Source organism: Scyliorhinus torazame, chromosome 13 (genome assembly GCF_047496885.1).
Source record: "Scyliorhinus torazame isolate Kashiwa2021f chromosome 13, sScyTor2.1, whole genome shotgun sequence".
Lineage (NCBI taxonomy): Eukaryota > Metazoa > Chordata > Chondrichthyes > Carcharhiniformes > Scyliorhinidae > Scyliorhinus > Scyliorhinus torazame.
In genome coordinates this window covers 11,318,113-11,390,201 of record NC_092719.1, presented here as the reverse complement: position 1 = coordinate 11,390,201, position 72,089 = coordinate 11,318,113, and positions in this window count along the sequence as shown.

Here is a 72,089-nt window from a genome sequence, read left to right as displayed (position 1 = left end):
AATAACTTTAAATTTGATATGAACAGATGTTTGCCAGCTAGGAATATAAAAGGAATGCCAAAGTAGGTGGGTGGAGTTAAAACACAGATCAACCATGATCGCATTGCATGTAGTGGAACAAGATCGAAGGGCAGATTGGCCTACTCATGCTCCGACGTTTCTATGCAGCATTTGTGCCAAACCATGTTGATTGGATTTTGGGAATGTGATTCAGGATATCCAGCATTCAATTTGTATCACTGACAGCAGTAGTCTATCTACTGGTGGAGATAATAATAAATCATCGGGACCAAAGATGAAAACGTATAAAGTTATATTTTTTATAGTACCCAGTAAGAGTGCAAATCTGAACTGGAAAGGTATAGTTTGTGATATTCCTTGTATAGCTCTCCAAGATAGCTCAAAGTCATAGTGTTAACAAAGAACATCAAGCTATGTATTTAAAACAAAGCTAGTTTATTTACACTACTTTAAATGGTTCGCACACTCTACTCAGCAATAGCTAATAAAACAACGTGTTAACTCTATGCTGCAGTAATCTGTAATGTGTTTCTAATACAACTAACACTCTATCTTAACCAGTCACTATCCTTCTCCTTAATCATCTCCCAGAATGCTTAGAGACATAAGAACATAAGAACTAGGAGCAGGAGTAGGCCATCTGGCCCCTCGAGCCTGCTCCACCATTCAATGAGATCATGGCTGATCTTTTGTGGACTCAGCTCCACTTTCCGGCCCAAACACCATAACCCTTAATCCCTTTATTCTTCAAAAAACTATCTATTTTTATCTTAAAAACATTTAATGAAGGAGCCTCAACTGCTTCACTGGGCAAGAAATGCCATAGATTCACAAACCTTTGGGTGAAGAGGTTCCTCCTAAACTCATTCCTAAATCTACTTCCCCTTATTTTGAGGCTATGCCCCCTCATTCTGCTTTCACCCGTCAGTGGAAACAACCTGCCCGCATCTATCCTATATATTCCCTTCATAATTTTATATGTTTCTATAAGATCCCCCCTCATCCTTCTAAATACCAACAAGTACAGTCCCAGTCTATTCAACCTCTCCTCGTAATCCAACTCCTTCAGCTCTGGGATTAACCTAGTGAATCTCCTCTGCACACCCTCCAGTGCCAGTACGTCCTTTCTCAAGTAAGGAGACCAAAACTGAACACAATACTCCAGGTGTGGTCTCACTAATACCTTATATAATTGCAGCATAACCTCCCTAGTCTTAAACTCCATCCCTCTAGCAATGAAGGACAAAATTCCATTTGCCTTATTAATCACCTGTTGCATCTGTAAACCAACTTTTTGTGACTCATGCACGAGCACACCCAGGTCTCTCTGCACAGCAGCATGTTTTAATATTTTATCATTTAAATAATAATCCCTTTTGCTGTTATTCATACCAAAATGGATAACCTCACATTTGTCAACATTGTATTCCATCTGCCAGACCCTAGCCCATTCACTTAGCCTATCAAAATCCCTCTGCAGACTTCCAGTATCCTCTGCACTTTTTGCTTTACCACTCATCTTAGTGTTGTCTGCAAACTTGGACACATTACCCTTGGTCCCCAACTCCAAATCATCTATGTAAATTCTGAACAATTGTGGGCCCAACACTGATCCCTGAGGGCCACAATATGAAAATATTGACGTGTTGATGAGGCATGCTGCCATCAATGCCTAATTTAGTCAAGAACTCCTGGGGTGAAAAGATACAGTGTGAGTGCTTAGTCTCAAACAAGAGGTTACCTCATTGCACATGTTCTCTCTCCCCTGCTTGAATTTCATATTTTTGAATGAATAGTTTTCTTTCATCTGCCCGCAGAACAACGGCGGCAACACAGCAAATGCAATGTGTTGTTTGTGAATATCTCTCAGGTACCCTGAAGATGTAATAAGCTGTTTGATGGATGCATGTTTTTTTTCTCATTTCTGTACCACTGCATTTTTCTTCATTCCCATGGCCATTATATGGCTGCACAGAACTGTAAAGATAGAATATGGAGTCTTTCAACTCCATCGATTTGTATCACCTATTGGTGAAACCCTCTCCACTGTGATGACTATTCAAGGTTTTATTGTATGAGTAATTAACCTGCAGTAGTGCTGCATATTAGGAGGGAATTACTTACAACGTTGAAACAAAACTTGAAAGATACTGAAGAGACACATGACTGCAATGCAATGTTACATCAATGGTTAAAGAACATAGAACATACAGTGCAGAAGGAGGCCATTCGGCCCATCGAGTCTGCACCGACCCATTTGAGCCCTCACTTCCACCCTATCCCCATAATCCAATAACCCCTCCTAACCTTTTTGGACACTAAGGGCAATTTATCATGGCCAATCCACCTAACCTGCATGTCTTTGGATTGTGGGAGGAAACCGGAGCACCTGGAGGAAACCCACGCACACACGGGGAGAATGTGCAGACTCCGCACAGACAGTGACGCAGCAGGGAATCGAACCTGGGACCCTGGCGCTGTGAAGCCACAGTGCTAGTAACATGTGCTACCGTGCTGCCCTGAAAGAAGAAAGGCTTACATTTATAAAATATACTTCTCAATCACTGAAGACAGAGCCAATGAAGTACTTTTGAAGTGCAGGGTCACTATTGTGACTACATACGTAGGCTACATAATTTGAACAAACTACTGTGTCAGAAGCCATCTACTTCATGGGAAACTATCTTGATTAACTTTTCCATATCTGCAGGAAGTGGCATATTAATTGAGAAAAGATAACCCACTTGGCGGGATATTCCATCCCCTTACCGGGGTGTGTTTTGCGGTGCAGGGGCAACTGCAGAAAATGATGACCAACATGTCTGTGAATTTAGCATGAACCCCCCACTCCCCCCCTACCCCCCACCCTCCTCTTCCCGAGCTGCTGTTAGCTAATTAGCCATTCTCTCCCTCCGGCTTGTTAACCTTTAATACAAAGAGATTGGAGTATAAAAGTAAAGGAGTCTTACTGAAATTACATAAGACCTTGGTGGGACTACACCTGGAGTGCTCAACATAGTTTTCGTCTCTTAGCTCAGGAAGGATATATTTGCCTTAGGGGTGATTCCTGAAATGAGGGGATTGTTCGATGATGAGAGTTAGAATAGACCAGGTCGATATTCACTCGAGTTCAGAAGAATGAGAGATGATCTCATTGTAACATATAAAATTCTCAAGGGGCTTCCTTTTTTTCTCATTGTGGTCACATTTACAGTTGAAGAAAATAGTAAGCCGACTGCACAAAGAACGTAATAGCAATCAAATTATTAGAATGATAAGACAAACCGTCACTGTTAAATGTGGGAAAAAAAAGGATTACAGCAGCTTACGAGGAATTCAAAAGGACATTTGATGATTATTTGAATGGAAACAATGTGCGGGGTATGGGAGAAAAGTGAGAGGATGGCACTAAGTCATAATGCTCATTTGGAGAGCCGGTGCTGACACAATAGGCGTGTTTTCCGCCCATCCGGGGACCATTATATTGTCCATCCCATTTGCAGCGATTCCTGTAGTGGACCCCCTTACAGATGAGGTAGGACATTTGTGGGGTCTGGGGATTGCATCGGGGACGGTCGCTAAAAACAAACAGAGTGCCGTTAGATAGCGGGTCGTTCCTGGAGTTTCTCTTTTTCTTTTAGTTAGATCGCACCCATTGTCCACCAAATATCCACCAAGCGACTTTGGAAGAGCATTTTGAATAAAAATCCTACATCGGGGCTGATGGATTTAAGGAGAGAAGCAAGACACAATAAGAAAGCACAAAGGAAAAAATGTAAGAAAATGAAAGAAAAATGAGGGAATGTATAACACCTGGGATGGGACAAAAAAACATCCCAACTGACGCAACAGGTTGCAATGCAATCACATTTCTCAAGTTCCCGCACTTGTGGGTAGAGCAGAACAGAAACATTCCACACCCTAAACCCCCACACAAACCCTGGCTATCGCAATACAGAGAAACAACTTTGACCTTGTGGATAAGTCACAATTTGTTCAGTACATATCTGGGATGGATTGCAAGGTTGTGAACGGTTCCAGTGTTTTGACGAAAGGAAGCAAGCTGTAGCTTGCGGCTTAAAGTTCAGTCCAATCTCCACACCTGATCAGCAAAATGCTGTGCATCGAAACATACTTGTTGCCCACACACTGATCGCTATCGACTATTTCTGTCCATATTAAGCTTCTCGCATGTCATACTGAAAGGGACTGTTTCTGCCGCCCATAATACTGATGTGTTAGTTGCTGCAAATGACCGGTAATCAACCATTTGTTTTGCCCACTACTTGTTGCGATTCCTGTCCTTTGGAAGCCCGATGCCATCACAACCTTACTTTTTGACAACTTGTCCCATGACAGTTCTGTTGTCGTGGAGTGGTTTCATTCTCTTATCTTATTGCGCTCATTTGTCCGCCATTCAGTTCAAACAACCCGATCCTGACTGACGACTGAATGAGGTTTATTACTGGATAGCTATGGTCATCTAGGTCAATGGCAGGACTCAACTTGGGGCCATGAACTTCAGCTTGTATCTCTCTTTCAGTTAATTCGGATAGGGCTCAAGTTTGCATTGAAGCCACTAACTACATAACTACGATGTAGAGTAAATACATCGTAGGTTAATCAGTTACAACCCAAAGGTATCCCACCTGATTTTAATGCAGTTGATTGTCGTAGGGAAAAGGGATTTGGGTGTACTATCCAGCAGGGAAGTGCGGAGAAGTTAGGAGATGTTATACATAAACAGCCATCAATAAATTTGTATATTTCCTTGGATTTACTCTGTTTTCTTAGGTTTTGCTTCTTTCAAACACCCTCGCTTTCTTTTTCTCCCTCTCTTTCCACACATTTGGGCTCTGTCCCCTCCCTTATACCCCTTTGCCACTCTACTCTGCTTTCCTCCTTTAAGACATTTCTTAAAACCCAGTTCTTTGACCAAGCTTTCGAATGCCCCGTGGCATTCCTTGTTTTCTAATACTCCTGCGAGGTGCCTTGGGACACTCCATTGTGTGTTATAGGTGCTGCATAAATATATGTGATTGCTGTTGTCGGTCAATATACCCAGCGACAATAGGCATCTTTTATTTCTAATTGATTCACATGTCAAAAATCACCAAAGAAGGGGTGGCATGGTGGCGCAGTGGTTAGCACTGCTGCCTCACGGCGCCGAGGGCCTGGGTTTGATCCCGGCCCTGGTTCACTGTCCGTGTGGAGATGGCACATTCTCCCCGTGTTTGCGTGGGTCTCACCCCCACAACCCAGAGATGTGCAGGCTAGGTGGATGGCCACGCTAAATTGGTCCTTAATTGGAAAAAAATAATTGGGTACTTGAAGGAAATCAGCTATTTCTGATAGGTAAAAGGCCATTTTAATGTAAATATTAAAGCCCAATCTTTAAAACCCATTTTAAAGAAAGGATTTCAGTATTCATAACCTTAGGTCATGACAAAACACATAACTTGAACAGAGGTACAAAACTTGACACATCCACAAACTAGCTGGAGATAAATGCAACATTTTTACTGACAATATGAACTGACTATTGTTCTAATGAACAGAATTCAAAATTAGTTTCATATTAAAAATGAGCTGTACCAGTAATTAGATCAAGGTCGAAATGAGCGCCATAGCAAAATGAATCCACCATTGTTCAGAAGATGGATAAAATGAAAGTCAGCAGAAAACCAATAAGAACCAGACTCGATTACGGCATAAATCACATTCCAAAGCACATACAAAAATTAAAACATGAAACATTAAAGATTTATGTTGCACATTGAAGATTGACAATTAACCATCCGATCAAATGTATTTGAAACTCATCCAACTAATCAGGACGACACAGAGGTAGGAACAGATGGCCTCAGACTGCTAACATTTTCCTTAAACATGAGAGCAGCCATTTTCTATCCGGATCAATCTATACTTTTACTTGACTATTCGCTGTCGTTATTTTCATATTTTCCCTTTTAAAACTCTTGCAGTCTGCGCAAGCTATCTTTGCCTTAAGCAAGAAACCATTTCTGTATTGTTTTTGGAAGTTAAAATTGTTTTATAAATTACCTCTCTTTAAGTCTTTTGCTGGCAAGGCTTTATTGAGAATAGATTTGAATTTCTCTCAATTGTAATCAATAGAAGCAATAAAAGATTCTTACTTCGCATCCGAGAAGACGTAACTCAACATTTCTGCCGCGTTTTAAAGTGTATGCGAGACTGCACTTGAACCGCATGGCTAAATTGCCCCTTAATTGGAGAAAAATAATTGGGTACTCTAAAATTTATTTTAAAAAAGTATCAACAGAGAGGCTGAGAGTGAAAGGGTTAACTCAGATGGTGTGTGGAAAGCACATTGCTGTTAAGCAGAGCATATTGTAAGGCTGGAGGTGTTCACAGCAGTCACGCCTTGCAAAGGAGTTAACAAACATTTTGTTGCTTGACTTAAACCAACCAGAGTGTGTGGAGTCACAGTTTGCAACACTGAAGATGTGCACAAATGTCTTCAGTCAGACAGGCATCGTCTGGAGCTAGCAGAGCTAGCGACTGAAAACCACCAGCTGAGACAACAGCTGCAGTCGACTCAGGAGATTGAAACCAGTGAGGGCGAGATCCAGATTGCGACATCTCGCGAGGTCTTGTTAGATCTTACAAGGCAGTCCGAGCATCGCACGTTACGCGAGAGGGTTAACGGCCTCGCTGCATCACTGAGTTGGGCGAGACGAGGCCATTCGATCGCGCACTAGGTCTATGTGCTTAAGATTCCACAGAAAAGACAAAGTGACTCCTCAGGTACTGAACCAGTCCATATCCAAATGTAACAAGTCCTGGACAATATCTAGGCTTGGGATGACAAAGTGGTAAGTAACATTCGTGTCGCACAAGTGCCAGGCAATAATCATCCCTCAACATTCATAGGTATTAGCATCGCTGAGTCCTGCACTATCAACATCCTGGGGGTAACTGTTGACCAGAAACCTTAATGGATTAGCCACACAAGATACTACATTAGAGGCTAGGATTTGTTTGGTGAGTAACTCAACTTCTGACTCCCCAAAGTCTGTCCACAATCTCGAAGGCACAAGTCAGGAGCATGATGGAATACATCCACTTGCCTGGATGAGTGCAGCTCTAACAAGACTCAAGACGCTCAACACCATCCGGGACAAAGCAACTCGCCTGAATGGCACCTCTTCCACATTCACTCCGCCCACCACCAGTCATCTACAAGATGCACTGCAGGAACTCATCAAAGTTGAGTTTAGTGGTACATTTAACTATGTCCTGATGTGCGTACTGCCACAACTCCCTCAAACTGCTTTTCCACATGTTAACCCTATGCATCACTCTTCACACAAAACTCTTGCAGGTGAAACCAGCCCACAGTCTTTGGATTTCTTCACATCCCCATTTAACCATTTGCACTCATCCTTCTCTTCGTGAAATGTCATGTCCCCTCGCTCATAATGACCCTTAACAAATGTTGAATCCATTCAACACATTCCATTAATTTCATTCATAGGGCTGGAACTTACGACCTGACACTGGATGGCAGTTGTTGGTCATGATTCTTTTTACCACTTACACCTCCTCAAGCAACATTATTTGTTTCTTTCCTTGTCCCATTACAATTTATTTTTGCCTTGCACCATCATTCCTTCTGTCATTGAACCCTCTTGCCTTCCACCCTATCTAAGATCTTCTCGATTGCTCTTTCCGCATCTCCCCTAATGCTTTTTCAAACCCTGGTATTTTTCCCTTGCTCTGCTTATCATTTTGCCATTGTACACTTTGACCCTTTCACCAACCTGTCACTCAATTTCTCATTCCCTTCTGATGCCACAACTTTAAATTGTCTCTTCTCATGTGTGAAGCCTTTGCCAGCCCAGTACCAGATGCAAAGGTTCTCCACAATCCTGTAAATCCTCAATCATATACAACTTGCAATGCAGAAGGAGGGCATTCAGCCCACTGGAAAGAATACCGTGCTTAAGGCCACACCTCCACCCTATCCCCGTAACTTCTGGACACTAAGGGACAATTTATCATGGCCAATCCACCTAACCTGCTCATCTTCGGACTGTGGAAGGAAGCCAGAGCACCCGGAGAAAACCCACGTAGACACGGGGAGAAAATGCAAACTCCGTACTGTCACCTGAGGTCTGAATTGAACCCGGGACCCTGCAGTTATGAGGCAACACTGTGCTGCCCTCCATCTAACCTCCTAGCCGTCAAGACCTCCATTTAGCCCCTTCTCATCCTCCTCTTCACAAGCAAGTAAAACCCCAGTTTCGTCAGTTTTTCCTTGCAACCCAGATCAGATATCAACCATGTAACCCACCTCTCAGCTCTTTCTGCCAACTCTTTACCAACCTGTAATACTAAAGCTCAATACTGAACGTAATAATTTTAATGTTCTCACCAAGTCCAGAAACAACCTATGAATCCAGTTCCACTGATACTTTCCAATATTTGTTTTTTTTTTGACTGCCCACAATGTAAATTAGTGGTTTTAACAACTTGGTCACCAAAACCCACAGATCTCTTTCCTGCTCTGTAACCTCAAGCATTCTGGCATTTAAATGTATACACCAGGTCCCACTTCTTTTTGGTAATGTCATCATTTTGCACGTCTTTATGTTGAACATCATCTGTTCCCTTTATATTGGCAGCCCAATTTTTGTCAGTCATCTATAAACTTGAATGGACTGGACACTATTCTGTTCTCCAAGTCGTTTGTGAAAAAAAAAGTTACATTTCCAGGATGATTCAGCGGTGGGCCACAGCCGAGCAGAGAAGAAAAGTGTTGACGTTTTTGTTGGTTCATTAAAAAAAATATTTTTCCCTCGGCAGTCCACATTGATATCATGATGGGAACTTGCATGGTGGTGCAACTGAGTTTGACATGATAAGTAGAAGATTGTAAGACCAAGACAGCCACATCATAATAAAAAGTCTGGCTTGTGAAATGAGCTTCTGGGTAGGACTTCATGATGTGGAACGTGCAAAATTAACGGAATCTTTTTTTTTTTTTTTTGAACTTTTCTATGAGTACTAAGAGAGGCAAGAACCTTGGAATCATTTAAGAAGGAGTTGGGTGCTTTGATGGAGGGATCATAAATTCTTTCTTGGTGGACAAGCCAAATGAGCCTCTCATCCACATTTACCTTGTGCTCAATTTCAAGCCACTTATTTCCATCTTAGTCTGAACTGTCAAGATTCATTTGGTCTCACAAAATTCTTCGCGGTGGTCATCCGCGTTTCTGTTTATGGGCACTCAGATCAGCAAGAGCTTTGCCTCGTTATTGGGGTTCACGACATCTATGTCCCAACTGATAATGACGATGATGGTTAACAGAGGTGGACCCCACTGTGACACCAACAAGTGGACGTGCAAGTTACAAATTGGGCGTTTTTGCCTGGTGGACAAGGATAAGAGTGGTCCTAGAGTGAATGTGCTAAATTGGGGGAAGGCTCATTATAACAATATTAGGCGGGAACTGAAGAACCTAGTTTGGGGGCGGATGTTTGAGGGTAAATCAACATCTGACATGTGGGAGGCTTTCAAGTGTCAGTTGAAAGGAATTCAGGACCGGCATGTTCCTGTGAGGAAGAAGGATTAAAAAAACGGCAATTTTTGGGAACCTTGGATGACGAGAGATATTGTAGGCCTCGTCAAAAAGAAAAAGGAGGCATTTGTCAGGGCTAAAAGGCTGGGAACAGACGAAGCCTGTGTGGAATATAAGGAAAGTAGGAAGGAACTTAAGCAAGGAGTCAGGAGGGCTAGAAGGGGTCACGAAAAGTCATTGGCAAATAGGGTTAAGGAAAATCCCAAGGCTTTTTACACGTACATAAAAAGCAAGAGGGTAGCCAGGGAAAGGGTTGGCCCACTGAAGGATAGGCAAGGGAATCTATGTGTGGAGCCAGAGGAAATGGGCGAGGTACTAAATGAATACTTTGCATCAGTATTCACCAAAGAGAAGGAATTGGTGGATGTTGAGTCTGGAGAAGGGTGTGTAGATAGCCTGGGTCACATTGAGATCCAAAAAGACGAGGTGTTGGGCGGGCGTCTTGAAAAATATTACGGTAGATAAGTCCCCAGGGCCTGATGGGATCCACCCTAGAATACTGAAGGAGGCTGGAGAGGAAATTGCTGAGGCCTTGACAGAAATCTTTGGATCCTCACTGTCTTCAGGTGATGTCCCGGAGGACTGGAGAATAGCCAATGTTGTTCCTCTGTTTAAAAAGGGTAGCAAGGATAATCCAGGGAACTACAGGCCGGTGAGCCTTACTTCAGTGGTAGGGAAATTACTGGAGAGAATTCTTCAAGACAGGATCTACTCCCATTTGGAAGCAAATGGATGTATTAGCGAGAGGCAGCATGGTTTTGTGAAGGGGAGGTCATGTCTCACTAACTTGATAGAGTTTTTCAAAGAGGTCACAAAGATGATTGATGCAGATAGGGCAGTGGATGTTGTTTATATGGACTTCAGTAAGGCCTTTGACAAGGTCCCTCATGGTAGACTAGTACAAAAGGTGAAGTCACACGGGATCAGGGGTGAGCTGGCAAGGTGGATACAGAACTGGCTAGGTCATAGAAGGCAGAGAGTAGCAATGGAAGGATGCTTTTCTAATTGGAGGGCTGTGATCAGTGGTGTTCCACAGGGATCAGTGCTGGGACCTTTGCTGTTTGTAGTATATATAAATGATTTGGAGGAAAATGTAACTGGTCTGATTAGTAAGTTTGCAGACGACACAAAGGTTGGTGGAATTGCGGATAGCGATGAGGACTGTCAGAGGATACAGCAGGATTTAGATTGTTTGGAGACTTGGGCGGAGAGATGGCAGATGGAGTTTAATCCGGACAAATGTGAGGTAATGCATTTTGGAAGGTCTAATGCAGATGGGGAATATACAGTGAATGGCAGAACCCTCAAGAGTATTGAAAGTCAGAGAGATCGAGGTGTACAGATCCACAGGTCACTGAAAGGGGCAACACAGGTGGAGAAGGTAGTCAAGAAGGCATACGGCATGCTTGCCTTTATTACTTGGAGTATAGTGTTCAATTCGGGTCACCACACTACCAGAAGGATGTGGAGGCTTTAGAGAGGGTGCAGAAGAGATTTACCAGAATGTTGCCTGGTATGGAGGGCATTAGCTCTGAGGAGCGGTTGAATAAACTCGGTTTGTTCTCACAGGAACGAAGGAGGTTGAGGGGCGACCTGATAGAGGTCTACAAAATTATGAGGGGCATAGACAGAGTGGATAGTCAGAGGCTTTTCCCCGGGGTAGAGGGGTCAATTACTAGGGGGCATAGGTTTAAGGTGAGAGGGGCAAGGTTTAGAGTAAATGTACGAGGCAAGTTTTTTACGCAGAGGGTAGTGAGTGCCTGGAACTCGTGACCGGAGGAGGTGGTGGAAGCAGGGATGATAGTGACTTTTAAGGGCATCTTGACAAATACATGAATAGGATGGGAATAGAGGGATACGGACCCAGGAAGTATAGAGGATTGTAGTTTAGTCGGGCAGCATGGTCGGCACGGGCTTGGAGGGCCGAAGGGCCTGTTCCTGTGCTGAACTTTTCTTTGTTCTTTGTTTCTGGCTACAGGTTGTCTCTGATGATTGGGCAAGTTCCATACAGATCACTAAAAAACTCTGTGTTTAATTTCCTTAACCATTCCTCACAAGATCTCAGCGTGGTTTGCACCACCTCACAGGCCAGAATAATCCATAATGCCAGCATCAAGAATCTTTTCTGTGAGGTGCATGTTGATTGTGATGTTCACTGCTGTTTATCAAAAATCTCGACCTTGTTCAGCACCTATTTTTAATCCGTGCTCATCTAAAACAAGCCATAGACGGCTGCACAGTATAATAAAGATACTTTTTTTTAAGAAATTCAGGAAATTAGGAAGCAATTTCAACCAATTCAGTTAAAAACTCTTATGATCAGCCTTACATTTTGCATCCCACCCAATTTTACTTTCCGTTCAAATATTAAGCAGACGCCCAATACAATACTATCATTATCATATCAAGAAAGCAGACAGAATGCTTGCCTTCATTGGATAGGGCATCGAGCATAAAAACTGGCAAGTTATGCTATAGCTGTAAAGAACCTGGATAAGGCCGCACTTGGAATATTGTGGACAGTTCTGGTCGCCACACTACCAGAAGGATGTGAAGGCTTTGGAGAGGGTGCAGAGGAGGTTTACCAGGATGTTACCTGGTCTAGAGGGTGTTAGCTATGTGGAGAGGCTGAATAGACTCGGACAGTTTTCATTAGAAAGACGGAGGTTGAGGGGTAACCTGATAGAGGTCTGCATGGTTATGAGGGGCATGGATAGAGTGGATGGGCAGGCACTCTTTCCCAGGGTGGAGGGGTCAGTCACCAGGGGGCATAGGTTTAAGGTCCGTGGGGCAAAGTTTCGCGGGGATGTGCGAGGCAGGTTTTTTACATAGAGGGTGGTAAGTGCCAGGAGCGTGTTGCCAGGGGTGTTGTGGAAGGGGATACATTAGCGGCGTTCAAAGGCATCTTGACAAACACATGGATAGAATGGGTATAGAGGGATACGTCACAAGGAAGTGCTGAGGGTTCTGGCAAAAGGCTGGTATTATGACCGGTACAGGCCTGGAGGGCCAAGGGGCCTGTTCCTGTGCTGTATTGTTCTTTGTTTTAGATCAGACACGTGAAATTAAAATTGCCCCTTAAGATTTATTCTGACATCTCCTGATCCAATGAATCCTTTCCCAGGACCTTGAAAGACATCAATCAGGAAGATTTCCAAATTCCCCGCGATCTTGCACTTACCCAAGTCTTTCCTTCCTCTTAATTTCTAAAAGATTTAAAAATCCAAACCTTGGGTCACTGAACTAAAACATTTTGACGTTTTCCACATTCTTTACAGCTCGGTACTGCCATGCCCTATGACCCCTGGGCCTTCACAACAAAAGAAAACTGAAGCCAAGAGGAAAGTAAACCTGAAATACGTCAGACTTTTCTCACAAGGAAGCTCGACTGGAACCAGACAATGGACATAATAAAAATGAAAATGACAAAGATTTGGATTTATATAGTGTATTCAGCATCAGCACATCTCAAAGCACTTCAGGCGTGAAATTTATTTTTCACAAAGATCATGAAGGTAAGTATAGACGAGAGTGACTATTTGCCTCATTTCACTCAACTTTAATGGAAATCTATGATCTCTCTACTGTGACATCTGTTTATCCCTTTCGAGTGACTCCAGGGGCGAAATTCTCCCGAAACGGCGCGATGTCCGCCGACTGGCGCCCAAAACAGTGCCAATCAGACGGGCATCGCGCCGCCCCAAAGGTGCGGAATGCTCCACATCTTTGGGGGCCGAGCCCCAACATTGAGGGGCTAGGCCGACGCCGGAGGAATTTCCGCCCCGCCAGCTGGCGGAAACGGCCTTTGTTGCCCCGCCAGCTGGCGCGGAAATGACATCTCGGGGCGGCGCATGCGCGGGAGCGTCAGCGGCCGCTGACAGTTTCCCGCGCATGCGCCATGGAGGGAGTCTCTTCCGCCTCCGCCATGGTGGAGACCGTGGCGGAGGCGGAAGGGAAAGAGTGCCCCCACGGCACAGGCCCGCCTGCGGATCGGTGGGCCCTGATCGCGGGCCAGGCCACCTTTGGGGCACCCCCCCGGGTCAGATCGCCCTGCGCCCCCCCCAGGACCCCGGAGCCCACCCGCGCCGCCTTGTCCCGCCGTTCAAAAGGTGGTTTAATCCACGCCGATGGGACAGGCAATTTATCGGCGGGACTTCGGCCCATTCGGGCCGGAGAATCCAGCGGGGGGGGCCCGCCAACCGGCGCGGCCCGATTCCCGCCCCCGCCGAATATCCGGTGCCGGAGACTTCGGCAACCGGCAGGGGCGGGATTCACGGCGGCCAACGGCCATTCTCCGACCCGCTGGGGGGTCGGAGAATGACGCCCCAGATTTGTAGCCTCCTTTACCCTAATTCAAAGAACATTCTGGAATTCCCCACTGCATGACATAGATTAACATAGAACTTACAGTGCAGAAGGAGGCCATTCGGCCAATCGAGTCTGCACCGACCCACTTAAGCCCTCACTTCCACCCTATCCCCGTGACCCAATAACCCCATCTAACCTTTGTGGTCACTATGAGCAATTTATCATGGCCAATCCACCTAACCTGCACGTCTTTGGACTGTGGGAGGAAACCGGAGCACCCGGTGGAAACCCACGCAGTAACAGGGAGAACGTGCAGACTCTGCACAGACAGTGCCCCAGTGGGGAATCGAACCTGGGACCCTGGTGCTGTGAAGCCACAGTGCTAGCCACTCGTGCTGCCATGCTGCTCACCAGGATGACAACCAGGATGTTGTCAGGGCCCATAGCCTTTGCTCTACCCAATACACTCAGCCGTTTCTTAATATCACTTAGGGCGGGGTGTGGGGGTGGGGGGTTGGGGATGTGCTCTCTCCACCAATTCTTCTTCAGATGGCAACAAGACAAATCCTACCAACCTCAAAATCCTGGTCTTCGAGGGAATTAAATTGGCTGAAGACTGCATTTAGGATGCTGTGGGCCTGAGGAGGGGTGAGATGGATCATCCACTTAGCACCCCTGGCAGAAGATGGCTGCAAACATTTCAGCATTGTCTTCATTTACTGGTCCCTGCCATCATTGAGGAAGATAACATTTTTGGAACCTACTCCTCCAATAGTTGTTTAATTATCCATCACCATTCATGGCAGGACGTGGCAGGACTGCAGATCTTTAATCTTATCCATTGCCTGGAAGATAGTTTAGCTCCGTCTATAGTATGCTGTTTCTGCCGCAGAGGCTTAACATGCATATAGTCCTATATTGTAGCTTCACCGGGTTAACACCTCGTTTTCAGGTATGCCTGCATTTGCTCTTGGCATGCTGTCCTGCAGTCCTCATTGAACATGACTTGCCTCCCTGGCTTCATGGTAATGATAGTGTCAGACAAATATGGGTAATGAGATTGCAGATCTAATGAGATTACAGATGATGGTGGAATGCCATACTAGGGCCCATTGCGCCTCATGGTTACACAATTATGAGCTGGTGGATCTGATCTGAATCTATCACATTTAGCACGGTGGCAATGCCAGACAGCATAATGGACACACTATTCTCAGTGCGAAGAATAAAATGAAATGAAAGTCACTTATTGTCAGAAGTAGGCTTCAAATGAAGTTACTGTGAAAAGCCCCTAGTCGCCACATTCCGGCGCCTGTTCGGGGAGGCTGTTACGGGAATTGAACCGTGCTGCTGGCCTGCCTTGGTCTGCTTTCAAAGCCAGTGATTTAGCCCTGTGCTAAACAGTACTTCATGGTACTTTATGTGCATAAAGACTGCGAGGTAGTCCCGCGTATCAGTACTGTCCTGGTCAGATGCATTTGCAACAGGTGCATTGGTGAGGATGGGGGTTATAGAATCATAGAATTTACAGTACTGAAGGAGGCCATTCAGCCCATGCGTCTGCACCGGCACTTGGCAAGAGCACCCTACCCAAGCCCATACCTCCACCTTATCCCCGTAACCCCACTTGACCTTTTTGGACACTGAGGGCAATTTTGCATGGCCAATCCACCGCCAATCCACCTAACCCACACATCTTTGGACTGTGGGAGGAAACCGGAGCACCCGGAGGAACTCACACGCACACATGGAGAACGTGCAGACTCCGCACAGACAGTGACCCAAGCTGAGAATCGAACCTGGGGCCCTGGAGCTGTGAAGCAACTGTGCTAACCACTGTGCTACCGCGCTGCCCAGGTCAGGTAAGTCTTTTCCTCCAGTTGATTCCCTCACCAACTACCTCAGGTCCAGACTGACAGCTATGTCCTTTAGGATTCCACAAAATCAGTCAAACTACACTTGGTGACGGACATTTAAGTCCCAACTCAGAGTCCGAGCTGCCCTCGATACTCCTTTGAAGTGGTGTTCGACGTAAAGGAATCCCGAATCATCAGCTTGGACAGAGGGGTTGGGGGCAATCAACCAGGGCTTTTCTTGACTACGTTTGATCTGATGCCATGTGTCTTCATTGAGTCCAGAGTCAATGATCCCCCTGACTCAATACCATTGTGCGGCCCACCTCTGGTGGGTCTGTCCTCTCAATGGGAAGGGACATACATAAAGCTGGTGCTAAAGGAGTCACTGACTTTGGTGATAAGAAATGAATCTGTGAACAGGACTTTTCAAAGTCCTGGCATTTATAGAAAATTGTCCTTCCATATTAATCGCCTCAAAGTGCATTGCCGCACACATAGCATTGAACCAACAGGACTAATCTATGCCCCATACAGTCCTTCTTCCACCCTACTACATCTAACCTTTATCAGCATAACCTGCCATTCTTTTCCCTCTGATGTTACTTTCTAATTTTTACCAATTCATCACGTCAAATGCATCTACATTATTCACCTCAATGACACCATGTGGCAGTGAGTCCCGCATTCTAACCATTCTTTGGATTTATAAAATCCGATTTCCTTGCTTATGAGTTTTTTTTAAGGCATCGATTCAGTAGTTAGCACTGCTGCCTCACAGCCCCAGGGACCTGAGTTCAATTGTACCCTGGGTGATCGTATGGAGTTCACACTTTCTCCCCGTGTCTGCGTGGGTTTACTCCGGGTGCTCCAGTCTCCTCCCACAGTCCAAAGATGAGCAGGTTAGGTGGATTGGCCATGCTAAATTGCCCGTAGTGTCCAAAGGTGGGTCATGTGTTTGCGAGGGAGTGGGCCTAGGCAGGATACTCCTCCGGAAGGTAGGTGCAGATTCAATGGACCAAATGGCCTCCTTCTGCACTATAGAGATACTATGCCGAGGTTTCACAGATGTAGATTTCAACTGGTACCTCATTCAAGTAGCTATTTATTGTCTATGAGCCAAGAGTGCTGACGTTGGCAGGATTATTTGGGGCATGATGGTTGATTTAGACCTATCCTCGCACAATGCCAATGAAACAAACTTGCCAGCTGGAGTGATACTGTTTTTCAGCTGAGACCAATTTCTGCATCTCTTTTGAGAAACAAAATGCCAAATTTGGGATGCTCCCAGTGTCCGTAGTTCAGTTCCACATTGGGTAGAGAATTTATCAACTTGATAAATTCTGTCATTGAAGCTTCACAATTGGCTTTGGCTGGGAGGAGGTGACCCGCTTGATTTTTCTCCCTTCCTTTAGGAACACACCCATCCCACGCCTCATGATCGCACAAGTGAAATCAAATGTGGGCTCCCAAGTCCTATTGGCATTGTGCATGAGCACCATACTTACAGCTCACCGCCAATATCTGTGACTTCAACATTACTCCCTGTTCCAGTCGAATACCAGGCCGCTCATTTGGGGCGCATCTTGTACCTTCACAGGATTCTTTGTCATTTGATATTGAATAAAAGTGGAATAACCTTTGAGGTCTTATGGTGCAGCTGGTTGTATCTCTACGTCGAAGCTCTGGGTTCAAGTGTCACTTCAGGGCTTGGTAGGCACTTTCATAAAGTGACCAAATTGATTTATCAGCCTGTTTCTAACAGTTATGTCTTCATGACATTCCTCATGTTTCCACAGTGCCTTGCAGTGGAGCAGGGGCACTTTAGGAGACCAATCACGATCGGCCTTTTGCGCGGGCAAACAGGCAGTCTAACATCGCAGCCGGTAATGTTACCATCTCTTGAATAAAGCACTTTGGTTGGTTGAATCTCTGAGGCCAGCAGGTTTAATTTTAAAACCACCACATAAAAACCGGCGACGAGGCAGGCCAACAACACTTGCAGGCAACTGGACAAAATGTCGGACAACGTTTGTAGGCACCCGACAGAAAAATAAATAATTAAAATCGGCACCACACAAAAGCTGCCAATGGGGGAGCCAAGCAACAGTTACAGCCACCAGTGGAAGCGAAAAAGTCATCGAGGAATCCAAAGAAAACGATTTTGGAAAACACTGAAGGGAAACAGGCTAAGTTCAGGTTTGCCTTGTTTTGGGAAGCAAGGTAGCGTTAGAAACCCGTGGCAGGTCATGCACACAGATTGTGAAAAATGGCGGGAGGTTAGGGTGCCATGGGACCGTTTGATTAGAACACAGAGCAATGGAATTCATGTACAGAGAGATTCGACTACTTTCCGACCAAGCGAGTAAGATAGCAGCAAATATAAAAGTCCCAACTTTCCTGGGTGTAAAATAAGTTAACCTCCTGAAGAATCACAACCGGAAAAGCCAGGTATGAAATCCCAAGATAAAATAGTGGAAATATTTCAAGTCCACTATTCACTGAAACCTATTCACTTTAACCACCGCAGAAAGATTTAGGTTTAGTAAGCACAACCAAGAATAAGGAGAATCCATGGCAGAGTTTGCAGCTACCTTAAAAAGACTGGCTGAACACTGCGAATTCAGGGATGTGTTAAATGATACCATCAGAGATAGATTAGTCTGTGGTTCAAGGAGCAAAGTTATTCAAAAGCTGTTGTTAACTGAAAGCAACCCGACCTTAAAGTTTTGGACGTTGCTGTATCCATGGAATTAGCAGCCAAAGAACCTCAACAGTTGAGTTCAAACATAGGAATTCACGAGATGTCGGCCGAAAATCAAACACACACAGGCTCGCACTTGCCGTAAGTGAGCAAAAACTAAGTACTCAGCAGCAGATTGTTGGTGCAAAGACATCGGACGGGATTCTCCGCGAACCAGCGGGGTGGGACACTCCGGCGCTGAGGAGTGGCGCGAACCACTCCGGCGTCAGGCCGCCCCGAAGGTGCGGAATCCTCCGCACTTTCAGGGGCTAGACCGGAGTGTTTGGCGCTGCGGCAGCCGGCGCGGAAGGGCCTCCGCCAGCCGGCGAGAGTTGACGCATGCGCGGGAGCGCCAGCATGTGCTGCCGTCATCCCAGCACATGCGCAGGGGGGTTCTTCACTGCACGGGCCATGGCAGAGGTTGGCAGCGGCCGGTGCGGAGGGAAAGAGTGCCCCCATGGCACAGGCCCGCCTGCGGATCAGTGGGCCCCGATCGCGGGCCAGGCCACCGTGGGGGCACCCCCCGTGGCCAGATCGCCCCGCGCCCACCCCCAGGACCCCGGATCCCACCCGCGCCGCCTTGTCCCGCCATTCAAAAGGTGGTTTAATTAACGCTGGTGGGACAGGCATTCCAGCAGCGGGACTTCGGCCCATCGCGGGCTGGAGAATCGGCGCGGGTGGGCCCGCCAACCGGCGCGGCGCGATTCCCGTCCCCGCCGAATCTCTGGTGGCGGAGACTTCGGGACACGGCGGGGGCAGGATTCACGCCAGCTCCCGGCGATTCTCCGACCCGGCGGGAGGTCGGAGAAGCTCCATAGCCCGTTGAGTTCATCGCTTTCAAATATATATCCAGCTCCCTTTTGAAACCGCCTATGGATTCCATCTCCACCATTCTCCCAGGCAGCGCATTCCAAACCCCAACAACTCTCTTGAGTGAAGATGGTTCTCCTCGTCTCACTCCGAGCTCTCCTGTTGCCCATCTTGAAATTGTGACCCTTAGTCACTGACATACCAACTAGTGGAAACGGAATATGCTTCTGTTCCCTGTCAAAATTGTTCATAATTTTGAAAACTCAAATAACATCACCTTTTAATCTTCCCTGCTCCAAGGAGAGCAATCTCAATTTCTCCAATCTTTCCTTGTACCTAAAATCCCCCATACCTCATTCTAGTAAATCTCCCCTGCACATTACTGGTGAAACAAACCATTACTGGGTCATTCCATTACTGGACTATCAGCCGGTGAAGCTGGAGGTGGACATCAGGGGAACCATCTTGCTGGTTTCAACTGTTTGTCAAGAAAAGCCCTGACATATTGCTCTGAAACCTCAAAAATAGTGTTGAAAACCTCCACCAGAGTATGGTTCCATTGAGGGGCTGTGTTGACGTGTTATGGTACATGGACCAGACCCCAATTAATATGAGAACACTGGACGAGACCCCAACAAATTTTTAACTTGTAATTTCACTGACAATTTGAGATCTTTCTTATTAAAACAAACTTTACTATCAACACAGGATTAACCTCATTAACATCCAAGCAAACATCCGTTTTCAATTAACGGTTGAACAATTCTTACAAAAAAATAAAGAAAGGTCTTTGAGATTACTTTCCCATCTACTTCTAAAATTTCAATTGAGCAAAATCCACACACACAGGCCAAATGCCACTTATTAATAAAGTTAGCACTCAGTGGCTTACAGATTTGTGCACAAAGTCCTTGAGAGAGAAGCTTTCAGAAGTCAGTCTGGCAAACACACTTCCTTTCCTCAGACACAAGGGCAGGACTTTCAAAATGAGACTAAAAATAGCAGACACAGGGCAGGGCTGAAAATGAAACGCGACAACAGACATGGAGCCTCCCATGAGTGACATCACTGCCTGCCTACCTATTAGCCCCTTAACCACAGCTTTAGAAAACATATAATCTGAATACCTTTCCAAGAGCCGGTGCAGACTCGATGGGCTGAATGGCCTCCTTCTGCTCTGTAAATTCTATTTGCCCCATACCTTATCATTCTGCCACAAAGGGCCTGGTAGGACGTTTTGTTCGGACTATTAAACATTTGTTGAAAGTAACTAAAGAAAGTGGTTAGCACTGTTGCCTCACAGCGCTAAGGTCCCAGGTTCGATTCTCGGCTTGGGTCACTGTCTGTGCGGAGTCTGCACGTTCTCCCCGTGTCTGAGTGGGTTTCCTCCGGGTGCTCCGGTTTCCTCCCACAAGTCCTGAAAGACGTGCTTGTTAGGTGAATTGAACATTCTGAATTCTCCCTCTGCGTACCCGAACAGGCGCCGGAATGTGGCGACTAGGGGCTTTTCACAGTCACTTCATTGCAGTGTTAATGTAAGCCTAATTGTGACAAGAATAAAGATTAGTATTAGAACAAGGTTCATTGTCTAAACGCTTGAACCAATTACTGCTCACATACAGGAATACTGTGCGTTTAGCTCACTGGGCTAAATCGCTGGCTTTTAAAGCAGACCAAGGCAGGCCAGCAGCATGGTTCAATTCCTGTACCAGCCTCCCTGAACAGGCGCTGGAATGTGGCGACTAGGGGCTTTTCACAGTAACTTCATTGAAGCCTACTCGCGACAATAAGCGATTTTCATTTCATTCATTTTCAACGACACAAGTTTCTCCAGCATGACTAATGATTAGACATCAACTACGCACAGCATTCGATCTGCTAAAACCACCCAAGACAAAATAAATTGTTGAGCAAAAGCAGCAGGATCGGGTTACATGGCGAGAGAACAGCGTGAAACGTGTTTCTTGTCAGGGTCAAGAAGTTCTGGCAACGAACTCGACCACAAGTGAAAAGTGGATACCTGCCGCCATTTTATCACAGACAGGACTGGTCTCCTGTGCAGTACAATACTGAGACGATGCAATATGGAGGAGACATGCGGGATAACCTTTACAGACAGAACTGACAGAGAGTCCAAATCAAGCTGTGCCAAGAGACAACCTGGACCTGCCTGAGATCTTGACATGAATTGAACCAATTGGGGAGAGCGGTACCTCAGCTGAGAGCCAGACACTTGAGTCAACCTCAGAACATTACGTCAACTCTGGTTAAGACAACCACAGATGACGTCCAAACCAAGCCAAAGACAGCAGAGGTTGCAGCAAGCTCTGAAAGTCAGGCAGACGCCTGGGTCTCGCCAGCCACCACACAGAGAACAATGGCCTCTGAAGCGTTTGATGTATTGACTTTATTGTTGTTGATTGATTGTTAACCTCATACAGTTTAATGTGTCAGGGACCTTTGAGGAAAAGAGGGAGGAAAACGTTATATATTCCTGCCGTTTCTTCACTAGTAGCCTTGCAGTGGGACAGGGGCACTTTAATAGACCAATCACGGAAGTCACCGGCTATTGGCGTAGGCCTCTTGAGTAACGCTCTACGTTATTCGAACCTCTGAGGCCTGCACTACACTGACGGCAGGGGCAAGAGGGAGAGAGTTTCATGGTCGGCCACACTGCAGAGGGCAACAGCAAACCACAGTGGTGCTTTACCGAGCAAAACCATGGAGCAGCCCAACAGAAGCCTGTTGTCACCAATGCCGTCTCTGGGGGCTTGGTATCTGAAGGAGGAGAAATATCTTCACTAAGATTTGAAATGACTTTAAATGACAGCAGGACTTCATCTCTGAGGTTCCTAGCTTTTGTTGCCGAGATTTAACCAGTTGCGTAATTGATTCTTTCTCAGGTACTGACAACCAAGGGAGTGTCTCCCAATTACCCATTCAGACTTCCATAAGAAAACATCTCTCAAGTCAGATCTCAACAATAATCTTGATAGCATATTCCCATCTCTTTGAAGAGAGGAAAAACTATCCTGAATAGCGAGCAGATAGCCTTTCCGATTGTTGCACGCTGTTGCATACATGGAGAGCTGAATGTAACTGAACTGAATCGAATCTAATTTAAAATCTTTCCCCCCACGGCTGGAACTTGGCATTGTCTGCACAGTCTGAAAATTTGACGTTGCTCTTCAACTTTGCATTCGCTTCAGCAAAAGCATTTTGTATCAAGGATACGAACTGTCCACATTTCCCCTTATTACAAAAATAAACGTAATTTAGATAGGCAGTGCTGATACCAGAATCGTGGAATCATAGAGGATTGGAGGAGCTCATTCAGGCAATCATATCTGTGCTGGATCTTTGGAAGAGCTACCCAATTACAGGCAGTTCTCAACTTTACAATGTTCGAGTTACGGCGACGCATGTACATTGGCACCCTGTTTCGAACTGACGACGTTGGTTCTGACTTTACGACTCCTCGCTAGCCCATCTTTAATATTTCTAGCACACATATACACGACTGCTTATATTCTTAAATGCAGCCTTGTCCGAAACAGAGACAAATAATCTGGCATCCCAGTGGTACAGTATTGGGTCGCTCACCTCAAACGTGCTGGGAATGTTGTGAAACCTTCCACTGAAACACGGGTTCCCTGCACCGTTCCCTCGCCGGGTTGTAACTCCAGGTGGGAAGGTCAAATCAACGCGCGGCCACCAGCTCGTTGCGGGGCTCGGCCATCTATGGAGAAAGGTCACTGTGCCCCATCTGGCAGCGTGCTGCCTCACTGAGCTACGCCACAGAAAGCGGAAAACGGTTTCCGGCAAATAGTTTTGGCATGCCGCACCTGGAGGAGCTAGCCAGACTCAAGCCAAAGCCAAGTCAGTCATACCTTGGTGGGCAGGGCTTCCAGCAAAGGTCTGAATACCTCAGGATGAATGTATGAAACCAACGGGAAACCAGGTCACAGTTTGTTGGTAAAAATGATGCCTCCACCATTGCTGGAACCAATCCCCCATTTGTAACATTGTTCCAATGGGGAAATCCATTCCGACTTATGCAGTGGGATTCTCCGCCTGCAGGATTCTCCTTTGCGCTCCCACATCCGCGGGTTTCCCGGTGGCGTGGGGTGGCCACAACAGGAAGCCCCATTGGCAGATGGTGGGAACGGAGAATCCCGCTGCCGGCAAAGACACGGCACCGGGGAAAACACGGCTGGCGGACCGGAGAATCTCGCCCATGATGTTTCGATGTTGATTCAAGCCGATGCGGCTTCAAGGAACCAATTGTGCCACAAGTCCGAGGGCTGTATTACGGTCCCAGACCAGACCTCAACAGTGTCTAGGACACTGGACTCAAACCCCAATATTTTGTTTTATGTTGTAAGACTGTGTGGAAAAGATACTTCGCTCCAGGAGTGATTACACAAAAAAAATAGGGATTTTTTTTTTTTAAAAATTAAAATTTAAAGTGTCCAATTATTTTTTTTTCCAATTAAGGGAAATTTAGCATGGTCAATCCACCTAACCTGCTCATCTTTGGGTTGTGGGGGTGAGACCCATGCAGTCAAGGGGAGAATGTGCAAACTCCACACGAACAGTGACCCGGGGCTGAGATCGAATCCGAGTCCTCGGCGCCGTGAGGCAACAGTGCTAACCACTGCACCACCGTGCCGCCCCGAACAAGACTTTATTATTCACGCAATATTAAACTCATTAACACCACACCCAAATATAGCTTACAATCACCACTTAAACAATACTAAATACAGTAAATATAATACCCTTAACTCCTATCTCTACTCCCAATTAAATAACACATCCCAATGGCACAGATTAATACTTGCTTTCCAGAATAGCTTTGGCACCTGTTAGAACCTGTGAGACTGGGGACTGGGAGTTCTGGGATTTTGACCCAGTGGCAGTGATGGAATGGAGACAAAGGGCGGACATTATATACCTGTTGCAGTGGGAGCAGAGTGTAAAATGCAGCGAGGCGCTCAGGCGTCCATTGAAAATCCCGCTGGTCGGAGAGGCGGGAAGATTCCACCCATTGTTCCAAGTCAGGGTGGTATGTGGCTTAAAGGGGAATTCCAGGGTACTTCCATACGTCTGCTCCCCTTGTCATTTTAAGTGGTGGAGGTCTTGGGTTTGGAAAATGTTGGTGGAAGGCGGAATGGCAAATATGTTGAAGTGCATCGTGTAGATGGTGCACACTGCTGCTGTGTGCCGGTGATGGAGGGAGCAAATGTTTAAGGCGATTGATGGAGCGTCAATGAAGTAGGTTGCTTTGTTCCGGGCAGTGTTGAGATTCTAGTGTATTGGTGGAGCTGTACTCATCCAGGCAAGGGTATTCATTCACACTCCAGACTCGTGCCTTGGGGTTGGTAGACAGGCTTTTGGGAGCCAGATGATTTAGTCGCCACAGAATTCCCACCCTCTGACCTGCTTTTGTAGCCACAGCATTTATATGGCTGATCCAGTTAAGTTTTTGTTCAATGGTAATCCCCAGGATATTGATGGTGGGGGATTCACACTATTCACAAGTAGCACAAGGTAGCACAAGTGGATAGCACTGTGGCTTCACAGCGCCAGAGTCCCAGGTTTGATTCCCCATTGGGTCACTGTCTGTGCGGAGTCTGCACGTTCTCCCCGTGTCTGCATGGGTTTCCTCCGGGTGCTCCGGTTTCCTCCCACAGTCCAAAGACTTGCAGGTTAGGTGGATTGGCCATGCTAAATTGCCCTTAGTGTCCAAAAAGGTTGGGAGGGGTTATTGGGTTATGGGGATAGGGCGGAAGTGAGGGCTTAAGTGGGTCGGTGCAGACTCGATGGGCCGAATGGCCTCCTTCTGCACTGTTTGTTCTATGTTTGTTCAATGCCGGGGGGTGATGGCTAGATTCTGTCTTGCTGGAGATAGTCCTTGCCTGGCCACTTATCAGCCCAAGCTTCCACCTTGATCACAATTTTCCAACATGCAAGTTAGTTTCCATGCCAATATAACTTAAAAATAATGACGCTGGATATCTGGCAGCGATGTGATTAATTAACTTGGAATGCATCTCAGATTGCATTTAAATGATGTGCTATTTGGAACATGGCAGTGTTTGCAGATCAGAGCATGACGTGCTAATGTGTTTACTGATCCAGACTTGGCGAGAGATATCTTTGTTGTCCTGTCAGTAAAATTATTCTTTTCTTTTCAGTATTTCCTTTTACAATGTATCCCATCTTAAGAATTTATTATGGTTAATCTAACACTTCACAAGTCTGTTTATTTAAAAGGTCCCTCAAGAATAAATGAATGCCTAAATAAAGGTACTTAACAGTCACTTTTCAATACGTGCACATGATGTTTAACGCTTGTCAGGCAAAACTAAGCATCTGTCGTTCAGCTTCAAATTGATCATCTGCGGGGAGTACAATGGATAACGGCTGTACTGCTTCTGATTTGCAAAATCTCTGAGCCACATTCGAACTGAAAATTTAAGAAAGTATGGGGCAAAATTTTATAGGTCCCCCCCATTGGGAGGTTTGCATTTAATGCTATGACACTTGTCTCAAGCTTTTAACCCGTTTATTTTAAGAGGGTGGATCAACACAATTTTCCACGTTCAACTGTGTACGCGCGAGCTTCATCAGTTGTTATCAGTTTCATGGTCGGAATGACGGTGGACGGTAGAGGTTTCACTGTCGTTACTACTGCAACACCAGTTCAAGAAGTCTCACAGACAGTTTAAAGGCCAGAATGATTGATTCTAACTGGCAGCAAATATAAAGCAGGCATCTGACCTGTAGTTGTCTGTTTCCCGCCTGGAAACAACGAGCAGAATCCAAGTCGGAGCTAATAAGAGATATGTGGCTTAAAACAACATTCTGGAGGAATGATGGACAGGTTCGTCTATTCTAATTCCTTTGCCATTTGAGAAAGCGTGATAATCAGTTTATTTTAAATGGATTAACACCTTTGGTGAAATAAAAGATGGAGTAATTTCATGTGAGTGCACTGTCATGTTAATCACCCTGGGGTAACACGGACTGCAACTGGATGCAGTTGTACTTGAAAGTAGACTCCAAACTTTGATGTTAGTTCAACACCCTTTTTTGAACTTGCCAAGCAATGCACACAGTTCGCTGTGGGTTTGACACTCTACTAATCTAAGCGTGCTTCTTATAACTAACTAGACCAGACTAGATCTGAGCCACGCGTAGAAGGTGCTAACTGATATATAACACCCTGACTGTCACTACAGTTGTCACCAGTGGAAAGAGGCAGAGTGTTGAAGCCTCATGTGTTTTATAGTGGGAGACCACCTTCTAGTGTTCTGCCTGGTGATTGGTTGTGTTCTGTCCTGCGTGTTGATTGGCTGTACTGGGTGTCTGTCACTGCCTGTCTGTATCTCATTATGTGCATGAGTGCTTATCATGACATGCACCATGGAAGAATTTAATTTATGCAATGCGCCAGTCCCATAATAAGCACACAGTATTGGCAAGTTGGCGCTTGCAACAGCTAATTTGTACACAACAAGTGTTCTGCAAACAGCAAGTGGATAAACTATCATTGATTGAAGGAAAATGTTGAACTGGATACTGGGAGAAGCTTTGCTCTCCTTTACAATGTCCACTCGTACTCATTGTATATTGTATATTACAGGGGCTGGTTTAGCACAGTGGGCTAAACAGCTGGCGTGTAATGTGGAGCAATGCCAGCAGCGCGGCTTCAATTCCCGTACCGGCCTCCCCGAACAGGTGCCAGATTGTGGCGACTAGGGGCTTTTCACAGTAACTTCATTTGAAGCCTACTTGTGACAATAAGCAATTTTCATTCATTTTCCTTGACATTTGCGAAGACAACGCAGGACTTACATATCGATAGCAATGCTGTGTCTATGTACTCATTTCACATTAGTAGCCTATTCACCTATGTTCCGCTTAAAGTCATAGATATCTGCACAGCAGCACTATAAGTTGGTGATCTACACACAGCACCATTGTATGAATCGGTTAAATTGAGCTTATGAACCCATGTAGTTGAGTTCAGCTTTAACGACACCATGTTTGCCCAAATAGATGGTATTGCCTTGTGATCCTGCCAAGGCCTTTGGTGATATACATCACTGTAAGTACACAAAGGGTTAATGTACATACACTACACCTAGCTAGACACTAGAGGGAGCACCAGAGACATGACACACAGACATTCAACCTATAGGTCAGTGAGATAGGACACGACCAATGGGCATTCACGATAAGCATAGAGGTGACACTACCACAGGAGGGCATTACACCAACCCATATAAAAGGACACATCACACATGCTCAGTCTCTTTCCAGTGGAAACACTCAGTGAGTACAGACACAGGGTTGATTGAACATCACACCCACCACGTGGATTGTAGCTGACTGGTTCGTCAGTCTGAGTAGCTATAGAAGGATTAACAGTAGAGTCAAATCCAAGTAGGAGAATTCTTAATAGTTTAATAAACGTGTTAAAGCTATCTCCAAGTCTGAACCTTCCTTTGTCAGAGTGCACATCAAGGAAGCAGCTTATGCTAAGTCAAGGGCATAACAAAACAAGGCCCAGCTCTCAAAAACATCTTTGCTGGGTTCCCTAAGAAATGTGTCTTCAATGGAATGACACCGAACTTCCTACCCGTTGCATATGTCCGATGTGTAGATGATGGCCCGTAACTTCCGCGTATCGGTGGCAAGTCATGGCACGCCAATACTGGGAGAGAAATGTGCGCACTTACCTGCGCTCAGAATCTTCCTCTTCCAGCGGCAGCCTGGGGCCTCCAACGGGACAGTCTGCGCAGGCTCCAGCGCAGTGCAGTTTCGATGCAGCTACGCCCCCTAGTGACGCAGCAGCTACCGAAACGCCATTGAGGGCAGACATTTAAACTGCAGACTTATGTTGAAGATAACAGGCAACACGTTTTACAAGTGTTTCAAAGGTATGTAGACATTTTATTCAACAGTTTTATTTGCTCTTTCGTTTCTGCAGGCATTGCTGTTGTTGCTGATTCTTTCAAAGTGAATTTTAATTTTATTTTTTCATGATTAAAGGTGATTATTTATAAATGAACATAGGTTTTGTTATTTGTTTTAAATGTGTGAAGCTATTTAAAAGCACTATATTATTATGTAATTTAACGTGTGGCATGCGTAAAAGTGTTTGTATGTTTTAATTTAGATTGTGGTCATAAGATATTAAAAATGCCCGAGGGCCTTTTGCTGTCACTGTCCTTGTAACATTGGATTTTTAAAATTAGGATTTGGTTTATAGAATCATAGATTCACTGCAGTGCAGAAGAAAGCCATTCGGCCCATCGAGTCTGTACTGACGCTCTGATAGAGCACCCTACCCAGGCTCACGCCCCACCCTACCCCCGTAACCTCACCTAACCTTTGGACACTAGGGGGAAATTTATCGTGGCCAATCCACCTAACCGGCACATCTTTGGACTGTGGGAGGAAACCGGAGCACCCGGAGAAATGGCGGCGGCACGGTGGCACAGTGGTTAGCACTGCTTCTTCAGAGTTCACTTGCCAACTAATCAGCACTTTCTTCTCGTACATAATAAATTTGTTGATTATCTTTACACTGTATTCTCGTGAATGTCCTGATGGGTGCAAGGCGAAGAGGTTCAACAAAAAATGCCTCTTTTTACAGAAACGCGTGTCATATTGTTAGCAACACCAGATTCTAAGGTTATTGCATAGAACCAAATAAAAAAATTCCACAATTACTTTTATCTCTTCATTCATGTACAAAAGGCGATATAATTTGTAATTGTTGAAGGAGTGTACGTAACAGGCATTTCTTGCAATACAGGCCAAAATCAATCAAGCAATGGCATGCATCGCTTCAAAGAGGTCAAGATCAGGATAAGATACAAGAATGTCTTCTTGAGATGGACTGCGATGTTTCCTGTTATTATTTGAAAATGTTTTTCTCAAGCACTGCTACTGTTTTACATCTGAAATATCAATAGGGTCAAAAATTCCATTGATGCACTGAAGACAGATGCTTGTGCAATTACCCTGCATTTAGAATTTCCTTAGAAACAATGGTCAGAGGAAATCTCCCTGCTCCGCCCGGTGTTGTTGCTGACAGCGCAATTGGATGAATCTTTCTAATGAAGAGAAAGGAATACAGGCTAACGAGCACAAAATGAAAGTCTACTCTGTGATTCTTCACATCCGCCTGCCTCAAAACAAGGCTAGGGGGCCGTGTGTGACATATGTTTCTTGTCCTGACATACTCCGCAATGTGCGTGTCAGGGTTTCCTAGCATGCCATCTTTTGAAGAGCTGGGATTGAAGAGAAGAATGTATTGGAGACGGCAGAAGGCCTTAAGATTCTAGTCATTTACAAAATCTTAAAGAATAACCTTACTTTTTACGTTGCGAGTTCATGATTATCTATGCCAAGTATAACACAGTTACCTCCCCATTCGGAAGGAAGAATGAGACGAGAGTGAGGCACTTCTAGTCCACTCTCACATATCAGACAGCAGATCACAAGCAGTGTTGGCACTTTTGACCATACAGCATCCAAATGCATATGTGTAATTGTGCCCCTACAACGTACCAGCTGCTTTGTCTGCAGAGCAGGGAGAACTCATGAATCCAGAAGAAATGCTGAAAAAGTACATGCTCCTGAGCATGAATTGGCATCCTATGGCTTAAAATGTGCACCAGTGTGTTATCCGAGAGAAGTACCTAATGATATACCTGTAGAAATATAGGTCAAGCACCAAACACTGAGAGGAGAAAGGGCAACAGTCATCCAAAATCCATATCCTAACTTGCCCCAAATCCCATCTACCCATCACCCCTAATGGTAGATTATCTAAATTGGCTTCCTTTCTGGCAACACAGCAGTTTTAACATTTCAGTCCGCGTTTCCTTGCACCTCTGCATCCCGAGCCCTGCAGCCTCGTCCAGCGAGATGTCTCCCTTTATGATTTCTGCACTGCTACAATTCTGACCTCATGCACACTCCTGGGTGTTTCTTTTCTCCACCATTGGTGGCCCTTCAAGAGCCCTTTCTACCTTCCCACCTCCCTCCCTCTCTCTCCCCTTTTAAGATGTTACTTAAAAGCTGCCTCTTTTACCAAGCTTTTGATCACATGTGCTGATATCTTCTCATAGGTTGGTGTCAAAATTTGTTTGATAACGCTCCTGCAAAGCACCTTGAGGTGGTTCACTGAAGGTGCCATATAAATGCAAGTTATTATTGTGTTTACGGCTCGGGCTACAGCTGGCCCATTGAAGAATGGGTAAGACACACTTTGCTGAGGAGAGATAATGTGTGGGAGCACTTTTATGGGGGAATCATTTGACCATCTTAAAGATACATCCAGATCAAATAACATTTTTCAAAATGATTTAATCTTCATTTTGACAACCTTTCACTTAATATCCTGGGATTTTCCTCAGTTATTATTGCAGAGTAAACAATGACTCAAGCAAGCATGGTTGTTGGCGTCAGTGAAATTAAACAAGGTGATGACAGATTGTTTCATTTGTTTGCTGTGGAGACTACAGCACACTTTATTTTTAAGGAAATACCATCAAGAGTGCAAAGGTCAAAACTCTCTGAAGCCCGAGATGAGACTTCCCTTCACACATAAATAGTGTGCTTTGTGAATAGCTTCTGTGCGAATGCTTCTGTGTACTGTTAAAGCTTTTGTGGGAGAGGTATGGAACTCTGCTGAAGGTTTAACCTTGTATTTGGCACAGATCCATGCTTAAGCAGTGCAGGAGCACTAACAAGTGGCACCAGAGCAGTGGGACACCATACTTTGTATCACCTTTCCTGCTGACCTTAGACTGGTTGCTTACCTTTCTCTTATTTTAACAATATTATCAATGCCATTGCGTATAAATGCACTGTCCTACATGTTATGTCATGTGTTATGGCCATGGTAAAGATCTACACAGAACATCTGGGGCGGGATTCTCTGACCCCCCCCCCCCCCCCCCTGCTGTGGGGTCGACTTTTGGTCCTGCAATACACAATACAGTACGTATGGTTCGACACGGAGACGGGGATAGGGGGCAGGGGGATATGGACGAAGGGGGATATGGACGAAGGGGGATATGGACGAAGGGGGATATGGGGGAAGGGGGATATGGGGCATATGGGGGAAGGGGGATATGGGGCATATGGGGGAAGGGGAATATGGGGAATATGGGGGAAGGGGGATAAGGGGGTTAAGGGGGATAAGGGGGAAGGGGGATAAGGGGGAAGGGGGATATGGGGAAGGGGGATATGGGGGATATGGGGGATATGGGGGATATGGGGGATATGGGGGATAAGGGGGATATGGGGGATAAGGGGGATATCGGGTATATGGGGGAAGGGGGATATGGGGGAAGGGGGATATCGGGGAAGGGGGATATGGGGGATGGGGAATATGGGGGATGGGGAATATGGGGGATAAGGGGGAAGGGGGATATGGGGGATAAGGGGGATATGGGGGATATGGGGGAAGGGGATATGGGGAATATTGGGGATGGGGAAGGAGGATAAGGGGGAAGGGGATATGGGGGAAGGGGATATGGGGGATATGGGGGACGGGAGATATGAGGGATATGGGGGATGTGGGGGAAGGGGGATATGGGGGACGGGGGATGGGGGGATGTGGGGGAAGGGTGTTATGGGGGTTAAGGGGAATATGGAGGAAGGGGGATATGGAGGAAGGTGGATATGGGGCATATGGGGTAAGGAGGATATGGGGGATATGGGAATATGGGCAATAAGGGGGATATGGGGGCTATGGGGGACATGGGGATAAGGGGGATATGGGGGATCTGGGGAGGGGGATTTGGGGGAGGGGGATATGGGGGGTGAGGGGCATGTGGGGATAAGGGTGCATGGGGGATTTGGGGAAGGGGTATATGGGGAATGGGGAGGGGGATATGGGGAAGGGGATATGGGGACGGGGGATATGGGGTTATGGGGAAGGGGGATATGGGGGTAGGGGATATGGGGGAAGGGGGAAAAGGGGGCAGGCAGTGGAGGGTCTCACTTGGTGGTGCACCCCCAACCTCTGCATCCGCAACCTCCCAGTCCTCGGGTCCGCCTGCAAGTTCCAAGGCCCTCTCCTCATGAATGGTGAGTGGTCGCAGTTCGGGTGGACCCCTCCGGTCCTCTCACGCTCGCGGTTGTTGTGAGTGTGCCTCTCCTGTGGGGGCGGGAGGGTGGCAGGGATAAAGGGCAACAGTGTTAGGCAGCGGACCAGCGGTTGTGTGTATCTTGGCAGAGGTTCACAACCCATCCTGCCACTGCAGCCTGCATGGGTGGGTGCAGCCATGTCGGTTGCATCGAGGGCTGTGCCCCCCATCGGAGGTTGGGGGGGGGGGGGGGTACTCACCCTGGCTGCCTGACAAGGTCATTGATCTTCTTGTGAAACTGGACGCCTGTCCTTGCTGTCATGGCCACGGCGCTGACAGCCTCTGCCACCTCCCTCCACAGGTGCCGGCTGCGGCTGAGGCGTGGGGCGACCCTGTGGCCGTGCCGGGGTACAGGACCTCCCTCCTCTACTCCACTGTGTCCAGGAGCACCTCGACGCCCCGCTCCTGGAACCTCAGCGCTGCGCGGCGGGCGGCCAATGTGATGGGTCTCCGGGGGGGGGGGGGGGGGGCATCCTTTGTGCTGCGACGCTGCACGGCATCACCGATGGCGCGCGCGTCCGTGATGGGTGACGCCGTCACGAATGGCGTCACGCCGCTGCTAGCCCATTCCCGGCCAGAGAATTCACTACGTTCCGGGGGGTCCGACGCAGGAGTCATTCGCGCTGTTTTTGCCGCCGGGGTCGGGCCATCACGCCGATTCACGGAGAATCCCACCCTTAGTTCTTTGACGAGTGAGATAGTTTATTAACAAGATGAACACGTGGAAAGATAACTAACAAACTACAATACAAACAATAATTAATAACTGAATTCAATGAATTCTCCTGTAGCTAATCCTGGTGCGACTGCCCTCCAGTATGACTTACTACTAACTACTGGCTATCTCGAGTTCCATGGCAGATCTCTATCGCCACCTGCTGGTTGGAGGTCGAATCGATAACTATATGCATTAATAGACAGCTATATCCAAAGCTGTTCACAGGCATATCACCACACTACATGCATTTCAGGTTCAGTACACATCCTACTTTATGTTCATGCTTTCACAAGACCTCAGAACAGTGGGACACTTGTCTCCATCAGTCTCCACTCGCTATATAACTGAGGTTTTGAATCCTCTAAACGTTCTGTTTTATTTGCCTTATCTTCTATTCCATTGTTTTCAACCTCAGTATCCTCAGGCTTTCGGCCTTTTCCTGGGTTTCTCGATAAGATTAAACGGGTGCAAATTCCTTGATTTTTACAAATGTGTGAACTTTACCTACAAGAGGGGAAAGTAGTTGTTGGGCATCAAGTGTAACATCTTTTCAAACCTTCGCTACATGGCTGATCCACGGCGTCCTTTAGCTTGCTTTCTTCTCCCAACTCTCCTCTGATAGGAGAAATTTCCTCGACACGACAGTTTTATTTCCCTGTTCATTTACAAGAGTAGCTCTTTCCCCAAGGATGGCAATACTTCTCTTTCCATAAATGCAGGTTCCATCATATTGCCTTATGATTGGCACTGTGAGCTGTGGGAACATAGGAATAGGAAGAGGCCCCTATTTTACCATTCAGCTAGATCATGGCTGATTTGAACCTATTCTCCATTTACCCTTCCTGATCAGTTTCAAATTCCTAGTGGTGCACATCCCCAAAAATCTGTCCTAGTCCACCCACGTCGACGCTACCACCAAGAAAGCACAATAGAGCCTATACTTCCTCAGGAAACTAAGGAAATTTGGCATGTCCACATTAACCCTTACCAACTTTTACAGATGCACCATAGAAAGCATCCTATCAGGCTGCATCACAGCCTGGTATGGCAAATGCTTGGTCCAGGACCGCAAGAAACTTCGGAGAGTCGTGAACACAGCCCAGTCCATCACATGAACCTGCCTCCCATCCATTGACTCCATTTACATCTCCCGCTGCCTGGGGAAAGTGGGCAGCATAATCAAAGATCCCTCCCACCCGGCTTACTCACTCTTCCAACTTCTTCCATCGGGCAGGAGATACACACACGAACAGACTCAAAAACAGCTTACCAGACTCCTAAATGACCCTCTTATGGACTGACCTCATTAACACTACACCCTGTATGCTTCATCCAATGCCGGTGCTCATGTAGTTACATTGTATATGTTGTGCTGCCCTATTATGTATTTTCTTTTATTCCCTTTTCTTTCCATGTACTTAATGATCTGTTGAGCTGCTCGCAGAAAAATATTTTTCACTGTACCTCGGTACACGTGACAATAAATACATTCATCCATCCATCCATCTCATAATCCATAATCTTCCTGCCAAACAACTATCCCCATTTTGAGGGGGAGAGAGTTGTAACTTTCCACTACCCTTTTGTGAAAAGATGTTCTTCCTGACACAACCTCCGAATGTCCGAACTCTAATTTAATGTTAGGCCTCCTTATTCTGAAATTTCCCAGCCGAGGAAATAGTTTCTCTCTGTCTACACTATCAAATCTTTTAATCATCTTAAGCATTCCTTAAACCTCCATGCTCGAGGGAATATAGCATTAACCTTTCAAATCTGTCTCACAATTTAATGAAGTCAGCCTGTCATAATTCTGGTGAATCCATGCTGCATGTCCTACAAGGCCCACCGCATGCCCAGAAAGCCTTCACACATATCTCCTGTGGCATGGTATCCAGAAGTGAGCACAATACTCGAACTGAGGTCAAACCAAGCTGGGCGCCTCTGACATTCAATTAGTACAAAGGTGATGGGAGAACAGGACTTGGTGCAAGGAAGGACATGGGCAGCAAAGTTTTGGATGACCTCAAGTTTAGGGAGGGTGAAAGATTTGGAGGCAAACCAGGAGACTGTGGGAATAGTCAAGTCTAGAGATACCAAAGGCATGGACATGGGTTTCAGTAGCAGATGGGCTGGGATTGTGGGTGGAGTGGGGTGATATTATGGAGATGGAAGTAAGAGGTTGCGGTGATGGCGTGGACGTGGTCAGAAGCTCATCTCGAGGTCAAATACAGTCCCAAAGTTGCGAAGGGTCTGATTCAGCCACAGACTATTGCCAGGGAGAGTTTGTGACGGGAGACTGATGTCAATGGATGGGATTTTCCAGCCCCTCCCACCGACAGGATCGCTCACTCCTGCTGAAGTCAACGGGGCTATGAATGGGTCGCCACATCCACCACAGGAAATCCCAAGACATGGCAAATATTTAGTTGGAGTAAGTTTCTGTTCCTCCACTGCTGTGTTTTGGACGAGGCACGTAACAAATTAGGAACTGGAGCTCAGTGATGAGATACAACAAAGTCTAATTGGCATCCAGGTGGAAACCAATGTCGAGACCTGATGGTAACTATGCAAATGACCTGAGTTGCAAATTGAGCAATGACCTCAGTAGACTATGGGATGGCTATGGGTCGGACAGTCCGCTGTTCCAGGTGCACAACGTGCTGGTCAATGAAGTTAAAATCGGGAAGGTTCAATAACATAACAAAGTTTGATTAATTTTCTAGTTGCTGCATGGATCACTGGAGAGGAATTAGGAATGAGAACCCCATGTGATTTTGCAGCCCCCTCACCCGCTCTTATCCCAGTGCTCCCATTAATAATCTGGTAGAATGCAGCTAACTCAGCAAAGGCTGCAGAAATTACAGGCACGGCTTGTGCATCCTATCATTCCATGATATTGTGAGTTAATGGAACCATGTGCTTTACAATCGGACCACACCATATGTTGCAAGTTATATTGGCGTAAAAGGTGAAAGGTGAAATAAGTCCCAGCTTTCAATCAGGTCGAACAAAAGTATGTGCTAAATCTTGGCTTCATAAGCTAAGAATTGCATCAACAAATCATCCAAATGTTTTCACAGAGGTGCCTCAATGTGCAGTGAAGTGGCAGCTACGCCTCATTTTCACATTCATTGTGTTCGTTATAATGGAATGAATTACTTCCTACATATTGCAAGAACTCACAAACAAAAGACCTCAACATCTGTGATACACTATGCCGACACTGGACTTTGAGGAGCCCAGAGCTCCATTGTCAAGCATGGTTTAGTGTAGATGTTCAATGTCATCCAGATGTTGCAGTGTTTTGCCGCTCATTAAGCCCATCATGTTCTGCAGTTTCCTCCCTATTCAGGGAGTTCTTTAGCGTTGCCTCCAGACACCAAAGATGCCCAATGGTGTCACAATGTTGTGTTCTCTTGCCCAATTCCAACAATGAGGTGGGTCCATTTCTATGCGATAACTGGAAGAAAGAAAAGGTAACATGGAACATTAAGAGGTCAAAAGAAGAGTGAGGTAATAGATCCATAAGACCACAAGACACAGGAGCAGAGGCATGTCACTTAGCCCCTCACGTCTGCTCCACCATCCAATGAGATCATGGCTGATCTGATATAATGATCCTCAACTCCACTGTCCCGCCTTATCCCCATAACCTTTGATTCCCTTACTGTCGATCTCAGTCTTGAACATATTTAATGACCCAGCTTCTGCAACTCTCCGCGGTGAATAATTCCTCAGATTCACTACCCTCTGAGAGAAGAGGCTCCTCCTCAACTCTGTCTTAAATGGGTGATCTCTTACTCTGAGATTATGCTCTCTGGTTCTAGATTCTGCCACAAGGGTAATCAATGATTGGGATTCTTGATTCCGGCGTCTACATGCCCCCGCCAGAGGAGAATCAGGGCTGTGTCCCACTGGCGTGGGGAGCGTCATCGGAGTGGGGTTCTCATGGCTTGACTCTGCAGAAATATGCACAACGCCCAACACATCAGTTTCCCTGCCGTTAGTGGGGTTGGGCTGTCATTTTAAATGGGTGTCCCAATCCTAACTTCCAGGGACTGGCCCTTTTCCCTCCACACAACACAAATGTTGACCCACCCTGCTGACAAGGAGAGCACACCATCCCCTCATCAAGGAGGGGCATCCTTCGCCCCACCACAGCAAAAATGGGCCACCCCCCACGCCACTCACACGTGAGGGTGACCAGAATCCCCCACTCTACCTGACACCCTTAGCACCCCCTCCCCACCCCCCCCCCCCCCACCCCCACACCACTTCAGCCATCTGAAAAGAGGGAGTGAAACCACGTAGCTTCTTTGAAGTGGTCAGCAGCAGTCAATCATAACAAGGTTGTTTGTAAACATTGCAGTTCGGATCAATGGAGGGTACTTCAGATGCATTCAAGCGTGAAGGGAAAGATAAATAAACAAGCCGCCTGCCAGCTATGTTCAAACCATTAAGCTGTCAATCAAAGGCAAGTTTAAGGTACTGCACTGTGAAATTGAATGAATGCTTCACATTTCACAGGGGATTTAAAGCATTTTCATGTCTTGTCGGCCTGCGAGGAAAGTTCTGACATTTCAAAAAGCAGCAGTTTTAAAAGTGTAGGGCTGAGGGAGCAGCTGTGAAGAAAGCAAAAGTGTTCCTGGCTTGAATCTTCAATGAACTATCTGGTCTGCTTATCAGCTGTCAGGCAAAGTAGTCCAGAATAAGAAGGCTATTTCAGATTTTAAACAGGTCAGAAATCTGCCTGAGATCTCCATGCCGAGAGTGATCTTTAGGTTGCCTAGGGCTGGAAGTGGCAGTCCTGATTCAGGACCCTCATCCCAGAAGAGGTTCCTGGGATCGACCCTATCCACAGACAGAGCCCACCCAGGACCCTTGGAGGACCCTCGCACTGCAGCCTAGCAGCGGCAGAGGGGCACATGGGCAATGGACTGAACCCCTTGACCCCCCCCTCATGGTCCATTGCACCAGGACTGTGCTTGGCAACACTTGTACCACTGCCCGCCCGGTGGAGTTCCCACTGTTGGAGCATAAGTGGGGGTGGGGCGGGGGCCGGGGGGGATCTGGTTTACAGACCAGTAATTGCAACTGTTTGCATATACCGGCCAGCGCGGAGCAGGAAGCCTGTTATGGCTGGCAGTGCTGGAGCAGCGATTGCAGAGTGGTCTGCCGACTGGCACCGATCCTATTTGTGGCCCGAAGTGGGATTCTCCGCCTGATCAGGATTTCCGATCCTAGCGGGGGGGAAATTGGAGAATCCCGCCCAATGTCTCAGCATCTACCCTGTCAAGCCCCCTGAGAATCCTACATGTCTCAATAAGGTCGTCACTCATAGAATCGTAGAATCATAGAATTTACAGTCCAGAAGGAGGCCATTGGAAAGAGCACCCTACTTAAGCGCACACCTCCACTCTATCGCCATAACGCCTCTTAACGTTTTGGATACTAAGGTTCAATTTATCATGGCCAATCCACCTAACCTGCACTTCTTTGGACTGTGGGAGGAAACTGGAGCAGCCGGAGGAAACCCACGCAGACACGGGGAGGAAGTGCAAACTCCATGCAGTCCCTCATTGTTCGAAACTCCAATGAGCACAGGCCCAATCTCCTCAAACTCTCCTCATAAGAAAACCCCTCTGTACCCGAAATCAACCGAATGAACCTTCTCTGGACTGTCTCCAGTGCCAGTTTATTTTGTCCTTCATAAGGGGACCAAAACTGTTCACAGTATTCCAGGTGTGGTCTAACAAGTGCCAAGGGATCTAGACTAACACTGCAGTGCAGCAGTGAAGGAAGGCTGCATTGCCAGATGGGACAATCCATCGAATGGCACAATCTTGTAAAGGTGCTGCCAGGGTTCCCCGAATTTCTTGGCCAACATTTGCCCACTGTGAATGCTATTGAAAAGACAAGGCTGGCCATTCATCTCATTGTTGTCTGGGAGAGGTTACTATTTGCAAGTTGAGCATTCGGTCTAGCTAAAAAAAAACGTGGATTGCCTACTTAGAATTACGAGTGCACCATTGTGGTCATGCCGCTGGTTTAGTAACCCAAAGGCCGTGATTCTCCGGCCCTGCGCCAGGTCGGAGAATCCCCGGCGGGGAGGCGGCGCAAGAATCGGGCCACGCCTCCCTGACGCCAGCTCGCCGATTCTCCAGCGCCAATCTTCAGGCGCATGAGGGATCGCCGCTGCACCAGTCGGGGGCCGTTGAAAGTGCCCCCCCCCCGGCGATTCTCCAGGCCTCAGCGGGCCGAGTGCCCGCCGAGTTCCGCCGAGTATCGCTGGCGTGGGTTACTCAGGTCCCAAACAGCAGGAGCTGGAATGTGGTGTCTGCGGGGGCCACCCTGGAGTGGGGGAGTGGGGGGGATCCGATCCCGGGGGAGTCTCCACGGTGGCCTGGGCCTACCGATCAGCGGGCGGGTTCAGTGGGGGCCTATGTTCCTCCGCGGTGGGCCCCTGTAGGGCTCCGCTATATTGCCCGGGGGCCGGTGCGGAGATGGGAACCCACGCGTATGCACGGAATCATGCTGGCTGTGGCGCACATGCGCGGAATCACGCCGGCCATAGCGTGCATGCGGGAACACGCGCCGGCCGTGCCACGCTGGCTGGAGCTGCGGGGACCACTCGGCCGCCGACCTAGCCCCCTAGGAAGGGGAGAATACCGGATAATTGAGGACCGTTGATGCCGGAGTGGTTCACTCCGCTTTTCACGCCGGCGCCAGAACTTGGCCTCAGGATTGGAGAATCCCGGCCAAAGTGCCTGAGCTCAAATGCCACCATGGTAAGTTGTGAAACTAACATTGACAAGGCGAGTCATTTGTGGCTAGTACCAGAGATGGATGATATGAAGCTGTGCAGAATGTAGACGACTGATTCACCAATGTCTTCAGAAGAAGGAAGCTACCAGTCTTGTGGTGTCACATTAGCCTACCCTATACGTGAGTCCCATACTACGTGGCTGACTTTCAATACTGCATCATGTGGCCCAGCAAAGTTGTACAAACAATTGCCATCAAGGGGAAGCCCTCACCACCCACCCCCTCCCCACCCCCAACCTTCTTAAGATGGGCAGTAAATGGGGCAGCACATCCCCATAACTAATAAAATAAGCTGGTCAATGCCTGTATTAAAGGTCGCCATGATGTGGAGATGCCGGCGTTGGACTGGGGTGAGTACAGTAAGAAGTCTTACAGCACCAGGTTAAAGTCCAACAGGTTTGTTTCGATGTCACTAGCTTTCGGAGCGCTGCTCCTTCCTCAGGTGAATGAAGAGGTATGTTCCAGAAACATATATATAGACAGATTCAAAGATGCCAGACAATGCTTGGAATGCGAGCATTAATAGGTGATTAAAACTTTACAGATCCAGAGATGGGGTAACCCCAGACAACGCAGAATCGCCGAGCAGAAGCTTATTGCCAAGTTCCACACGCATGAGTGCGGCATCAACCGGGACCTGGGATTCATGTCGCATTGCATTCATCCCCCACCACCTGGCCTGTGAAATCCTACCAACTGTCCTGGCTTGACACAATTCACACCTCTTTAACCTGGGGTTACCATTTTATTACTTCGCAATTTATCTCTACAAACTTGCCCACGTGATATCAATAACTCTTTCAGGTCAGTTTGTTTTTCCTCTGGATGGTAACTCAACAATTTATCCCAATTTTTTAGAACATCCTCATTTTCCAATTTAATTTGAGGTATGTCAAATTCCAAGTCATCTGGATTTGGTTCGTCACTTTGAGTTAGAATCATTAAAATCGCCTCCTTTTTCTCTCCTTCCCTTTCAAAGTACCTTTTAAGCATATTCACTTGACACACTCGGTGAGTTTTTCTTCCATCTGGTGTTTTTACCACATAAGTCACCTCACTTAATTTTCTTTCAATCTGATAAGGTCCACAAAACCTAGCTTTTAAAGGCTCACCTACCACTGGTAACAACACTAAAACTTTATCTCCACTGGCAAAATTACGAACTTTGGATTTCTTGTCCGCTACCCGTTCCATCACATTTTGTGCAACTTTTAAATCTTGTCTAGCCAATTCCCCTGCTCTACTTAATCATTCCCTAAAATTTGACACGTAATCCAATAATCTAATTTCCGATTTCTCACTCACCAATTTTGCCTTCATCAAATTAAGTGGTCCCCTTACCTCATGACCAAAAATTAGTTCAAAAGGACGAAATTTGGTTGACTCATTTGGTGCATCCCTAATTGCAAACAGTACGAATGGAATGCCTTTATCCTAATCCTCTGGATAATCGTGACAATGAGCCCTCAACATTGTCTTTAATGTCTGATGCCACCTTTCTAATACTCCCTGCGATTCTGGATGGTACACAGTTGATTTAAATTGTTTTATCCTGAGCTATCCATAACTTCTTTGAATAACCTGGAGGTAAAATTCGATCCTTGATCCGATTATATTTCTGTGGGTAGTCCATATCTAGTAAAGCATTTAAGTAACTCCTCCACAATCTTTTTAGCTGTAATATTACGTACTGGAATGGCCTCTGGAAGCCTAGTAGACAAAGACAAAGAACAAAGAAATGTACAGCACAGGAACAGGCCCTTCGGCCCTCCAAGCCCGTGCCGACCATGCTGCCCGACTAAACTACAATCTTCTACACTTCCTGGGTCCGTATCCTTCTATTCCCATCCTATTCATATATTTGTCAAGATGCCCCTTAAATGTCCCTATCGTCACTGCTTCCACTACCTCCTCCGGTAGCGAGTTCCAGGCACCCACTACCCTCTGCGTAAAAAACTTGCCTCGTACATCTACTCTAAACCTTGCCCCTCTCACCTTAAACCTATGCCCCCTAGTAATTGACCCCTCTACCCTGGGGAAAAGCCTCTGACTATCCACTCCGTCTATGCCCCTCATAATTTTGTATACCTCTATCAGGTCTCCCCTCAACCTCCTTCGTTCCAGTGAGAACAAACCGAGTTTATTCAATCGCTCCTCATAGCTAATGCCCTCCATACCAGGCAACATTCTGGTAAATCTCTTCTGCACCCTCTCTAAAGCCTCCACATCCTTCTGGTAGTGTGGCGACCAGAATCGAACACTATACTCCAAGTGTGGCCTAACTAAGGTTCTATACAGCTGCAACATGACTTGCCAATTCTTATACTCAATGCCCCGGCCAATGAAGGCAAGCATGCCGTATGCCTTCTTGACTACCTCCTCCACCTGTGTTGCCCCTTTCAGTGACCTGTGGACCTGTACTCCTAGATCTCTTTGACTTTCAATACTCTTGAGGGTTCTACCATTCACTGTATATTCCCTACCTGCATTAGACCTTCCAAAATGCATTACCTCACATTTGTCCGGATTAAACTCCATCTGCCACCTCTCCGCCCAAGTCTCCAGACAATCTAAATCCTGCTGTATCCTCCGACAGTCCTCATCGCTATCCGCAATTCCACCAACCTTTGTGTCGTCTGCAAACTTACTAATCACGTCTGCAAACTTACTAATCAACATTAGTAAGACACATCCATTATAGTCAAAAGTTATTGATTCCCACTTTTCGTTTTAGGAAGCAGTCCTACGTAATCAATTAGGACCTTTGTAAAAGGTTCCTCAAATCCTGGAATGGGTATTATGGCTGCTTGTTTTATCACTGCTTGAGGTTTCCCTATCACTTGACATGTGTGACATGATTGACAAAATTTAACTACATCTTTATGTAGTCCAGGCCAATAAAGATGTTTTTGGATTTTAGCTTGAGTTTTCCTTATTCCCAAATGACCTCCCACTGGTACCTCATGTGCAATTCGCAACACCTCCTTTCTATACCCTACCGGCAATACTACTTGATGAACTTCTGCCCACTTTTCATCCGCCTGCATATGCTAAGGTCTCTATTTTCGCATCAAGACATCACTTTTACAGTAATAACACTCTGGTATACATATAGATTCCTCTTCCGTGTATGCTTTCTGATACATCCGTTTTATTTCTCTATCTTTTTGTTGTAACTCTGCCAATTTTCCTGAACTAAAAATATTCATCTCATCCTCCACCTGTTCTTGTTCTTTTTCAACCATCTGATCAAAAATCGTTTCTGATGATTGCACTTCAACGTCATCTTCACTCTTTGATTTCTCCTCTTGTCTTAACCTGTGACTTTGCGACCTTGTTACTTCACAATCCGGAAAAATAACAACATATTTGTCCTTCAACACTTCAGTTGTCTGATTTTCCACTGGCTTATCAACCACAGTAGGCAACACTCCCACCTGCGATCCAACTATATCATTACCCAAGATAAACTGTATTCCTGGACAAGATAGTTTCTCTATGACTCCTACTACCACTTCACCACTCTTCACTGGACTTTCCAACCTTACCTTATATAATGGAACACTACTCCTCTCACCCTGAATTCCACATATCACCACCTTTTCTGGCAATATTCTTCCCAAACTACATAACTCCTCATCTCTTACCATTAAAGATTGACTAGCTTCCGTATCTCTTAAAATTGTGACTTCTTTACCTGCTCCTCCTGATACACATGAGTAATCTTTACTTACACAAGTAAATTATTTAAAGAGATCTGGCACCTTCTTATCAATCACCTCTTGAACAGGCGGTACAATCTTTTGCACCTCCTTCACTTCATTTGGGCTTTCCTTTACCACTTTAACAAACCCCACTGTCTTATCCGGTTTTACCACATCAGCCTTCCCAGTGCTTTTCTTCAAGCACCAACACTGTGACTTTTCATGTCCTAGTTTATGACGGTGAAAACATTTGAAATTGTTCAATTCTTTTCCACTCTCCTGGATTTCTTTTTTAATCTGAGGTACACTGTCCTTATTATCTCCCATCAGATCACCTTTACCTTTACCACTTGAGTATTTCTCATGTCCCCAGTTTCTATCCTTCACAGGCTGAAACTGATGTCGGAAACCAAACTTTGATTTATGAACTAATTCATAATCATCTGCCATTTCTGCTGCTAATCTCACAGTTTTAACCCTCTGCTCTTCCACATAAGTTCTCATTACATCAGGAATTGAACTTTTAAACTCCTCCATAAGTATAATTTCTCTGAGAGCTTCATATTTTTTGTCTATTTTCAAAGCCCTCATCCACCTATCAAAGTTACTCTGTTTGATCCTTTCAAACTCCATGTATGTTTGACCAAATTCTTTCCTTAAATTTTTAAACCTTTTTCTGTAGGCTTCAGGCACTAGTTCATATGCACATAAGATGGATTTTTTCACCTCCTCATATGTCTCAGAAACCTCCTCCGGTAGTGATGCAAACATTTCACTAGCCCTACCTACCAGCTTTATTTGAATCAGTAAAACCCACATGTCCTGTGCCCATTTCACTGTTTAGCCACCTTCTCAAATGAAATGAAAAAGGCTTCCACTTCCTTCTCGTCAAGCCTCGGCAATACTTGGACATATTTAAATAGATCCCCACCAAGCCTTCGACTATGACGCTCTTTCTCACTATCCTCATCACTATCATCCAACTGTACGTTTCACTTTACGCCTGCCAATTTTAACTGACTGTCATGTTTCATGGCCATTTTCTGAAGTTCAAACGCTCTCTCTTTATCTTTTTCCCTGATCTGTATCTCCCTTTCTCTTTCTTTTTCCTCTCTATCTCTTTTGTATTCAAGCTGCTTTAATTCTTTCTCATGTTCCATTTGTTTAATTTGTAACTGAATTTTTGCCATATCCAATGAGTCAAACTGTATCTCAGGCAACTTTAAATGCTTAGCCACCGCCATAATTACCTCATCTTTTCACATTTTGTTAGGTAATGTTAACTGCAATGTGTTTGCCAAATCTAACAGTCTGCTTTTAGTCTCTATCTGTAAGGTACTGCGTGTGACCATCTCCACCCCCAAAAACTTCTGAGCCTCTGAAAGAGCCATTGTCCTCAACACACTTCCCACTTAAATTAAAATACCACACCTGAAAAGCAACCACAATATGCTCACCTCTCACTGTCTTTAAGTTCACTAAGCCAATCCAATAGATGGACTTTTATCCCGGACGAGCCCCAAATTTGTGATGGGCCAGGGTTTAGAGAACCCCAAAGTGTATCATGGAGTTCACCTGATTCACAACTTTTAATAGATTGTGGTATAGGGAGCACACGGCCCACTCTACAGGTGTGGTACAGCAGAAATGGAAAAGTAATTTTAAAAACAAAACAGTTTTTATTCTATGAACTCAAGTTAACCTTTTTGGAACATAGTGACATCTTAGCAACCATCAATTCAAATACAACCCCCAAAGAATACAACACTAAATAATCTTTAATAACTTCCCAAATAACATCCAGAAGACAGAAGGAACACCTTTCAACAGAAGCACATTAGGTTTACATTCACTACTGGGAACATTTATAATTCTGAATTCACCAAATGATCAAGAGATAGTCTTTTCATGGCAGAGAGATCAACAGTACACCTGTTCTGTCTGGCTTCAGCTCCATCACTGAAAACAAAGCTAAAACACACCCTGCAGCAAACAGCCTAAAACGAAAGTAAAAAGCTGACAGACAGTCCAGCTCCACCCACACTCTGACATCACTAATAAACACCCATTTCTTAAAGGCACTCTCACTGCAGATATTTATATACGCACCCATTTATAAACACTCATTTCTTAAAGGTACTCTCACATGACACCTGCTGTTGTAAGACTTCTTACTGTGCTCACCCCAGTCTAACGCCGGCATTTCCACATCTTGCAGAATTGATCGAGGGTAATAATCAATGAGGGGGGGGAGATCTCAGATATTTTAAGGATAAGCGATGAAGTAAAAGTTGCAATAATGGACTCTATTGCTGAGATGAATCTTGTATTTTCAAAGGTGTTGCATTGTAATGGACAAGTAAAAGTTGCTATAGTCCCAGATAACCACAGGCTACTTTCCCCTTTGAGGGGGAGAGCTGACTGGTGGCGGTTTAGCCTGAGGATCATCACACCTCAGGCGAGGGGCAAGGTTGAGAAGGGGAATTGAATTCATGGAATTCGTGGAATTGAACCCAAGCTGCTGGCCTCATTCTGCATCACAAACCAGCTGTCTAGCCAACGGAGCTAAATGGGCGGCACGGTAGCATGGTGGTTAGCACAGTTGCTTCACAGCTCCATGGTCCCAGGTTTAATTCCCGGCTTGGGTCACTGTCCGTGCGGAGTCTGCACGTTCTCCCCGTGTCTGCGTGGGTTTCCTCCGGGTGCTCCGGTTTCCTCCCAGAGTCCAAAGATGTGCGGGTTAGGTGGATTGGCCATGCTAAATTGCCCTTAGTGTCCAAACAATGTTAAGTGGGGGTTACTGGGTTACGGGGATAGGATAGATACGTGGGCTTCAGCAGGGTGCTCTTTGTAAGAGCCGGTGCAGACTCGATGGGCCGAATGACCTCCTGCTGCACTGAAAATTCTATGATTCTATGATTCAAAATCGGCCCTCCCATTAGTAGAGGCATTAAAAATAACGGTGATGAAACATGCATTATTATTATGCTTCTAAAATTACTATCTTCTGAAATTATGATGAAGACAAGGAATGTTAGAGATGGAAGTGAAATAAATAAAGTCAGTGGAAATTAAAATGGCTCTGTTTTTAAAATGGGTGGTCAGTCATCAAGGAGGGTTTTACGCTTGGGCGCAAGTTGAAAGTTCTACTCCAAGGCGTCCCTATTTGGGGGGATGAAAGTCTGCATCACGTACCCCTCAGAGCAAGTTAGAGTATGGTTAGATCGTAAAGCTATTTTCTGCTCCAACAATGCGTTCTAGATCCAAGTTTAGAGAATAACCCTGCTTTTACGCAATATTTAACTTATCTGATAATCGCTGTAAATTACATCCAAACACATATTGAGGTGCTCCCATTCCAGAAAACATGCATTGTGGATCTGTGGATTATGCAATATCAGGGGGTCAAATATATCTCAAGCAGGAGCACAGAACAGGCGATGTTGTCACTTGCCCAATTTCCATTTCCTTGTGCATGGAAATAAAAATATGATGGTTGTTATAAAGCAGCAGATCCAGAATGCATGTTTTCTGGAATGGCTTGTGAATTCTCTCACACCAGGCAACGGTCCTGTTATCAATACAAGTTCAAACCATCTATATTACCAGCAATTAGCCCAAGATTTGGCTGCAGCAGAATTGGAGTATTACTATTCCAAGAATAAATGTTTTTAAATGACACACACTCAAGCTTTTTCGAAAGCTGACCCTTTAATCCACAGACATCGAGGAGCATGCCCCAACAAATTATTGGCTCAGATGTATAAAGAACAGAGATACGTCCTCTTGTCTTGCTTATTCTGAGAATCATTAACAGAGACCCCTGTGTTTATCCTCAAAGTTGAGGATTACAGCTTCATAACGCAAACTCAGCGATTGTGCATGGCTGTATTTGACAATTGCACTAGTCTTGACTAAATATCAGCTTAGGGGCAGTTAAAGTAAGTGTTAAGCCCCAGAAGCTTGCCACCACCTTCTCAAGCAAAACTCTCAATCGGCAATAAATGTTGACCTTGTTAGCATCAAAACATGTTTCTCAACCATTCCTGTGCGAGTGATTCGAGTGTGGGTTTAAGAGTACGTCACCTCACAAAGGTCATGATTCACCATCTTCCTATTCCGTTCCACATGGCTCACTGGCGTCGTGATATGTATGAGTGCGCACATAAAATACTGACAATAAGGTAGCAAAAGCAATTGCAAAAAAATTTCCCCAAGGTAGCTTTCCTCCATAGAAACAGATTTTCTTATGATACAATTTCGGGAGCGGATTGGGACGGTGTGAAATGAGAACGAGGAGCAAAGTTTCATATGAAGAGAAATAAAGTAGGTCTGTGGTCAGGTTAAATCTCAGACCATTGTGTAGGTATAACTCCTGTGGTTTACTGGAGCTTATTGACACACCTACTCACTAGCATTAAGTGTAACCACCTTAATCTTATCAGAACATCAGTGATGCATTTGGAAGTGGTCAATATTTTGTGAGAATTTAATTTGCTTCTTGCTGTGCAAAGAAGAGAAACTTGGTTCTTTATTATCTCCCCATCTGTCACTCCAACCTTTGCTCTGTTTGCTTGTGAATGACAGTTGGAAAATTGCAAGTCTGGAACCATGAATTGGAACCATATAAAAGCCAACAAAAACTGCCCACTTTGCAATCAGTGAGCAGTGAGAACAAAGCACAATACAGTACCTTCGGCCCTCCAAGCCTGTACCTGTCATGATGAAATGAAATGAATGAAATGAAAATTGCTTATTGTCACAAGTGGACTTCAAATGAAGTTCCTGTGAAAAGTCCCTAGTCGCCACAGTCCAGCGCCTGTTCAGGGAGGCTGGTACGGGAATTGAACACGCGCTGCTGGCCTTGTTCTGCTTTACAAGCCAGATGTTTAGCCCACTGGTGCTAAACCAGCCCCTATACCACCCTTGGCCAAAATCCTCAGCACTTCCTAGTGCCGTATCCCTCTATACCCATCCTATCCATATATTTGTCAAGATACCTTTTGAACGCCGTTAATGCATCTGCTTCCACAACCTCTATGTAAAAAGCCTGCCTCGCACATCTCCTCTAAACTTTGCCCCACGGACCTTAAACCTATGCCCCCTGGTGACTGACCCCTCCACCCTGGGAAAGAGTGCCTGCCCATCCACTCTATCCATGCCCCTCATAATCTTGTAGAACTCTATCAGGTCACCCCTCAACCTCAGTCGTTCAAATGAAAACAGTCCGAGTCTAATCAGGCTCTCCGCATAGATAACACCCTCCAGACCAGCCAACAATCAAATAAACCTCCTCTGCACCCTCTCCAAAGCCTCCACATCCTTCTGGTAGTGCGGCAACCAGAATTGTGCGCAATATTCCAAGTGCGACCTCACCAAGGTTCTATCCAACTGTAGCAATGCTTGCCAGTTTTTATACTCAATGCCCCGTCCAATGAAGGCAAGCATTCCGTATGCTTTCTTGACTACCTTGTCCACTTGCGTTGCTACTTTCAAAGATCAGTGGACTTGCAAGCCCAGATATCCCTGACTTTAAATATTCCTACGGGTTTTGCCATTTCCTGTATATTTTCCCTCTATGTTAGACCTATAGTCCTATCAAAATGCATTACCTCACATTTGGCTGGAAAGGACAGATAGCCATTATTTTAATTTCACATTCTTTTTCAGATCTGAAAAGCTGTCACCTGCATATTTTCTTCATGAATGCTGACGGATATATTCTGTTTTCTAGATGAATCTATGCTCTTTAACACTGAATTGGTGCCGCACTGAGTTCAGCAGTATCCATTTCAAACCACAACCCAAAATACATTCAGAATTCTAGCTTTTTCAATCATGTACTGGTTTCTCAGTTGGCTGGACAGCTGGTTCGTGATGCCAGGCGAGGCCAACAGTGCGGGTACAATTCCCGTATTGGCTGAGATTATTCAGGAAGGCCCCGCCTTGCCCCTCGCCTGAGGTGTGGTGATCCTCAGGTAAAATCACCACCAGTCAGCTCCCCCCCCTCAAAGGGGAAAGCAGCCTATGGTCATCTGGGACTACGGCGACTTTCCTTATTTACTCTAGCCTTTATCGTTGAACTTGACAGAATATTGAGTAGGCTCATTCTCACATCTCTCTTGCCCCCATTCCACCATCCTGCCTTGCACACTTCCTAAATCTTGCTAAACACACAGGGCAGCTTTCCTCCACATCCCTCACTTTGATAAACATGCCTCCGCTACCCAAAACAGCCTCCTGCAAAATAACGTGCTTGGTTCCTCCAAGGTCAAATGATTAAAAAATAGAAGAACGTGCATTTATGTAGCACCTTTCCCAACCACGCCAACATACGCATTAGGAGCAGGTGTCGGCCACTCAACCTGTTGAGATTGCTCAATAAGATTCAATAAGATCATGGCCGGGGGCGGCACGGTGGCGCAGTGAGTTAGCACTGGTGCCTCACGTCGCCGAGGTCCCAGGTTCGATCCCGGCTCTGGGTCACTGTCCATGTGCAGTTTGCACATTCTCCCCGTGTCTGCGTGGGTTTCACCCCCACAACCCAAAAGATGTGCAGGGTAGGTGGATTGGCAACGCTAAATTGCCTCTCAATTGGAAAAAATGATTTGGGCACTCTAAATTTATTGAAAAAGAAATAAGATCATGACTGATCTGATTTTAACCTCAACTTCACATTCCTACCCACCCCCACTGTCCTTTCACCCCCTTGCTTATCAAGAATCTATCTCCCTATGCCTTAAAAAATATTCGAAGGTTCTGCCTGGTTATAACCCACAGTTATCTTATGGAATAGGAACGATTAACTTCTCTGTGAACCTTGCAGGATACAAGCTCCCGTCAAGGGGGTGGGTACCTCTAAGCAATGTACAGCCGTATTGTATATAAAGCCGTCCAGTTACGCACGAGCAAGGCAGATCCACTGTGTGATGTACATAATAGTTATTGTAAATAAACCAAGTTTCCTTGAACTACCCAGTGTGGACTCCTTCGTGACCTTACAATACTGCCTTTTGAGGTAGAGACTTTCAAAGACTCAATGAGATTTTTTTTCTCAATTCTGTCTTAAATGGTGACCTCTTAGTTTTAAGCCGTGACCCCTAATTCTAGAACCACAGAATGCTCCAAAGCACTTAGCAGCTCGTGAAGTGTAGCCTCTGTTCTAATATTGGAAACATAGCTACCAAAATGCACTCAACAATGACCAGGTGATTTGTCACAATGATGCTGGTTGAAGGATAAGCATCAGCCTAGACACCAGGGATAACTCCCTTGCTCTTCTGTAAAATAGAGCCACCGCACCATCTACATCCACCTGACTGTGCCTTGATTTAATGAGTTATCTGATAGGCAGTTTTATACTCCCTCAGTACCACACCAAAATGACAATGTCGATTTTTGTGCACAAGTCCTGGAGTGGGACTTGTACCCACAAACGTGTGGCTTGGAGGCCAAAGTGCTACCCACTGAACTACGGCTATCACAAAGTGAGAACCAATACCACACTTTAATCTTAATCATAAGGCCACGAAGCAATTGGCAGATAATGCTAGGACGGGAGTCTGAAAGAGAAGTAGAACATGATAGAAAGGTACAGCACACATGTCAATATTTGAAAACAGGTTGAGCATTTTCCCTGCTGTTCTCAAAAATCTTTGCACAGGATCTTTTGCATCCAATGGCAAGGGATTAGTTTATGCTCCAGTGCAGTGCTCCTTCAGCACTCAAGAACCAGCCGAGATCATATGCATAGGTCTCCAGAGGGAAGGGGGCTTGAACGCACAATCATCTAAGATAAAAAAGCAAGAATGATGCTACTGAGCGAAAGCTGACACACCGACTTGGACAGTGGCAATAAGTGGTGGGTGTAAAACAAAGGGTATCTCTGTCAGGTTATGAAGAGAAATGGGAAGGAGCCTGAAGAGGTTTAAAATATCACCCACCTTCTGGATGCTAAAGAACAATTGGTAAGTGGGAAGTTGACTTTTCTTTTCATAGATAACTTTCTATCCAGCCCAAATGTAAAAACTCAATCTCACTAAATTTCAAACTAGATATTTACCCTCATTTGCCAGACGATTGCGTCCACTTTGTATAGATGACTAGGCACAACAAGGACAAAGCTTCTTTCAGAAAATAGTCATCAACACCATTGCTCTGGGGTTTCCACTAGTGTCCTGTGGGGAACATATTGGGAGTCCAAACAATCCCTCGTGTTCGCTGTTGTTAATCTACACCTGCTGGGAACTGAGTTGACGCCACACTCATTTTATCCCAATACTTCTCCGAGATATCCACCCTATCAGTCCTTTCCCAGAAGGGATTGGCAGAGGCCCAAATTACAGAGCAAACAAATCCTCTTGGTGGCACTATCGGTTAGCAGGATTATTTCATTTCAATTATATTTCCTCACTGATAGCATATGGGAGACCCACAAGTTGCTATTGAAGTATTTATTTGTATCGACCTTCCGTCAAAGTTTTGTTGCTCTCTAAATAGAGAAATCTCTAAACAGAGCCTTTGGCTCTGACATGGAATTCTCATCAGCTTTGACAAAGAGAGTCATCCAGGCTCGAAACGTGAGCTCCCTTCTCTCTCCACAGATGCTGTCAGACCTGCTGAGATTGTCCAGCATTTTCTGTTTTTGTTATGGAATTCTCAACGTTTATCTATTTTTTTTAAGTTAGTCTTTATCTTGGGAAGGGCGAAGAACTGAAGTTGATGAACACCCTTTCATTGCAAATAATGCCCTAGCAAATGCACGACGAGTGTTTTTACAACACAATGCCATGCTATAGCACACAATATTTTGACGTTAGACAAACAGCACCTTAACATTGTAAAATGTCCCAAGTTACATCACAAGGAGTGTTATCAGACAAAACCGGAATCAAAGTCACATAAAGAGATATTAGGAAAGGTGACTGAGAGTTTGACCAAAGATGTAGAATCCTCTATGAAGAATCTGAAAAGAAGAGAGAGAGCAGAGGGTTAGGGAGGGAAGTTCAGAGTCCTAGGCACAGAAGGCATAAACTCCAAACCTGAAAGTATTTGACATGTATCTTTTGAAATCTGTTTGCCTTTAAATATTTAATTATTTGGATGGAAAGTTTTTAAAACAAAATCTGCCACACATTCAAATGGGCCGTAAAAAAATGAATGATCTGAAAAAGAATCTGCGTGCGCTGTGCAGAAGTAAATGCATGCCGATCTGTTAGTGATCGCTTGTGATAAAGTACTTCGGTCACCATCTATAATTGAAGTGGTCCCTCAGAAACTGCACTTTCTCTCAGCACATTGTGTGATCAGCAGCATTTTCAAAGTTCAAACAGTTACAAAGAATTATGGTCTGAGGAGCTGTTAGCAATTGCAGTTTATAAATGCTTAGTGTGGGTTGTACCGCATTCCTTTGTTTGCTATTTTAGTTCAATTGTTGTTAAATGTGTTCATGCTTTAATAAAAGCAGCAGACACAGGAATGCTCATGTGACACTCGTTTCTCTGCTAATGTGCATTTTCTAAAAATTATTTGTACATCGGGTGTGAGCGTCGCTGTCTGGGCCAGCACTTGTTGCCCACCCCAAATTGCCCTTGAACAGGGGGCATTTAAGAGTCAGCCGCATTGCTGGGGCCTGGAGTCACGTGTAGGCCAGACCAGGTAAGGACGGCAGATTTCCTTCCCCAAAGGCACATTTGTGAATCAGATGGGTTTTCACCACAATCGGCAACGGTTTCATAGCAATCATTAGGTTTTTAATTCCAGGGGCGGGATTCACTCCTACTCGGCGGGGCGGGGGGTTCCGGCGTAATGGAGAGGCGGGAACCACTCCGGCGTCTCCGCACCTTTAGGGGCCAGGTCCTCACCTTGAGGGGCTAGGCCCGAGCCGGAGTGGTTTCCCCTCCACCGGCTGGCGGGAAAGGCCTTTGGCGCCACGCCAGCCGTGGCCGAAAGGTCTTCGCCGGGCGACGCATGCGCGGGAGCGTCAGCGGCTGCTGACGTCATCCCTGCGCATGTGCAGGGGAGGGGATCTCTTCCGCCTCTGCCATAGTGAAGACCATGGCGAAGGAGGAAGAAAAAGAGTGCCCCCATGGCATAGGCCCACCCGCGGATCGGTGGGCCCCGATCACGGGCAAGACCAGCATGGGGGCACCCCCCCGGGGCCAGATCGCCCCACGCACCCCCCCCCCCCAGGACCCTGGAGCCTGCCCGCGCCGCCTTGTCCCGCCGTTCAAAAGGTGGTTTAATGCACGCTGGCAGGACAGGCATTCCAGCAGCGGGACTTCGGCCCATCGCAGGCCGGAGAATCGGCGGGGGTGTGCCCAGCGACCAGCGCGGCGCAATTCCCGCCCCCGCCGACCGGCGCGACGCGATTCCCGGCCCCGTCGAATCTCTGGTGGCGGAGACTTCGGGACACAGCGGGGGCGGGATTCACGCCAGCCCCCGGCGATTCGCCGACCCGTTGTGGGGTCGGAGAATCCCGCCCCAGATCTTATATTGAATTAAAATTCCACCATCTGCCATGGTGGAATTCGAACGCGGGTCCATAGAGCATTTTCCCAGGGTCTCCAGAATATTAGTCCAGTGACAATTCCACTATACCACCACCTCTCGTGAATTGCTTCACCCATTTATTTATTTTCAACTTAAGGACATAAATAGAGTAGAATAATGATGGTACACCCAGTCCCATCAATTTCATAGTTCTCACTACTTGCAATGGCCAAATCATTGAAACTTGTTTGCTGAGCCCTCTTCATGATACGGATACAGTACCTCAAATCCAACTCTCTGAAAACCTTCATTGTCTGAAAACCAGACAATTTTTTTGAGCGGACCATGCAAGAATTTTAAGTGCTGTTAAATGAGTGAAAAAAGTTATCGGATTGTTCGGGGAGTTGCTGCATCGGCAGGATGGTCTGCCTCGTGGTTATCCGCTTTGCGCACCTTGACCCCCACCAAACCCTGTTGGGATAAAGTTGAGCAGTTGAGCCTCTCTGCAGAATTCCATCACGGGTGTTTCTCGAGAGCTCAGTGACCCAAAATGAAATTGGTTTTTAAGTTGCAGCCTTACCAAGGCACAATCCAGCTTCAGTGCAATTGCCTTTGACTCGGATTTGAACACTGTCAATCCTTATCCAATTGCAGCATAATGGGAGGCAGTGGTCCCTGGCCTAGTGATCCAGTAACATCATGTGCCCAGGTTTCAATCCCGCCATGCCAGATGTTGAAATTTTAATTCCACAAAATCTGGAGTTTAAAGTCCAATGGCGACCATGAGATCATTGGGCACGATTAGTTCATCGGGTAAGAGTCCGCTGAATGGTGCATTACGCGGGCTGTGGGCACTGAGAAACAGCGCTGTTCAATGACACTTTGCTTTTCTTTGGCCTCAGGGAGATTCTCTCCACCGAGGCCACACTTAGAGGGTTCGCCAACAGGAAAGGCTCCTCGCAAACCATGGCGCCATTTTGGAAGGATGCCCCAATCTTCCTCCACATCCACCTTTCATGCACCCCCCCCCCCCCCCCACAATTTTTGTGATACCCGTCTCAGCCCCCAACCTTGGGGAGGCCCACGGGAACCACCCATCATCCCCCTCACTACCCGGTGAGGCCACTCCCTGGGGCCAAGCCCCGGTAGTGCCAACCTGACAACTGGGCATCCCGCCACTGCCAATCTGGCACCCTGGCAGTGCCATCTCAGTACCCTGGCAGTTGAATGACACTGCCAGGGTGCCAGGCCAGCAGTGTCAATGTGTCTGGGTGCCAGAGGGGGTGTCAGGGTGACACCCTGTCCTGTTGCCATCCACCCAGGGATCTTCAATGACCTGGGAGACCCCCAGGTGCCGTTATGCCTGGTCCATGTTTGTGCGGACCAGTACTAAATGGCGTTATGGCAACATCTCGCAGGCGTGGCTGGTGAGTCCTGGGCACAGGGAGGGCGAGATCCAGATCACTAGATGGCTCATGATTAGCCCGGCGCAGAGCCCTATTTTGGCCTTGCACGCAATTCACCCACAGCGCCCCGGATATACACTGCATCACGGCCTTTATCGATTGTCGTAAAAACCCAACTTGTTCACTAGCGTCCTTTAGGGAAGCCTGGTCTGGCCTACATGTGTCTCCAGATCCTCTGAAATGGCCTAGCAAGCCTCCCAGTTCGAGGGTGATGGGAAATAAATGCGGGCCCAGCCAGCGACGTCCATATCCAACGACTCTGACATTTATGGGACCTAAACTGACAAAAAATTCAAAATCTGGGATGGATTTGGTCAGCTGGTGGGGTTCCCAGGTACCTGCTGCTCTTGTCCTTCTACATGGTAGTGGGTTTGGAAGGTGGCTGACTAAGGAACCTTGGCGAGGTACTGCAGTGCATCTAGTAGATGGTACACACGGCTGCCACTGTTTGTCAGTGGTGGAAGGTCTGAACGTTTGTGGAAGGAGGAGCTGTCAAGCGGGCTGCTTTGTCCTGGATGGTGTCGAGCTTCTGGAACTATTGAAAGATTGAAGAGAATTTCCTTTGGAAACTACCTTGAGATTTGCTATGGTGTGTGTACAATGCTGTCAATGTCCAGAAGGTTAGGATGCCTAACTATAACAGCAGGATTATGATACCAGACATTTATTCCATGGGGCTGCTTCCATATATTAATATCTGGAGTTCTCTGCCTTTTCAGTCTCTAGTCTACATTATATCCCAGCAAGTATAGAGAGGGTGAAACAGACCCATGAATCAGAAAATGTTGAAATTTACAGTGCAAAAAAGAAGATTTGGTTCCCCCCGAGAGCAATCTAACATGAATACCATTGCACTATTCTCTCCTTGTAGTCCTGTAACTTCCTCTACTACAAATATTTAGCTATTTTTCTCAAAACGTTTGAATGATCTCTGCCTTTACTCCATGTGTCAAATCACTCTATGCTCCAACAACTTTCTGTATAAACATTCCTCCTCACACTTGTAAATTAATCACCCCCCCCCCCCCCCCCCCCCCCCCCCCCCCCCCCGTGGATTAAACAGCCTTTCCTTATTCAGATTTTATATTTTTAAGATCAAAGCTCCTATCGTAACAGAAAGACATTGGCCGGAATTTTCCGGCTTTGACATGTCACTCCAAATTTTCCCCTACCGCTCGCGAAGTTGCCCACCAGTGTGGGGGCTGGAAACACGCGCCCATTATGTAACTCAAGACTCTATTTGTAACTTTAGCTTCTCACCCTTGGTGCCAGCCAGTTATAATTTCTCGTCCCTTATATCTTTCATGTCAATGCTGATGCATGAACAACCTAATCTGAAAGTGGATCAAAACCTTCCCCACCTCACAAGTCTCCAAGATCACCGTGGTTCCTCAAATTCTGATCTCTTGTGCATCCCTAACTGCCTTATAGATCCTAAGTTCTCGAATTCTCTCCCTGAACCCCGCTGCCTCAAACTCTCTCTCCTCCTTTAACAGGTTTTTAAAGTCTTCTTCACTGTCCTAATGCCTCCTTCTGTGCTTTGTGCCACATTTCGCTTGATAACACCTGTGATGCACCTTGGGACATTTTACACACAAAAGACACCGGGTGGGATTCTCCGGTCCACCAGTCACGCGCCCCCGTCGGGACACCCGCCGGCGTGGGTGCGCTGCCGAAGAAGCGGAGGAACCAGCCGACGGAGAAACCCGCTGACTGCATCTTACGAGATGGCAGAGAAGACTTGATGGGTTGAATGGCCTACTTCTGCTTCTACATCTTAGGGTCTCATAAAGCAAGTTGCTGTTGTTTATGGTACAAAATCATTGAAATTTTAGTAAAGCAGAAACGTTAACCAAAACTAACTTTAAAATAACCTTGTTTTTAAAATTTATATGAGGCTACCGTTATAAACCTACAGCAACTAATGGTGATAATTCTCTTACGGGTTTTACAGGGAAATTTCCCTGCCTACTCAAGCGCAAGTCTGGTCATCATATTTTTGCCCAGTTCTTTGAAAATGCCCTTATCATCTACCCACTGCGCCTTACTCATTCATGTGTCTCTTGACATTTTCTTTTGATAATAACTGTGGGCCTTGGGATGTTTTACTTTCCTCAGAGCGCAAAATAAATGGAAAATATTTTGGTATTCTTGAACTTACTTCCTTTAGAGAAGGGCATGACCCCAAGAACATTTTTTTTTTCAGTTGTTTTTTTTGCATTTGCTCTGTTCTCGTAAACAATTCTCGGGCCTGATTTTAACACTCAACACCGATTCAGTTGCATAGAGTTAAAGGACAGAATTCTCTGCACCCCACCACCAAGATCAAGAAACACAATTGGGCAGAGAGTCCCGCATCATCCCAAAAACGGGATAGGCTCCAGGTGGCAGACTCGTCCCCAGTTTCCGATCTTGCCCCGCCGCCCATAGCGGGCCTCCCGCACTTCGCGTCGGTGGAACGTGCAAATAGTTCATACGCATTCATTTGATTGTGATTAACGGACTAGAATCCTGCATCGTTCCCCCCCCCCACCCCCGTTTTGCTCTGACCTAGCGGGAACTCCACTGGGCAGGCTTTGGTGCAAGTATCGGCAAGCGCAGTCCTGGTACGATGGATGACAAGGCGGTCAACCCATTGTTCATGTGTCTCTCTGCCACTTCCAGGCTGCAGAGAGCTGGCAGGTTCCCCAAGGGGACAAGAGGTTTAGGTGGGCTTGGTTTGTGGGTATGGGGGTTGACCCCAGAACCCTGTTCTGGACTGCCCCTTCAAGCCCGAGGCAACCTGCTGATCACTGTTGGCATGGTGATCTCAGGCAGCCCTCTGATCAAATTCTTCGTGCTTGTCTGACCTGTTTAAACTCTGCAGTGGCTTTCTTACTCTGAACCACTCTGCCTGACAGCCGATGAGCAGATCAGACAGGTCATTGAAGATGCAAGCCAAGAAGATTGTCTCTTTCCTCAGCTCCATGCATTTAAAGCTACTATTTTTGTAAGTGTCTGGGCCTTCCTAGAAAGCCCACAACACTTGAAAAGCCTTGAAATCCCTGAGTTCCCTTGAAATGCTTAGCATTTATTCAATTTCACAGTGCAGTTTCTTTAACTAGCCTTTGATATACAGGTTAACAGTTTAAACACAGCAGGCTGGAGATTTGTATATTTATCTTTCCCTTCATGCTTGAATGCATCTAAAGTAGCCTCCATTGATCCTAACTGTAATGTTTACAAATAACCTTGTAACGATTGGCAGCTGCTGGGTACTTCAAAAATGCTAAGGGGTAACCCATTACTTCCATGATTGGGGTGAGGATGTCCTTCCTTGATGAGGGGCTGGGGGTACTCCCCATGTTAGCAGGGGTCAACATTTGCTTTGGGGGTGGAGGGGGCCTGTCTTTGTACACTGGGGTTGTGGTGCTCATTCAAAATGGCAGCCTGAGACTAGTAATTGCATCTAAACTGGCGTGTTTGCTGCTGTGCATAAATTTGCATAATAATGGTGTGCTCCTACCCCCAGTGGGACCAGCCCCAATTGCCCAATGGTGGGATCACTTAGTTTCTGGAACAGAGAATCCTGCCCACAATCTGGCTCTTGGCCCCAAGCTCATCATTTAGATTACAAACTCAAAGACTACTTTGGGCTTTTGAAAGCATATTCGAGAATGACACTTATTACGATGCCAGCCCACATTTCAGTGTATTGCAAGACTGTATGGAAAGAATGATTCACTCCTGCAGTGACTGTCTGAAAAAATAGGGCTTGGGTATTTTAAAAACAAAACTTTATTAGGAATGCAACATTAAACTTTTTAACTTCACATCCGAAAGTAACAGCTTACAATTGCCTCTCAAATGCTACTGCTCAATTTCCCATTCAACAATAAGAGAAGAAACATGCAGCTCTCAGCCTACCTTACTGTGAGAGAATTGTGGACTCGACATCAGGCAGATCAGGATTCAACTCCTCTCTCCAAATTCTCCTGTCATTGCCATTCACTTTTCCCCACCAGCGGCGCGCCCAGGGCCATGGGTTTCCCAGCGGCATGGGATGTTACAATTTGAAATCGAATTAACAAGCGGTGGGAAGATAGAATTCGGGAACTGGAAAATCCCACCCACTATTTCTGCAGGCTACAAAGCACATCAACTCCCCATGGACTTTCTCACGCAAACCACAATCCATTAGCCCAGACTGAAAAATACATTCCTTTGTCAATTTCACCTTCTGGCTGCGAAAAGCACCGAGGCTGTGCAAAACAAAATTATTTTTTTTTAAAACATGACCACTGCAGTCAAACACACCCTAACTCCAGGCTTTTAACCTTTAAATTGCCCAATACTTAGAATCCAATATTCCTAAAGTCTTCCAGTGGTCGCACACTCCATAGCAGTTCTGAGAAAATGATAGGGGGCGGTGTTAAAAATAAATTGGGTCTGCTAAATCTTTATGATTAATTGGTTAAAGAGTCAACAACCCTTTATGAAGGAGAGCATTGAGTTCTCCTGACGTTTGCTTCCTTGACTCTCCCATTACCAATGGCAGAAAACCCTCAATTGGTCATTTTGCTCACTTACAGTTCTGGACCTTGTCATGCACAAAACGGGGGCCACATTTGTCTACACAACAGCAATCATTGCCAGTCAAGTTTTTGATTTTTCTTTTTAGCACATGAATCGCTTTGCGACAAAACAAATCACGACATAGGTGGAGGCATCCATTTTCTTTCTGTGCTCGCGTTACAGAACAATGTAGATGAAAGCGATAATGCGTAGACTTGATCACTGATAGCTGATCGTCTGTAGCTTAAATAGGTCATGGTAAAGGGATAATGTGACCAGCAGGAGGCTGTGTTTCTTTTTTTTTTAATGAATATAAACGCAGTTTGTGTAAATTTTCAAATCTCCTGTCGCATCAGGATTCTGAGAGAGCTGGAACCTCCCAGCACCTTTGCGATTAGTGACTCATTGATTTGAAAGATAATACACTGCAAAGCAACAGCAAGCTGCCACGAGAAAGAGGTGAGGACCGATGCCAATGACGCACATGCATCACAGGTGAGGTCACTGTAAAACACATACACGCTTTGCTCTGTGATCAAACATCTGACATGGTTAAGAATCTGTCTCAAAGCCATTAATAAAATGCAACTGATCAAACAGAAAGATAACCATTTCGATATTTGGGTCAATTGTTTGGCGACATGAACTGAGAGGTCATACCTGTCAGGAAAGGTTGGCATATGCTTGGGGTTTTTGGTTGAGGCGCACCTGGTAGAAGCTCTTCAAATTAATGCTTTTTGAAGATAAATATGAGAGGCATAGATAGAGTAGACAGAAATAAACTTTTCCTCTTGGCGAGGGGATCAATGAGCAGGGGGCATAGATTTAAGTTAAAGGGCAGGAGATTTAGAGGGGATGTGAGGGAAAACGTTTTCACCCAGAGGGTGGTGGTAGCCTGGAACTCGCTGCCTGAAAGGGTGGTGGAGGCAGAGACCATCATAACATTTAAGAAGCATTTAAGCGTGCGCTTGCATTGCCAAGGCAGACAAGACTATGGGCCAAGCTCTGGAAATGTGATTAGAATAGTTTTTGACCGGCGCAGATTAGGTGGGCCGAAAGGCCTTTCTTGTGCTCTAGATTTGTATGATTCTATGACACTAAGATGCTTATACATGGGAGAGCCAAACATATGGGATCATGAAATATAAGAGAGTCAATCCAAAGAGGAATTCAAGAGAATCGTCTTGACCACCAGAGAGTGGTTTGAATGTGGAACTTTCTATCGCATGGAGTTGTTCAGGTGAATAGTATAGATGTCTTCAAAGAGATGTTTGGTGAATAGATGAGGGAGAAGGAATAGAAGGACATGTGGAAAGAATTAGATAATATTGCGTGAGAGGGGGCTCGTGAGCTGAATAAATACTGGAATAGACCAGTTGGGCTGAATGATCTGTGAGAGTGATATAAATTCAACGTAATCCCAGAGTAAGAATTGACCAACAGCAAAAGCCACTTGATAAATGGCTCACTTAAAGCATGACCACACTACTGCAATATTATATCTGCATAGAATGCTTCGAAATAGCTTGTCGAAGCACGGAATGAGAAATTTAATAATGTAGCGAGATGTCTCTGTCCTCAGTGAGAACTTATTAACTTGTGTGCAACAGCCTGTGAAGATATAGAAGAATACCATCCGTTGTCAATGGACAGCTAGAATATGAATTTCTTAAAAGAAATAAAATCGAGCCAGTTATTTTTCTCTGTGCTCTCTGAGCTCCCTGTGTTCTGGTCGAATATGTAATGTATAACACATTTTGTTAACGCAGGTTAATCACTGCATTAAAGTAGTACCATATATATTTAACAAGATAGCGTTAACCAATGTGCTAAAAATAACCCACAGGAAACTACACCCTATAATTTAATAAACATCAATTTATAGAATTTTCTTCAACATAAATGCATGATTATCTCAGAATGTGGTATTTTCACGGAGATTTATCAGATGTATAACTTTTACTGATGGAAATCCGAGATAGCAGATCAAAGAATGTTAAACTATTCGTTCTACATTGCACAAAATGGTGGATAATCTACTGTAACTGTTGCGTGTGTGTGTGTGCTGCCATTGGCCATTTCGGACAGATATAAGGAGACATTTCTTCACACAAAGAGTGGTGAGCCTGTGGAAGTCATTACCACAGGAAGTAGTTGATGCTAAAACTTTGAATATATTCAAAAGGCGGCTGGGTACAGCACTTGGGGAGAATGGGATCAAAGGCTATGGGGAGAAAGCAGGATCAGGCTATTGAGTTGGATGATCAGCCATGATCGGGATGAATGGCGGAGCAGGCTCAAAGTGCCAAGGGGCCTCCTCCTGCTCCTATCTTCTATGCATCTATGTATGTAACCAACAAAGGGTCACTCACATTCCTTTAAAAGCAAAAATCTTGCCCATGCTGTAAATCCCAAATAAAAACAGAAGGTGCTGGAAAAGCTCAGCAGGTCTAGCAGCATCTGTGGAGCGAGACACAGATTTATCTTTTCAAGTCCAGATGACTCTTGTACAGAAGTGAAGAAAGGTGGAAATGTAAAGAATTGTATCATTGGAAAAGGGGCGGAGGAGGTGGGGCAGAATGGAAAACCAGGGATAGGACGTGGCAACGGAGAGATTGACAAAGTTGTGGTGGACCGAAGAACAAGGTGGAGTGTTAATGGTGTCATTTAGGGATGAAGAGTGCCAGTTTGCCAAAAGGTAAAATAGCAGAATGTGTTACTGGGAGCAAATGAAACGTCAGGGACCGGCGGCCAAATGGGGGGAGGGTTGCGTTGTGTTCAGGGAGCTGAAAAACAACTAACAGCAAACGACAAAAGGGGTGGAGGGAGGGGTGTGGTTAAGATGGAGGGGAAAGTTCACCGCTTAACGTGTTGAGTGCAGAGGGCTGTAACGCGGCTAATCGGATGACGAGTTGCTGCTCTTCCAGTTTGAGTTGGAGCATTGCAGCAGGCCAAGGATGGGCATGAGAGAAAGATGCTGAGTTGAAATGGCAAGTGACTGGAAGGTCGGGGTCATGCTTGCAGACGGAGCAAAGGTATTCCGTAAAGCCGTCACCCAGCTTGTATTTAGTCAACTCAATGTGGAGGAGACCATATTGGGAGTAGCGAGCAGAGTCATTGTTTTATTTTGACTCTTTCCTGAACTGGACTTACTGGTCCCATTCAAGGGCCCAAAAATGTGCGGTTCTCATTATGTGTTTAATGCAGAAAAGTGTGAGGTGATTCATTTTGGAAGGAATAACAGGAAGACGGAGTACTGGGCTAATGGTAAGATTCTTGGCAGTGTGGATGAGCAGAGAGATCTCGGTGTCCATGTACATAGATCCCTGAAAGTTGCTACCCAGGTTGAGAGGGTTGTGAAGAAGGCGGAAGGTGTGTTAGCTTTTATTGGGAGAGGGATTGAGTTTAGGAGCCATGAGGTCATGTTGCAGATGTATAAAACTCTGGTGTGGCCGCATTTGGAATATTGCATGCAATTCTGTTACCCGCATTATCGGAAGGATGTGGAAGCATTGGAAAGGGTGCAGAGGAGATTTACCAGGATGTTGCCTGGTATGGAGGGAAGATCTTATGAGGGAAGGCTGAGGGACTTCAGGCTGTTTTCGTTAGAGAGAAGAAGGTTAAGAGGTGACTTAATTGAGGCATACAAGATGATCAGAGGATTAGATAGGGTGGACAGTGAGAGCCTTTTTCCTCGGATGGTGATGGCTAGCACGAGGGGACATAGCTTTAAATTGAGGGGAGATAGATATAGGACAGATGACAGAGGTAGGTTCTTTACTCAGAGAGTAGTAAGGGCGTGGAATGCCCTGCCTGCAACAGGAGTGGACTCGCCAACATTAAGGGCATTCAAATGGTCATTGGATAAACATATGGATGATAAGGGAATAGTGTAGATGGGCTTTAGATTGGTTTCACAGGTCGGCGCAACATCGAGGGCCGAAGGGCCTGTACTGCGCTGTAATGTTCTATGATCTATGATTCCCTCTTAGATTGGTCATCCGTTATCCCCAAACCTGAATGTATACCGCAGAAACACATCGCTGCTTCCCATGTAGGAAAGAGACATTTCCAGGGTGACTTCAACTCCCTATGGATAGCCTCACGCAACAGAAGCACTGATTGGGGAATTGGACACAAGAGAAAGATTTTGAATTTTTCACACATAATTATCAGATAATTCCAAAGCACGTTACACTAATTGAGAATTGTTTGCAGTGTTGTCGTCACTGTTGTAAACTAAGGCAAGCTCCCAAGAACAGCAGTCACAATAATCTACTTCAGTGATACCTTTTGCATCTACCTGAGAGAGAATCACATCCACAAGACAATACACTTGATAATGCAGCACTCCCTCATTATTGCACAGGAATGTCAGCTTAGCATTTGAGTTTAAATCTCTGGGATAAGACTGGGAGTTGTCGTGTTGTGTGTTCCGATACACAAACGAACCAACACGGTTGTAGATGGTACAACTCTGTTTTATTATTCTGTACAATAATAACTATTAACTTCTGGCTGTGGTTCGTACTTGACCAGCTAACCTGTGGACCCAGCCCTAGCACTATCTTAGTGAGGCACTCAGCACATGGTGTATGTCTGAGTGGCACGCTGTGAGCTCTGTGCTCTGAGCTATCTCCTGGTAGAATGAGCAGGAACTGTGGTGTTCCCTGTTTTATAGTGCATGTGCTCTCACTGGTGATTGGCTGTCATGCTGTGTGTGTGCTGGTTGGTCCATCTACCTGTCCATCAGTGTGTGGTATGATTGCACCATGATATGTTAATATGGCTATCATGATAGGAGTCACAAACTTTTGAGTCCGAGAACTGCCAACCGAATCACATGCAAGGCATCTGTACGGCAGATTAATGGCATTGTCCTTTTTCAAGTTATTACCTCTGAGCCCTGTGCCCAGTGTTCCAGGTTGTGGCAATGCCAGTGTTGGACTGGGGTGAGCACCAGGTTAAAGTGCAACAGGTTTGTTTCAAACACTTGCTTTCGGAGCACAGCTCCTTCCTCAGGTGAATGAAGAGGTATGTTCCAGAAACATATATAAAGACAAATTCAAAGATGCAAGACAATGCATTGAATGCGAGCATTTGCAGGTAATTAAGTCTTTACAGATCCAAAGATAGGGGTAACCCCAGGTTAAAGAGGTGTGAATTGGATGCAGCTCGATCCCGTGCACAAGTTTGAAAAGAGCGAGGGGCGGCAAGGATATCAGGGCCCTGTCGTCTCTGGCTCTGTAAAGACTTAATTAACTGCAAATGCTCGCATTCAAAGCATTGTCTTGCATCTTTGAATTTGTCAAGAGATATGTTTCTGGAACATATCTCTTCATTCACCTGAGGAAGGAGCAGCGCACCGAAAGCTAGTGTTTGAAACAAACCGGTTGGACTTTAACCTGGTGCTGTAAGACTTCTTACAATGTTCCAGGTGGCATCTCTCAAGTGAAGGTCTGCACTTTAAGCGCAGGCTTAGTGAATTTAACCTTTATCTGTCACGTGTAGCTATATATGGAAGTTTGAGTTAGTAGCGAGGCGACTTTACATGCATTAGGAGCAGTGTTGTTGTAAATAATTTCACCGCGACTTTGTGAGGTCAACCGCTTGTGCAGATAAGTAAAAATGAATGGGCGAGATTTCCGAACGGCACGGGAGGAATTCAATGGGAAATCCCATTGGCAGCGATGGGAGCAGAAGACCCTGCCACCGAGAAACAGAGAACATAGAACATTACAGCGCAGTACAGGCCCTTCGGCCCTCGATGTTGCGCCGACCTGTGAAACCACTCTAAAGCCCATCTACACTATTCCCTTATCGTCCATATGTCTATCCAATGACCATTTGAATGCCCTTAGTGTTGGCGAGTCCACTACTGTTGCAGGCAGGGCATTCCACGCCCTTCCTACTCTCTGAGTAAAGAACCTACCTCTGACATCTGTCTTATATCGATCTCCCCTCAATTTAATGCTATGTCCCCTCGTGCTAGACATCACCATCCGAGGAAAAAGAGTCTCACTGTCCACCCTATCCAATCCTCTGATCATCTTGTATGCTTCAATTAAGTCATCTCTTAACCTTCTTCTCTCTAACGAAAACAGCCTGAAGTCCCTCAGCCTTTCCTCATAAGATCTTCCCTCCATACCGGGCAACATTCTGGTAAATCTCCTCCGCACCCTTTCCAATGCTTCCACATCCTTCCTATAATGCGACGACCAGAATTGCACGCAATACTCCAAATGCGGCCGCACCAGAGTTTTGTACAGCTGCAACATGACCTCATGGCTACGAAACTCAATCCCTCTATCAATAAAAGCTAACACACCGTACGCCTTCTTAACAACCCTCTCAACCTGGGTGGCAACTTTCAGGGATCTATGTACATGGACACCGAGATCTCTCTGCTCATCCACACTGCCAAGAATCTTACCATTAGCCCAGTACTCCATCTTCCTGTTATTCCTTCCAAAATGAATCACCTCACACTTTTCTGCATTAAACTCCATTTGCTACCTCTCAGCCCAGCGCTGCAGCTTATCTATGTCCCTCTGTAACTTGTAACATCCTTCCGCACTGTCCACAACTCCACCGACTTTAGTGTCATCTGCAAATTTACTCACCCATCCTTCTACGCCCTCCTCCAGGTCATTTATAAAAATGACAAACAGCAGTGGCCCCAAAACAGATCCTTGTGATACACCACTAATAACTGGACTCCAGGCTGAACATTTCCCATCAACCACCACCCTTTGTCTTCTTCCAGCTAGCCAATTTCTGATCCAAACTGCTAAATCACCCTGAATCCCATGCCTCCGTATTTTCTGCAGTAGCCTACCATGGGGAACCTTATCAAACGCTTTACTGAAATCCATATACATCACATCAACTGCTTTACCCTCATCCACCTGTTTGGTCACCTTCTCGAAGAACTCAATAAGGTTTGTGAGGCACGATCTACCCTTCACAAAACAGTGTTGACTATCTCTAATCAAATTATTCCCTTCCAGATGATTATACATCCTATCTCTTATAAACCTTTCCAAGATTTTGCCCACAACAGAAGTCAGGCTCACTGGTCTATAGTTACTGGGGTTGTCTCTTCTCCCCTTCTTGAACAAGGGAACAACATTTGCCATCCTCCAGCCTTCTGGCACTATTCCTGTCGACAAAGATGACTTAAAGGTCAAAGCCAAAGGCTCAGCAATCTCCTCCCTAGCTTCCCAGAGAATCCTAGGATAAATCCCACCCGGCCCAGGGGACTTATCTATTTTCACACTTTCCAGAATTGTTAACACCTCCTCCTTATGAACCTCAAGCCCTTCTAGTCTAGTAGCCTGAATCTCAGTATTCTCCTCGACAACATTGTCTTTTTCCTGTGTGAATACTGATGAAAAATATTCATTTAGCACCTCTCCTATCTCCTCGGACTCCAAGCACAACTTTCCACTACTGTCCTTGACTGGCCCTACTCTTACCCTAGTCGTTCGTTTATTCCTGACATATCCATAGAAAGTTTTAGGGTTATCCTTGATCCTACCTGCCAAAGACTTCTCATGTCCCCTCCTGGCTCTTCTTAGCTCTCTCTTTAGGTCCTTCCTAGCTAACTTGTAACTCTTGAGCGCCCTAACTGAACCTTCATGTCTCATCTTTACATAAGCCTCCTTCTTCCTCTTGACAAGTGTTTCGACTGCTTTAGTAAACTACGGTTCCCTTGCTCGACCACTTCTTCCCTGCCTGACAGGTACATACTTATCAAGGACACGCAGTAGCTGTTCCTTGAAGAAGCTCCACATTTCCATTGTGCCCATCCCCTGCAGTTTTCCTCTCCATCCGATGCATCCTAAGTCTTGCCTCATCGCATCAAAATTGCCTTTCCCCCAGATATAACTCTTGCCCTGCGGTATATACCTATCCCTTTCCATCACTAAAGTAAACGTAATCGTATTGTGGTCACTATCACCAAAGTGCTCACCTACCTCCAAATCTAACACCTGTCCTGGTTCATTACTCAGTACCAAATCCAATATGGCCTCGCCTCTCGTTGGCCTATCTACATACTGTGTCAGGAAACCCTCCTGCACACATTGGACAAAAACGGACCCATCTAAAGTACTCTAACTATAGCGTTCCCAGTCAATATTTGGAAAGTTAAAGACCCCATAACAACTACCCTGTTGCTTTCGCTCCTATCCAGAATCATCTTTGCAATCCTTTCCTCTACATCTCTGGAACTTTTCAGAGGCCTATAGAAAACCCCTAACAGGGTGACCTCTCCTTTCCTGTTTCTAACCTCAGCCCATACTACCTCAGTAGACGAGTCCTAATCAAACGTCCTTTCTGCCACCGTAATACTGTCATTGACTAACAATGCCACCCCTCCCCCTCTTTTACCACCTTCACTGAGCTTACTGAAATATCTAAACCCCGGCACCTGCAACAACCATTCCTGTTCCTGCTCTATCCATGTCTCCGAAATGGCCACAACACTGAAGTCCAAGGTACCAACCCATGCCACAAGTTCACCCACCTTATTCCGGATGCTCCTGGCATTGAAGAAGTCACACTTTAAACCACCTTCCTGCCTGCCGGTACACTCCTGCAACTTTGAAACCTTACTCGTGACCTCACTGCTCTCAACTTCCTGTATACTGGAGCTACAATTCAGGTTCTCAAGCCCCTGCTGAACTAGTTTAAACCCTCCCGAAGAGCATTTGCAAATTTCCCCCCCAGGATATTGGTACCCCTCTGGTCCAGGTGTAGACCATCCCGTTTGTAGAGGTCCCACCGACCCCAGAATGAGCCCCAATTATCCAGAAATCTGAAACCCTCCCTCCTGCACCATCCCTGTAGCCACGTGTTCAACTCCTCTCTCTCCCTATTCCTCGTCTCGCTATCACGTGGTGCGGTTAACAACCCAGAGATAATAACTCTGTTTGTCCTAGATCTAAGTTTCCACCCTAGCTCCCTGAATTCCTGCCTTACATCCCTATCCCTTTTCCTACCTATGTCGTTGGTACCTATGTGGACCACGACTTGGGGCTGCTCCCCATCCCCCTTAAGGATCCCGAAAACACGATCCAAGACATCACGCACCCTGGAATCTGGGAGGCAACACACCAACCACAAGTCTCTCTCGTTCCCACAGAATCTCCTATCTATCCCCCTAACTATGGAGTCTCCAATGACTAATGCTCTACTCCTCTCCCCCTTCCCTTCTGAGCAACAGGGACAGACTCTGTCAACAGGGAGAGACCTGTACCCCATGGCTTGCCCCTGGTAAGTCCCCCCCCCCCCCAACAGTATCCAAAGCGGTATACGTGTTACTAAGGGGAACGACCACAGGGGATCCCTGTACTGACTGCTTCCTCCCAGCCCCTCTCACCGTCACCCATCTATCTTTATTCTTCGGAGTAACTACATCCCTGAAGCTTCAATCTATGACCACCTCTGCCTCCCGAATGATCCGAAGTTAATCTAGCTCCAGCTCCAGTTCCCTAACGTGGTTTCTGAGGAGCTGGAGATGGGTCCTCTTCCCACAGGTGAAATCAGCAGGGACACTGACGGCGTCCCTCACCTCAAACATTCTGCAGGAGGTAAGGAGGTCAGAGAGTCTCGCCCATCGTGTTGTGTGCATTTTTCAAGGAACCCTGACACAGTTCTGTGGTGAAATACAAAATGTCACACTTTGCTTCTCATTCAAAGCATTTTTGAAAATGAGTAATACAAATAAACTAAAGGCAGAAGCAACTGATTTCTATGAATTTTCGAGTGGTTTTAAAGACTAATTCAAAATGCATCATTTTGGAACTGAAAAAGATAGTAGAGTAGTTTCAGCAAATCAACTAAGAAAAGAAAATCGCTAAACGTCTGGGTTTTTTTCTCTACTTGATACATAAAGGGCTATCCAAAACTGCATCACAATGTAATTTGTCTAAATATGCAGACCGTTATTTAAAAAGAGTCAAAGATCCAAAAATAACTTGAGTAATGTCATCATGCTTGTATCAATTTTCTTTCTTCACTGTTTTCATGGAAGGGTTAGGATTAGATTAACATCAGCACTGAAAGGACATTTTTAAAAGATATTTGAAAACCAAGAACTATACTGACTGGAGAAAGGAAGGTTGAAGAGGATTTAAATGGTGAAGGATTGTCTCCACTTGCTCATAAATGAATACTGTGGCATAGTGGTTAGCCTGCTGCCTCACAGCTCCAGGTTTGTGGGTTCGATTCCCGGCTTGGGTCACTGTCTGTGCGGAGTTTGCACGTTCTCCCCGTGTCTGCGTGGGCTTCCTCCGGGCACTCCGGTTTCCTCCCACAGTCCAAAGATGTGCAGATGAGGTGGATTGGCCATGATAAATTGCCCTTACTGTCCAAACATTAATTGGGGTTGCAGGGTTATGGGGGAATGGGCCTGGGTGGGGATGCTCTCTCAGAGGGTCAGTACAGACTCAATGGGTCAAATGGCCTCCTTCTGTACAGTAGGAGTTCTGTGATTCTAATATGTTTTTTTATAAATTAGAATTGGTGCTAAAAATGCAAGGAGGGTGTGGAGGGGGCAGAACCATTTTTATTTAAATAGAATCAATTGCTTCAATAGGCTATAAAAATGAATCAATCTCATTGTTTAAAGGGAATTAAATGTGCATTTGAAGAAAGACAGAAGGTAAAAAGATAAAATCAGAAAATGGGATCAGTAACTTGCTGGAAACGTGAAATGAAAACTGAAAGTGCCGGAAATACTCAGCAGATCTGTCAGCGTCTGTGGAGAGACCAATGGAGTTAACGAGCGCGATCCACCGGCCGCATTACGCCTGAATGGCAGTGTGGCACGGTTGGTAGATGCCAGGAGTCAGCCAGTCTCACTCTAATGTGCACTCCCATGATCTACCTATGGGGTGGGATCAAATCCCTCGCCTTGGAGATCACGTGCTAGTGCCAATCTCCATAAACAGGCACCAGATGGAACTACACTGAGAGGGTCTCCAAGGTGATCGGTAGCCCCTGGGTGCTTTCACCCTGGGCAGGGTGGCACCTTGTCACTGCTGGTGCCAGCTGGGCACTTTGGCACTGCCAGTCTGGTACCCTGGCAATGCCAGCTGTGGGCCAACCTGGCATTGCTGACGTGCCAAGCTGGAATTTTTTCCACACTGTGGATCGGGCCACGGGGTACACTGCAGGGTGTGGGGCAATGCGGGGCGGGGCAGGGAGGCCTGTGGACCCCCTTATAGGTGAGTTGGGGATTTGAGGGCTTCGGGGGTCAAGTCGAGGGGTCAAGAGAAATGGCGTCCCGAACTCCTTCTGCACTGAGGAGTTCCAGCGAGCGGGACCTCACACCTAAGTGTGACCTCATCGGGGCGTTCCCCACTGTGGTCCCTGAATCTACCCGAGCGCCGGGAAACACCCGGCTAAACGTGCTCGCTACGGTCCTCTGTTCCCATTCAGGTTGATCGCGCCCAACATATCTGGGTGATGACCTATCTTCAAAATTATTATACAAAATCATCAACCTGAAGGTTAACTCTGTTTCTCCCTCCACTGATGCTGGCAGATCGGCTGAACATTTCTAGCATTTGTTTCCCAAGCGGGATCAACCTGTAGCTCACGTGAAGCCAGCAGCAGCCCAAGCTCAATGGACAACAATGGGCACCTGAGATGGAGCCTGCTACGGAACAAGAGCAATGAGTTAAAATGGCTGCTTCCTCTGCTAACATGTCAACAAATGTGAAATTGGCATGCGCTGTTCAATTTGGACCAACGTTTGCAGTGATTTCCTGATGAACATTTCA